Below are 72,089 nucleotides of genomic sequence, written 5' to 3'. Positions count from 1 at the left end.
TCGTTGGGCTGAAGGGCCTGTTTCAGTGCTGCATCTCTCTATGAATAACTGGATGCTATAAAGGTGGGGATAATTTGGGGGGTATTTTTGGATGGGCCAAGTGGCCTCCCTCATCTGTAATTATCTTTTGCGTACATTAAATTGTTACCATTTTATGACTTTCTCTGCAGTATCTGCAGTTCTTTCTTTTGGGCCTCCTTATCTCGAGGGACAATGGATACATTAAATTGTTACCATTTTATGAATTTCTCTGCAGTATCTGCAGTATTCTGCTTTTATTACATGAATTTATCTGACTGTTAGTCAATTGTGGTATTCGCCCACTTACACTAAAAGGGGTTCATGCATCTGTTCAAATGCAGCCAAATACATTCAAGAAAGAATTTATTTCACACCTTTCATTTCCTCAGGACATCTCAGCACACTCTACAACCAATCAATAACCTCTTCAAGTCCAGTCACATTTATTCTGTAGGCAAAATGCAACCATCAATTTTGCGCACAACAGAGGTCCAACAAATGGCAAATGAGATCGATAATCAGTTATAAATATGTACTCGCCAAAGTCTAGACCTCAATTAACACCTGAAAAACCCCAGTTATCTGACCATTTCGTTCTTTGCTATTTGCAGAAGCAAGCTGTGCACAAATTGGCCGGCATGTTTCTTACGTTTACAATAGTGACTACACTATAAAAAAGGTTCATTGGCTGTTGAGATTGTGAAAGGCAATAAATAAATGTCAGCTCTTATTTCCCTATATTGAGCTACATTGTTTGGTGTTGGGGATGAATACTGGCATAGGGAGATGAAGGAGGAACAGAGATTCAGGGATGCATGTTGGCAATGACACAGAGGAAGGAGGGAACAGATATTCTGAGATGATCTGGATGGACCAGATACTGAGGAAGAGGACATAGTTCAGGGATGAATATCGGCTACAGAATGGAGAAAGGCAGGGTTTGAGGCACAAGGGGGAAATTTGCCCAATAGATGGAGGAAGAGGAGTGAGAGATTCAGGATGAATGTTGAACAAGGCAGGAGGACCGAGGCATGCAGTGAAGGGGGTGGGGGGGGGGGGGGTGCAGGAGGTAGGGGTGGTGGCAGAGATTGATAAATAAATGTTCGTCATTGTATTATTCTGATGCTGACTAGTTTTATAATAGAATATCTGAGAGATTGACAGTTACAGGAACAGCAGTTTGTTTACATGCATCTGATTTCTACAGTATCCACTTTCACTCTATATGAGGTTCTATATAAGTTCTGTTGCATGAATTCCTGTTCTGACACTAACGGGCTATTTACATATTTCGCCCAGTAACGATCCTATATTGCATTATACTACATCCCCGCCAAGTCTCTGACTTCTCAGAATGTCAGCCACTGTAGCATTTTTACAAGTCTGCCAAAACAGACTTTAGAAGATGTCTGGGGTTTCGAGTCTTTTAGTTCTTCCTTCTCATTCTTTTGTACTTCAATAGAATGATTTGATAACTCAAGTTCTTCACTCAGGTTGTCCTCTGAGTTGATGGCTGATTGTAGCTCTGTCAGTTCATCAGCTTCTTGAGATGATTGTTACTCTTGGATCTGCAGCTTCTTTGGTATCACCACCAATGACCTTCAGTTTCTTCTTATCATCCCTTGGTCAGGCTGGATAATGTACAATTGTGGATATGATGATTGTTCTATCACTTCCTCATACCTTTCCGGATCTCTAATCCAAACTGATTCTCCGGGTTGTATGTCTGTCAAGTTTTTGGTTCTCTGAAATCTGTCATAATTCACTGACTGTTTAGACCTTCCTGTATCCTCTCTCTCCCTCACTTTTTCCAAGTCATTCACTTGTGATTTAAGCATCCTTGAAAATATGGGAAGTTGTGTTCTTAACTTTCGTTCCATCAACAATTTTCATGAAGCTAAACCATTCTAAGGTGCTGTTGCGCTACAGCTTAAAAGTGCTAATTGAAAATCTTCATTCTTCTTTAGTAAAGATTTCACAGTCCTTACACCTCTCTCTGCTTCACCATTTGCCGGAGGATATCTCAGTGAACGAGTGTCGTGAGTAAAGCCATATGCTTCTGTGAACTCTTTGAAGCATTTGTTCACAAACTGTTGTCCATTGTCAAATATCACCATGCCTGGATCCCATGTGTCGCAAAGATTTCATTCAAGGATGTGATTACAGCTTCTGAGCTCTGACCTTGTAGCTGCTTCACTTTAACCACCTTGAATAGTAATCAACAACGATTAAGAATATCTGATGACATTTGTGGCTCCTTTGCCTCATGACAATTGACAGCACACATGATATACCCTGATATTATCTCTTCGATTTCTTTCAATATGCCAGGCCACAAAATTGACTATCTAACTCTGCATTTTGTTACTCCTAAAAATATCCTCGGTGTAATCTTTCCACGATCTCTAATCTTAGTATCCTGGGGATAACTAACATCTCATCAAATATCAACAAATCATTGACAATATGCAAAAGACCTCATTGCTCATAATATTTCCTTAACACTGGGTTGTGTGGCATGTATGCTTGCCAGCCCTGCAAACAACACTCGCGAATTGCTACACTTACTTCATCTTTTTTAGTCTTCCCGATAACGCTCAACTTCTGATTTGTCGCAGGTAAATACTCTATCGTTGTTTGTGGAAATACTTCTACTTTCTCAAAAAATAGAACGTCACCTACTTCAGATCCTGCTGATGTAATGCGTGATAATGAATCCACTGTTATTTGCTGTTTCTCAGGAATATATTTGGTTACAGCATCAAATTTCATTAATCTCAATCTAAACCTCTGCACTCTCAGAGGTAACTTTGCTAGTATTTTTGTATTTAGCAGAGTAACTAATGGTTTATGATCCATTTCAATCTTAAATTGAAGACCTAGCACATAGTCAGAGAATTTCTTGCATGCCCAGGTTGCTGCCAGGGCTTCTTTCTCAATGATTGCATTTCTTTGCTCAGTTTCCGTCGAAGAACCAGATGCAAAATACACAGGCCTGCAGTTCCCATTGCTTTGTAACTGAAACAAGACTGCACCTAGCCCTGTTGCTGATGTGTCTACTGCTATAATAGTTGGTAATTTTAGGTGAGAATGTGCTAATACTTCTGAAAAACATAGTTTCTGCTTGATTTTTTGTAAAAGCTTCATGTTGCACCTCGCTCCAACACCAAGCCTTGTCATTCTTTAATAACTGGTGCAGTGGTTCCTTTATCATAGCCTGATTCTGCAGAAACCTGATTGACCATGCCCATAAACCTTTGCAATTCTGTGATGTTCTTAGGCTTAGGAAAATATTTGATGACTTTTGTCTTTTCAAGGTCTGCTCTGATGCCTGATCCATCAATAATATGACTTAGAAATTTCACCATTTGTTGTGAAAAGATACATTTCTCATTCAGTGTTAGACCAGCTTCCTGCAGTCTCTACAATACTACTCGCACACTCGCATCATGTTCCTATTGGCTTGCACCATGGATCAATGCAACAGCCATGTGGCAGATGATCCCTTTTAATCCCTCCAGGATTTTGGACATGGTTCTTTGGAAAATTTCCAGTGTTGACATACTTCCAGAAGGTAATCTGTTAAAATAGAATCTTCCAAACTGTGTTTTAAAAGTCGTATGTCGCCTTTCGTGACCTTGGGATGTCCCAAAGAGTTTTACAGCAAATGAAATAATTTTTTGAAGTGTAGTTATTGTTTTCAGACATGAAATGTTGGAAAAGACATGGAACAAGGTGAGCTTAGCAGATCAAAGTTGAAGGTTGGCCAATACAGGGTGGAAGAGAATGGAAAGATGTTCGGGAAGAAGGTTCCGAAGAAGGGTCACTGACCCGAAACGTTAACTCTGCTTCTCTTTCCACAGATGCTGCCAGACCTGCTGAGTGATTCCAGCATTTCTTGTTTTTGCCTCGACTCATCACCCTCTACCTCCTGCCACTAAGCCAATTTTGGATACAATTTGCCAAATTTCCCTGGATCCCATGGGCTCTTCCCTTCTTAACCAATCTCCCATGTGGGACCTTATCAAAAGCCTGACTGAAGTCCATGAATCGACATCAGTCTACATCAACTGCTTTACCCTCAGCTACACATCTAGTCACCTCCTTGAAAAATTCAATCAAGGTAGTTAGACGCCTAACAAAGCCATGCTGACGATCACTGATTAATCCCTGCCTCTCCAAGTGGAGATTAATCCTGTCCCTCAGAATTTTTTCCAATAGTTTCCCTACCATTGATATTGGACTCATTGGCCTGTAATTACCTGGTTTATCCCTGCTACCCTTCTTGAATAATGGCACCACATTCACTGTTCTCCAATCCTCCGGTACCGCTCCTGTGGCCAGAGAGGATTTGAAAATTTGTGTCAGAGCCCCTGCGATCTCCTCCCTTGCCTCACATAACAGTGTGGGATACATCTCATCTGGGCCTGGGGATTTATCCACTTTTCAGCCCACCAAACAGCTAATACTTCCTGCCTTTCAATGCTGATATGTTCAAGTATATCACAATCCCCCTCCCTGATCTTATCACCTACATCATCCTTCTCCATAGTGAACACAGATGAAAAGTAATCATTTAAAACCTCACCTCTGTCCTCTGGCTCCACACACAGATTGCCACTTTGGTCCCTAATGGGCCCTACTCTTTCCCTGGTTATCCTCTTGCCCTTAATATACTTATAAAACTCCTTGGTATTTTTCTCTTACCCGCCAGTGTTTTTTCATGCCCCTCATCGCTCTCCTAATTACTTTTTTATGTACCCCCTACACCTTCTATATTCGTCTAGTGCCTCTGCTGTTTTCAGCACTCTGAATGTGCCATAAACCTCCTTTTTTCCTGATCCAATCCTCGAAATCCCTTGACATCCAGGGGTTCCTGAACTTGTTGGTCCTACCCTTCACCTTAATGGGTACATGTTGGCCCTGAACGCTCACTATTTCCTCTTTGAATGATTCCCACAGGTCTGATGTAGACTTTCCTCCAAGTAGCTGCTTCCTGTCCACTTTGGTCAGATCCTGTTTTATCATACTGAAATCAGCCTTCACCTAATTCAGCACCTTTATTTCCAGTCCATCTTTGTCCTTTTCCATCACTACCTTCAATCTTATAAAGTTATGGTCACTATCCCTGAAATGCTCCCCACTGACACTTCTACCACTTGTTAGGCTTCATTCCCTTTTTGTTTTTAAGTTCTACACATATGGCCTCATTTGAGGAACCTTCTGAGATATCATCCCTCCTTACTGCAGTAATTGATTCCTTGATCAGCAGTGCAATGCCACCTCAGCTTTTACCCCCTCCCCTGTCAACCCTGAAGATTCTATACCCTGGAATATTGAACTGCCAGTCCTGCCCCTCCCTCAACCATGTCTCTATGATAGCAATAATATCATATTTGCATGTGTTAATCAATGCCCTCAATTCATCTGCCTTACTAGTCAGATTCCTTGCATTAAAATAGATGCAATCCAACCTTGCATTATTTGCTTGAGCCTTAACAGGTCTATATTTGCTCTGCCGTCCAAGCTGACTGAGTTTCTCTTCTATATTTGACTGTGCATCACCCCCTACTGTACCTCCATTCTGTAATCCATTCCACTGCCAAATTAGTTTAAATGCCCACCAACAGTACTAGCAAACCTCCCTGCAAGGATGTTGGTCCGTTTCCATTTCAGGTGCAATCCGTCGAACTTGTGCAGGTTCCAACTTCGCTAGAAACAGACCCAGTGATCCATGAAACTAAAGCGACTCCTCTTGCACCATCTCCCCAGCCACGCATTCATCTGCTCTATCCTAATATTCCTATACTCATTCGCACCTTCCTTCAATCATAAGGTCAGAAGTGGGGATGTTCGCTGATGATTGCACGATGTTCAGCACCATTCGCAACTCCTCAGATACTGAAGCAGTCTGTGTAGAAATGCAGTAAGACTTGGACAATATCCAGGCTTGGGCTGATAAGTGGCAAGTAACATTCGCACCACACAAGTGCCAAGCAATGACCATCTCCAACAAGAGAGAATCTAACCATCTCCCCTTGACATTCAATGGCATTAACATTGCTGAATCCCCCACTATCAACATCCTAGGGGCTACCATTGACCAGAAACTGAACTGGAGTAGCCAGATAAATACCATGGCTACAAGAGCAGGTCAGGGACTAGGGACCCTGCGGTAACTCACCTCCTGACTCCCCAAAGCCTGTCCGCCATCTACAAGGCACAAGTCAGGAGTGTGATGGAATACTCTCCACTTGCCTGGATGGGTGCAGCTCCAACAACACTCAAGAAGCTTAACACCATCCAGGACAAAGCAGCCTGCTTGATTGACTGGCAGCTCGATAAGGCAGGACTTCCTCCCTCAAGCCGGGACCCGTAAAATGTGGGATAGATCCCCAGGCTATGCAGAAGCGGGTTCACCACCGACTTTTAGGTCGGTGGCCTGCTCCCATCCTCCCAACGTAAAATCCAGCCCTATAGCTCCTCCAGTCTTCCCTGTACCCCGCTGTGCAGCTGAGCCACCCATGGTGCCATAGACTTGGCTCTGGCTGCACTCCCCAGATGGAGCATCACTTTGCTCAGTATACAGAACTGAATACCTGTTGGAGAGTGAGATGCACTCAGGGGTCTCCTGCACTACCTGCCCATTTCTTCTTGACTGTCTAGTGGTCACCCACTCCCTCTCTCCCTGCTGTGGGATGACCAAGGTTAAGTTGAGAGTTGGCAGGAAAATTGGGGTTGGAGTTGAAATCAGATGCTAAAAAAGCAGAGATATTTGATGTAATAGTCCAACATTTAAAATTGGAAGAACAAGAAGATAGTAAGTCAATGGGTGATGCAGTTGAAGTGGCTAAGATTCAGTTAGAAATGATAAAACTTAGGCTTCAACAGGAGAAAGAAAAAGAAACAGAATTAAGAAAATTCGAAGTTGAAAAAGAACTAAGAAAACTTGAACTGGAAAAATATGAAAGGGAGAAAGAGAGAGCACTTCAGAAAGTGAAAGAGAAAGAGGGAATTCAAATTAAAAGAAATGGAACTAAGACAAAGGAGTGGTCTTGATTCCAGGGTAAATTCTGGTCAGGAAGAATCTGAATCCAGCTCAGGATTCAGCGAAAAGCTGTCTAAATTTATTCAAGCTCTTCCAAAGTTTGAGGAAAGGAATGTAGAGGCATTTTTCATTTCTTTTGAAAAAATAGCCAAACAATGAAATGGCCAAAGGAAAGATAGACATTGCTTATGTAAAGCAGGTTGATGGGCAGAGCTCATGAAATTTATGCCATGCTTCCTGAAGAGGCTTCTGCAGATTATGAGATAGCAAAAAAGGCTATTCTCACTGTGTATGAGTTAATCCCTGAAGCTTACCGTCAGAAGTTTCAGAATTTACAGAGATTGGTTAGGCAAACATACGTAGAATTTGAGAGGGTGAAGCAAATTAACTTTGATCGTTAGATAGGAGCATTAAAGATGGAAACCACGTATGAGAACCTTAGAGAATTGAGTAAAAGCAAAATACTGCGGATGCTGGAAATCTGAAATAAAAACAAGAATTGCTGGAACCACTCAGCAGGTCTGGCAGCATCTGTGGAAAGAGAAGCAGAGTTAACGTTTCGGGTCAGTGACCCTTCATCGGAACTCTTCGGAACTTCGAGAATTGAGTCTCTTGGAATTTAAAAATTCAATCCCACTAGTCGTGAGAACTCATGATAACCTGAAAGTTTTAAATGCCAGGTAAAGCAGTGGAAGTTGCTGCTGATTTTGAGCTTATGAATCAACCAAAACCTTATGTCAGTCACCCCGGTAAACCCGAGAAGGATAGGAAGTGGGAGAGTCAAAGGAAGGCAAGTAGCCGGGGACAAGAAAGAATAGCTGGGAATGCCCCGGGATCACCTCCTCAGGCCAGAAATGGAGATGCTGAGGGTAGAAGTGAGGTCCGCAAGCCCAAGTGTTGTTATTGCCAAAAGGTAGGACATCTTCGTTCAGAATTCTGGAAGTTACGAGGTACACCCATGGGACTTGTTGGGGTACCCAAAGTTAATGCTGAAGAAGAGCCTCTTTCTTTGACTGAAAGTACAGCAGACCAAGCTGTAGCTTTAACGGCAGCTGTAAAATCAGACACAAAAACTAAAGTAAGTGCAGATGTCAAGAATAAGATACTTGAAAGTTAGAATGAATTCTTGTCAAAGGGAAAAGTAACTCCATATCCCGCAAGCGAGAAAGGAAAACCTACTGTTACACCTAGGGATATAGGAGCAACCCAAACTCTTTTGCTGGGGAATGGTATAACATTTCCAGCAGAGAGCCACTGAAAACTAATGTTTTAGTTCATGGAATTGGCAGAGCATATATACCCGTACCTTTATAAAGAGTGCATCTAGAGTGTGACCTAATATCTAGGATGGTAAGTGTAGGAGTTGTCCATAGTTTGCCAGTTGAGGTAATTGACCTACTACTAGGAAATGATTTGGCCGATCAAAAGTATCGATTTCTCCCGTCATCATAGAGAAACCAAAGGAAGTTAGAGAAACTGGACAATTACAGGATCAAGTTCCCAGAATATTTCCTGTATGTGTAGTAACCTGAGCAATGGCTGAACAAGTTCCATTGTCAGGCATAAAATTGGCACCACAAGCAGATAGCCAAGTTATTTGGGGATTTGGATAATCCAATTGAGATGTTTAACAAATCTTCTATAATTGCAGCACAACAAGCTGATCCAGAGCTACATAGAATAGCACAGACGGCTCTGACAGAAACTGAGGTGAAATGAGTTCTGGAAGGCTATTATATTGAAGGCTGGGTTTTGAAGAGGAAATGGAGACCGCCTCATAGACCTGCGGACGAAGTCTGGACAGTTGTTCGACAGATAGTGGTACCACCAAATATCGGCAGAAGTTATTAAGGAGAGCACATGACATTCCTCGAGCAGGACATTTGGGGATTCAGAAGACCAAATCACATATAGGTCAACATTATTACTGGCCAGGCCTTACAAAGGACGTGAAGCAATTTTGCAGAACATGCCATACCTGCCAAATGGTGGGAAAACTGCAACCTACCATAAAACCGGCACCACTTATTCCCATACCAATTATAAAGCAACCATTTAACAGGGTATTAGTAGACTTTGTAGGACCGTTGGCAAAAACAAAAGCAGGATATCAATACATATGTCATGGCTGTGGCTACTTGATTTCCAGAAGCCATTCCTTTCAAGACAACTACTGCCAGAGTAGTAGTAGAGAAGTTAACCCAATTCTTTACGAGATATGGATTACCACTTGTCGTTCAATCAGATCCAGGTTCTAATTCCATATCTAAGATATTTCAAGAAGTCATGGGCAATCTGGGTATCAGACAGTTGAAATCTTCAGCATATCAGTCACAGACACAGGGAGCTATAGAGAGGTGCCATCAAACTCTCAAAACAATGATGAGAACATACTGTCATGAATATCCGCATGATTGGGATAAAGGGCTAAACTTTCTTTTATTTGCTACAGAGATTTGCCGAAAGAGTCTGCAGGTTTTAGTCCTTTCGAATTGGTTTACGAAAATGAAGTAAGAGGTCCTCTAAAACTCATCAAGGACAGATTTTTAGAACAAAGGAAGATACTTTGATACTAGACTATGTATTTGTGTTCTGGGAAAGGCCGATGAAAGCTTGCAAAGTAGCTCAGGAGCACCACAAAGTATCCCAAGCCAATATGAAAACATGGACAGATAAAAATGCAAAGACCAACAATTTTCGACCAGAGGATGAAGTATTGTTACCTTTACAGGGTGAACCATTGAAAGCATGGTTCAGCGGTCCATATAAAGTGATCAATGGAGTGGGTAAGGTGAATTACTTGATTGACACCCCTGATCGCAGGAAAAAGAATCGGTTGTGTCATATCAATATATTAAAGCAACATCATCACAGACAGGAGGATAAGCCAGTACAGGTATGTAAGGTAAAAGCAAAATACCGTGGATGCTGGAAATCTGAAACAAAAACAAGAAATGCTGGAATCACTCAGCAGGTCTGGCAGCATCTGTGGAAAGAGAAGCAGAGTTAACGTTTCGGGTCAGTGACCCTTCTTCGGAACTGACAAATATTAGAAAAGTCACAGATTATAAGCAAGTGAGGTGGGGGTGGGGCAAGAGATAACAAAGGAGAAGGTGCAGATTGGACCAGGCCACATAGCTGACCAAAAGGTCACGGAGCAAAGGCAAACAATATGTTAATGGTGTGTTGAAAGACAAAGCATTAGTACAGATTAGGTGTGAATACACTGATTATTGAACAGCAGCAAGTGCAAACCTGAAAAAACCCTGAAAAAAACAGTGGGTAAGCAAACTGAACAAACTAAGATGAAATGAAATAAATGCAAAAAAAAAGGATTGTAAAAAATGTAAAAAAGAATGTAAAAAAAAGAAAAAAGGAAGAAAAACTAACTAAAAATGAAAGTAAAATGGGGGGCTGTCATGCTCTGAAATTATTGAACTCAATGTTCAGTCCGGCAGGCTGTAGTGTGCCGAATTGGTAGATGAGATGCTGTTCCTCGAGCTTGCGTTGATGTTCACTGGAACACTGCAGCAATCCCAGGACAGAGATGTGAGCATGAGAGCAGGGGGGAGTGTTGAAATGGCAAGCAACCGGAAGCTCAGGGTCCTGCTTGCGGACTGAGCGGAGATGTTCTGCAAAGCGGTCACCCAGTCTGCGCTTGGTCTCCCCAATGTAGAGGAGACCACACTGTGAGCAGCGAATACAGTATACTACATTGAAAGAAGTACAAGTAAATCGCTGCTTCACCTGAAAGGAGTGTTTGGGGCCTGGGATAGTGAGGAGAGAGGAGGTAAATGGGCAGGTATTACAGCTCCTGTGATTGCAGGGGAAGGTGCCCTGGGACGGGGACGAGGTGGTGGGGGTAATGGAGGAGTGGACCAGGGTGTCACGGAGGGAATGATGTAAGGTAATGGGGACTGTTGAGAAGGAAAAGAATAGTGAGGATGAGACAGAAGGAGGCCTAGACAATTCACAGATTGAACCTCTTACTACCCAGTTAGCGAATACAGAGTGGCTAGGAAAATTGGACAACATGCTTTTGTACTTAGATGCAGAACAACTTAAAGACCTAACCAGGCTACTCATAACATTTGTAAGCATCTGTAGGGATAAGCTGGGATGTACAGCCTTGGCCCCACATGATGTGGATGTACGGGAATCTATTCTTTGAAAACAACATCCTTCCCGCTTAAGTCCAGACAAAGAGGCCCAAGTAAAAGCAGAAATCCAATACATGCTGGAAAACAACTTAAATGAACCTACTCAAAGCAGCTGGAATTCACCAATAGTCTTAGTGCCTAAACCTGATCGGTCAACTCGACTTTGCATAGACTGCAGAAAAGGCAATGCGGTAATGAAGGCAGGCTCCTATCCAACTTCTCATTTCAAAGACTGTATTGACAGAGTGGGCAGTGCCATATGTCTTACATACATAAATTTGATGAAGGGATACTGTCAAGTTCCTTTGACAACTCGAGCTAAAGAAATAGCAGCTTTTGTCACACCAGACTGTCTTTATTAGTGCCGAATGATGCCATTCGGTCAAAAAATGCCCCAACAACTTCTCAGAGAATAGTGAAACCAGTAGTGGCCAGTGTTCCTAACTGTGCAGTTCACCTGGCTGAGGTGATGGTCTACAGGGATACTTGGAAGGAAAGCTTGAAACAACTGGAAGACTACGGTTGGAAGGTTGCATTGGTTGAAGAGGACAACCTTCGTAAGAAATTAAAACCGAAATGCTGGAACGTTCAAATAGAGTTTATTGTTACAGCCTTATCGCTTGAAAATTATACACGTTTCAGGAAAAAACAATGTTTTTGCCAATGCTTTGTCACAATTTTAACCATATTACCAAAAATATTGTGTAAATTTTTAGTGGAGTGAATCAGGACATGAATGCAAAAATCTGTTTAATTTTTTTGTAATTTCTGTTCCACATTGTAATGAAACACATTCAAGAATGGCGTTTCATTTTTCCAAAGGTGGAGGTGTCACAAGAGTTTTGTTTTTCTTTGAAAACTGGGAGGTCTGTGTGCCTTTAAGACTGAAAAAAGACTCTGTGATCAATAACCGCAGAGGCTTAGTATTTGAAGTACAGGCTGCAGAGCAATTTGTATCCAAGCCACAGTAAGATTTTACAACAGTCTTATGACTCCTATGGAAAGACTTTAGTTTCAATTCTGCAGAGGAAAACAGAACAGCTAGCAGTGGCAGGTGCTGTGAGGGTTGCTGATAGACCAGAGGAAAAAGACCTATTCTTTCTGAAAGTAAGCTCAGCATTTCAAGGGAAAAAGTGTTAAATTTGAGGTGAAGACAGAGGAAGAGACCCTGACAAAAGGGGAATTGCTAATCTCTGTGGGGAAACACTGCTTTGAAGAAAGGAAGCTTGTGTTTTGGGTGTGACTGGTTGCTGTTGTCTCCAGTCAAGAATCCCTGCCTGAAGTGTGAGTTCTGGAATTGCTGTGCTCTGTGGAGAATGCTTCTTTGCTGAGAACAAGTCCTGTTGACTTTTGTGCTTTTTGGAAGTTACTGAACTCTCAATAAAGTTTCTACTGTTAGACTGTTACTGTAAAAATTTAAGTAGTTAGAACCTGTTGCTGAAAGATCTGTGTGATACCTGCTGCAGACGAACAACCTTGAACACCTACCCACCATGCTCTGTTAATTAATTTCACCTGGAGAGCCATTGAGTGCCATCTGGCTATTCAACTCTGGGACCCCTCACCGATCTAGGAAAATACTGCCAAAAGTTACAAACTTGTTATTTATTTATTCCTAAGAAACTCTGTAAAAGTCAATATTTCTGTTTTTGACGGTTAACCATTAGGTAATTGAATGTATGTGTGTGCATGAGGGTTAGGAATATTAAGGGTTTATAAAATCTTTTCATACATATAGATTCATCTCATTATCGTTTAAAACTTGGTTTATTAATACATTCTTAATTTTGTTGTTGTTCCAAGCAACCTGGTTTGGCATGCTTTATTCTGGGGATAAATAAAATGATTAATTTGGCTATTTTTCCAGTAGGTGGGAAACTTTACTAATATGCTGTGACCTGTGGAGTAGCGGGTCTGAATTAACAGTGCATTACTCCTGCCTTGGTTGTAACACCCCATAAAGTTGAGGTCATCCAAGCCTCTGCTATCCAAGACATAACTCATACCAAGTCCTATTCACCTATCACCCCTATGCTCGCCGACTTACATTGGTTCCTCATCAAGCAACACCTTGGTTTGAAAATTCTCATCCTTGTTTACAAATCCCTCCATTGCCTCATGCCCTCCTTATCTCTGTCATCTCCTCCAGCCCCAAAACCCTCCAAGATATCTGCACTCCTCTAACTCTGGCCTCTTGTGCATCCCTGATTTTAATCACTTCACAATTTGCAGCTGCGCCTTTAGTTGTATGGGCCCTAAGCTCTGGGATACATTCCCTACACCTCTCTGCCTCTGCACCTAACTTTCCTCCTTTATGACACTCCTTAAAAACTACCTCTTTGACCAAGCTTTTGTTCATCTTCCCTAAGATCTCCTTATGTGACTCCTTTTCATATTTTGTTTTATAATGCTCCTGTGAAGCACCTTGGGAAATGTTATTACATTAAAGGTGCCATATAAAGATAAGTTGTTGAAGACAGGGATGGAGGGAGCCGTGATATTCAGGGATGATCATTTCTAACTCAGCGAGGAAGGGGAGAGATTTTCCTGGATTAAAGTTGGCCAAGACAGGATGGACAGGGATTCAGGGATAAATGCTGCTCAGGGCACGGAGTGTGAGAAAGAGGTTTGAGAATGAATATTGGCCAAGGCAGGGAGAGAGGTTCTGGGAGGAAGGGGGACAATAGTTAATGGATGAATGTTGCGCAAGACATGGAGGAAGGAGTGAGTGATTCAGGAATGAATGTTGTGCAAGACACAGAGGAAGACAGGAAAAAGATTTGAAGATAAATGTTACACAAGACACGGAGGATGTGGGCAGAAGAGTTTTCAAGGGAGCAGGCAAAAGAGATATTCGGGATAGATGTTTCCCAAGACAGGAGAAAAGGGTTTAGTGATGAATGTTGCTTTTGGCATGTAAAATAGGTGGGGAAGCTTTGAGGATAAATCTTGACCAAAGCAAGGAGGAGGTGGGGAAAGGTTGTAAAGAGGTTGAGTTCTGATGAAAGGTCACAGACGGGCAATGTTAACTGTTACACAGTACACAGATGCTTTCAGACCAGTTGAGTATTTTCGGCACTTACTGTTTTTAATTCAGATTTCCAGCATCTGCAGTATTTTGCCTTTGATTTATTGGAGAATGAATGATGGCCAAGAGAGGGAATAAGGGGGGAGGATGGGGGAAACAAATGTTGTTCCAGAGATGGAAGAACTGATGGAGGAGGGGAGGGGAGGGCAATCAGAGATTCAGGGATGAATGTTGGCCAAGACAGGAAGGAATGGGGGCAAAGAGGGTCACCGATGAATGTTGCTACAGAGATGGAGGGAATGGCAGTGGGCACGGAGGGCATGGAATCAGAAGTTGAGAGATGAATATTGGCAAAGTCAGAAAGGGAGAGAGAGGTTCAGAGAAGAAAGCTGGTCAAGACAGGGAGGAAGTGCTGCAAAGGTTCAGGGATGAATGTTGCACAAGACAGGAAGAGAGGGGGAGAAGAGAACTTCCCAACAAAGTTGCATTTGACAGGATGAAACTTGCGTCAACATTCCACTATTATCACACAAAGTGAGATAGAGATAGAGATCCAGGAGGTTTCATCATCAGTCACATGCAGCTCAATATAAATAAACCATCTCACTGTGTCTGACGGATTTTCATCTCCGGCGGAGAGGATGCGCTGGAGTTTGGTATTGGTGCGGGCTCTGGCGGTGCTGGCGCTGTGGATCGGCGGAGACTCCGGGGTCTTTTCCCAGAATCCGTGTCATTGTTCAACACGGGATCTGTGTCAACCCATACCCGCGGACCATCAGTACCAAGTTGAGGTGAGTGTCTCAGATCATTAAATTCCCTCGGGAAAAGAGTTAGTTTACTTGAAGTTGTCTTTTGAAGTGTGTTGAGCAGTAACACTTGGAATGGAGCATTGGGATGTGAACTCCTGCCTTTCCTCATGTGGTTCAGCTCCTCTCACCCGCACTGATGTGGAAGGTCAGAGATTGTCCTCTTTAGGATGTTCCTTTTACACCAGGGGCCGGGACTCCACCCCCCGGGGCTGGGATGGACTGGACTGGGGGGATCGGGCTGGGCTGGACTGGGGGGATCGGGCTGGGCTGGACTGGGGGGCTCGGGCTGGACTGGACTGGACTGGGGGGCTTGGGCTGGGCTGGACTGGACTGGGGGGCTCGGGCTGGGCTGGACTGGACTGGGGGGGATCGGGCTGGGCTGGACTGGACTGGGGGGATCGGGCTGGGGTGGACTGGACAGGGGGGTTCGGGCTGTGCTGGACTGGACTGGGGGGATCGGGCTGTGCTGGACTGGACTGGGGGGATCGGGCTGGGGTGGACTGGACTGGGGGGATCGGGCTGGGCTAGACTGGGGGGATCGGGCTGGACTGGACTGGGGGGACTCGGGCTGGACTGGGTTGATGTGGGGTAGAGAGTTCTCCAGTCAGGCTCCAGCCTGGGCTCCGGGGGAGATACAGACTGGAGAGGGGTCGTTAACACAGTCCAAGTATCAGGAACAGGCTGAGGCTGTGAGTCGGGGTCAGTGACAGGTGAAGCTGGTGCAGCAGCGCAAGGGGCAGCTCAGATTATTGTCGAAATGCAAAGAGAATCCTGTTATATATAATAAATATGTTCAAGTGTTAATCTTGGTATAGTTACAGCCTGTGTAAAATAGGACCAGCCGTAGTATTGGGCAGTGCAAAGATATTTTAACAAGTGCAGCATCAATAAAATGTGTTTTTAATGTTTCTCCAATGTGCAGAGTCTTAAATGATGTGTGATCTAACTCTTACAGCCTCATACCATGGTTCAGGTTTGCAGATTTCACACAATATTGATCCAGAAACACCAGTTAAAAATCCTGGAATCACATGGAATAAAATTGTGATTTGACCTCGGTCATTGTAAAACTGGGACCCTGGTCATGATTAAACTGAATACAATTTAGCAGATCTTTGAACAAATGTTTGTGTTAAATGTCTCTGTAACTGCTGTGTAGTTGATGAGGTTAGTATTTATTTCAGAGTAATGTTACTAAGTGGGCAGTGTGGCAGGAACAGGAGCTCCATCAATATAACCTGCAGACTAGATGTGTTCATTATCCCTTCCTTATCCTGTACCCTGGGGACAACTATATTGATCAGGAAAATCTATATTTTTAATGTCAGTTTTATATCCTTCATTACTGCAGCTGACAGTTTTATTTTTGTATCAGGTCATGGTGTTTTATCATGGAGGAACAGATTGGATACATTATGACTGGTCCAAGGTCACGACTGTTGTCGCCCTGAATTCTCCACAAGCTGATCTTGTGTGTCATGCTCACGCAAATAAAGTTCGAGTTGTCCTGAAAGGTAACTAATTTTATCACAGAAAAAATCAAATATTCTTCTGTCTTCTAATGCAAGCTGTATTATTGAGAACCACGTAATGGAACATGCAGTGTACAGGTTTGAGGTAAAAACAAGAAATGCTGGAACCACTCAGCAGGTCTGGCAGCATCTGTGAAAAGAGAAGCAGAGTTAACGTTTCGGGTCAGTGTTTGAGTCTTGAGTGTAATCACCGGAATGGACTGATTGGGCCGAATGGCCTGTTTGTGTGCTGTATATTTTATGTCATTCTATGATATTGCTGTTCTTGATGTGACAGTGCTGAAATACCTGGACAGCTCCGAAACAACTATTAATTATTCTGCTAATGATTCTGCACTCCAGATTTTTTGATATATGAAAAATCTTATATCAACACACGTCTTCTGTCTTCATAGAATCACAGAATGGTTAGAGCACAGAAGGAGGCCATTCAGCCGGTCCTATTTGTGCCAGCTCTCTGCAATAGCAACTCACCTCGTCCCCTTACCCCATCTTTTTCCATAGCCCTGCAAATTTTTCTCTTCAGATAATTATCCAATTCGCTTATGAAGAGTTCCATTGAAGCTGCCTCCACCACACTCTCAGGCAGTGCATTCCAGATCGTAAACGCTCGCTGCATGAAAAAGTATTTCCTGATGTGCCATTGCTTCTTTTGACATTCACCTTAAATCAGCGTCTTCAAGTTCTCAATCTTTCTGTCAATGGGAACAGTTTCTCTGTCTACCCTGTCCAGACTCCTCATGATCGTTTACACCTCCATCAAATCTCCTCTTAATCTTCTCTTCTCCAAGAAGAACAGCCCAGCTTCTCCAACATATCCACATAACTGATGTTCCTCATCCCTGGAACCATTCTCATGAAACTTTTCTGCACCCTTTCTAAAGTGTGGTGCCCAGAATTGGACACAATACTCATTTGTGGCTCAACGGTGTTTTATACAGGTTTATCCTAACTGCTTTGTTTTTATAAAGCCCAGGATCCAATATGCTTTATTAATGCTTTCTCAACCTGCGCTGCAACCTTCAGTGATTTGTGCACAGATATCGCCAGGTGCCTATGCTCCTGCACCTCCGTTAAAAATGTACCCTTTAATTTTTATTGCCTCTCCTCATTCTTCCGACCAAAATGATTCACTTTTATGCATTAAAATTCATCTGTGACTTGCCCGCCCGTTCCACTGATCTGTCTATGTCCTCTTGAAGTTTATCACTATCCTCCTCACAGTTCACAATACTTCCATGTTTTGTGTCATCTCCCAATTTTGAAATTGTGGCCTGTACACCCAAGTCTAGCTCATTAATATAGATCAAGAAAAGCAGGCGTTCCAACACCGTCCCCTCAGGAACCCCACTATAGACCTTCCTCCAGTCCAAAAACTGTTCACAACTACACTCTGTTTCCTGCCATTTTGCCAATTTCGTATCCATGCTGCCACTGTCCTGTTTATTCCATGGGCTCTAACTTTACTGACAAGCCTGCTATGTAGCACTTTATCAAATGTGTTATGGAGAGGTGGGAAATGGTGTGGCTGGCTTCTACTTTTCACCTCCCAACTGACCGCAGATGGTGTTTCTGTAAAGCTAGTGTTTCAGCCCGACTGTTGATCGCAACCTTCACCCACTCACATTCACACATATACATACACAAGGATAGATGGAGAGAAAGAAAAAGGTAAGATGTAATTCAAGTCCCAAGGGATGTAAGTATTTCATGGTTTGCAGAAATCTGTTGAATCATATTGGAAGGAAAGTCTTTTCAAAGGTGCAGGCCTGGATGTTTGCTGAGGTGCTGCAGACTTCTGCTTTACTGCTGCAAGTGGGAAATTCAAAGTCACTTTGGCAATTTCTCTCTGCCTCAGTTGTTCAAAGATGTTTTCAAATGGCGTTTTGGAGGTAGTGCTCCTTTGCTGAGCTGGTCAGCCTCACACAGCTTCTCTGGATGGAAAATTTTGGCCTTCTGTAGTCTTTGGTTGACCCCTACCTCTCTCTCCACAGAGGTGACCTTTTAAGGTAAAATCTCATCACGTGTAAATCACCTTTCAGGTCTCTAATCGGCACCTCCTTTTGCCACCCTTTTTCTATTGTGATGGAATCCATGGTTGCAAAGGTTGTTTTTTTTTTAGACCCTAACTGAGAGGGAAACTAGAATTAAAGCAAAAACTAGAACTGAAACAGAAATGGACCCGAACAAAACAGTAACAGAAGCTGAAAAAATAACTAGGTTTCCATGGTACCTGACACCGGTTAGAACCAGATAAAGGGAGACAGAGTCCTCCCCAAACAAGGCAGATCAGGCAGAAGTGGAGTGCCAGCAAGCAGAAGAAAGTGAAAACTCAATCCAGGAGCTGTTTCTGTTACTTAAAGTAGCTGACTAAGCAGATCCAGCCATGAAATGCACAAGTTGTCACTAAAGGACTCAGATAAGGGGAAGACTGATAAGTCCGCGCCATCAAGACTGTCGTGAGCAGAGCTGAGGAGATTCTGGAGAAGTGCACCTTGTGGTAAAGACCACACCCAGGGAGTTCGTATTGAGGGGGATTACTGTTTGAAGAACAGTGGCTAAATCCTTGAAGAAAGATCTGAAAATGTAGCTGAGGAACCTCTGAGTTGTGAAGAACTGTGTGAATGTAATTTAGTGCCAAATATGCTGGGTGGTATACCCAGTGAAACAGTGAGACCCATTCATGTTGTATCTGATAGTTAAGGTGTAATTTGTAACATATATATTGACCATGATTGGTATGTTGCTTCACGTTTAATTTATGTTGGTTTTGGTTTGAGTGTTAAAGTAAAATTTATAAAAGTGAAAACTTGTCTGTTTGGTTTGGTTTCCTAAATTATGGTCAGTCGGTGGATTAGATTCTTTTGAATTGTTGCTGGTCTCCATTGACGATCGTAACACTAATTCTATGCCTTGTTACTACCGACCGCTCCAGTCAAAGCCCCCAATCAAAATATACGATTCTGATTGTGGTGGGAGAAACGCATTGTTAATTCAATTCCATCCCTCTACACATCACCTAACATATAATTTTAAACTTTCCAAATTAAAGAAAGACCCAACCAAATTGTACCTTCTATTAACCCTTGAAGGAGACTAACCAAAACAGGTGTCTTTAAATCAACAAATTAATTGTTTAATTAGAAAAACTAAATTCTTAACCACTACTAAGACACAAACAACATTTAAAATAGAAAAAATTAGGGTCCTTGCTAATTTACAGTCCAATGTTGCTTGAAGTCCTCACAGCCGTCCGATGGCGAAAGAAGGTTCTTCAACAGTCTTACAGTCTGTAGTCTAATTCCAGCAATAAGTGATACTTTCCTTCTCCAGCGATGAATTTCAACCATTAACGACTTCCAACAACTTACTGGGGTAGGTGGTGGCGTAGTGGTATTATCACTGGACTTTCTTTTGGGCCTCCTTATCTCGAGAGACAATGGATATGCGCGTGGAGGTGGTCAGTGGTTTGTGAAGCAGCGCCTGGAGTGGCTATAAAGGCCAATTCTGGAGTGACAGGCTCTTCCACAGGTGCTGCAGAGAAATTTGTTTGTTGCACAGTTGGCACACTGGACTAGTAACCCAGAAACCCAGGGTATTTCTCTGGGGACATGGGTTCAAATCCCACCACAGCAGAAGGTGGAATTTGAATTTAGTTAATAAATCTGGAATTAAAAGCTAGTCTAATGATGTCAATTGTTGTCAAAACCCATCTGGTTCACTGATGTCCTTCAGGGAAGGAAATCTGCTGTTCTTACCTGGTCTGGCCTACATGTGACTCCAGACCCACAGCAATGTGGTTATCTCTTGCATGCCCTCTGAAATGGCCCAGCAAGCCACTCAGTTGTACCTAACCACTACAAAGTCAATAAAAAGGAATGAAACCGGACGGAGCACCCAGCATCGACCTAGGCATCGGAAACGACAACGGCAAACCCAGCCCTGTCGACACTGCAAAGTCTTCCTTACTAACATCTGGGGGCTTGTGCCAAAGTTGGGAGAGCTGTCCCACAGACTAGTCAAGCAACAGCCTGACATAGTCATACTCACGAAATTATACCTTACAGACAATGTCCCAGACACTGCCATCACCATCCCCGGGTATGTCCTGTCCCACCGGCAGGACAGACGCACCAGAGGTGGTGGCACAGTGGTATACAGTAGGGAGGGAGTTGCCCTGGGAGTCCTCAACATCGACTCCAGACCCCATGAAGTCTCATGGCATCAGGTCAAACATGGGCAAGGTAACCTCCTACTGATTACCACCTACTGCCCGCCCTCAGCTGATGACTCAGTATTCCTCCATGTTGAACACCACTTGGAGGAAGCACTGAGGGTGGCGAGGGCACAAAATGTACTCTGGGTGGGGGACTTCAATGTCCATCACCAAGAGTGGCTCGGTAGCGCCACTACTGACCGAGGTGGCCGAGACCTAAAGGACATAGCTGCTAGACTGGGTTTGCGAAAGGTAGTGGGGGAAGCAACACGAGGGAAAAAATACTTGACCTGGTCCTCACCAATCTGCCTGCCGCAGATGCTTCTGTCCATGACAGTATTGGTAGGAGAGACCACCGCACAGTCCTTTTGGAGACGAAGTCCTGCCTTCACTTTGAGGATACCGTCCATCGTGTTGTGTGGCACTATCACCATGCTAAATGGGATAGATTTCGAACAGATCTAGCAATGCAAAACTAGGCATCCATGAGGCGCTGTGTGCCATCAGCAGCAGCAGAATTGTACACAACCACAATCTGTAACCTCATGGCCCGGCATATCCCCCACTCTACCATTACCATCAAGCCAGGAGACCAACCCTGGTTCAACCCTGTAGTGGGGAAGATGCTTGAGTCTATTATCAAGGAAAAAATAGCAGGGCATCTCGGTAGAAATTGTCCCGTTGGGCAGACGCAGCATGGGTTCTTGAAGGGCAGGTCATGCTTGACAAATCTTTTGGAATTCTATGATGACATTATGAGCAAGGTGGACAATGGGGACCCAGAGGATGTGGTGTACCTAGGTTTCCAAAAGGCCTTCGACAAGGTGCCGCACAAGAGGCTGCTGCAGAAGATAAGGACGCATGGCGTTAGGGGTAAAGTATTAGCATGGATAGAGGATTGGTTGACTAACAGGAAGCAGAGAGTGGGGATAAATGAGTGCTATTCTGGTTGGCAATCAGTCACTAGTGGTGTGCCTCAGGGATCGGTGTTGGGACCGCAATTATTTACAATTTATATAGATGATTTGGAGTTGGGGACCAGGTGTAGGGTGTCAAAGTTTGCAGATGACACTAAGATGAGTGGCAGAGCAAAGTGTGCAGATGACTGTGAAACTTTGCAGAGGAACATAGATACATTGAGTGAGTGGGCAAAGGTCTGGCAGATGGAATACAATGTTAATAAATGTGAAGTCATTCATTTCGGTAGGAGTAACAGTAAAAAGGATTATTACTTGAATGGTAAAAAGTTACAGCATGCTGCTATGCAGAGGGACCTAGGTGTCCTTGTGCATGAATCGCAGAAGGTTGGTCTGCAGGTACAGCAAGTAATTAGGAAGGCAAATGGAATTTTGTCCTTCATTGCTAAAGGGATTGAGTTTAAAAGCAGAGAGGTTATGTTGCAGCTGTATAAGGTACTGGTGAGGCCGCACCTGGAGTACTGTGTGCAGTTTTGGTCTTCTTACTTGAGAAAGGATATACTGGCACTGGAGAGGGTGCAGAGGAGGTTCACTAGGTTGATTCCGGAGTTGAGGGGGTTGGCTTATGAGGAGAGATTGAGTAGATAGGGATTATATTCATTGGAGTTCAGAAGAATGAGGGGGGATCTTATAGAAACATATAAAATCATGAAGGGAATAGATAAGATACAAGTAGAGAGGATGTTTCCACTGGCAGGTGAAGCTGGGACAAGAGGGCAAATCCTCAAGATTAGAGGGAGCAGATTTAGGACTGAATTAAGAAGGAACTTCTTCACCCAGAGGGTTGTTAATCTATGGAATTCCTTGCCCAGTGAAGTAGTTGACGCTTCTTCAGTAAACGTCTTTAAAGCTAAGGTAGATATCTTTTTGAACAATAAAGGAATTAAGGGATACGGTGGGAGTGCGGGTAAGTGGATCTGAGTCCATGAAAAGATCAGCCATGATCTTATTGAATGGCGGAGCAGGCTCGAGGGGCCGGACGGCCTACTCCTGCTCCGAGTTCTTATGATTATGATCAAAGAAGAGTGCAGGAGGGCATGCCAGGAGCAGCACCAGGCATACCTCAAAATGAGGTGTCAACCTGGTGAAGCTACAACACAGGACTATCTGCGTGCCAAACTATGTAAGCAGCATGCGATAGACAGAGCTAAGCGATCCCATAACCAACGGATCAGATCTCAGCTCTGCAGTCCTGCCACATCCAGCCGTGAATGGTGGTGGACAATTAAACAACTAACTGGAGGAAGTGGCTCCACAAATATCCCCAACCTCAATGATGGGGGAGCCCAGCATATCAGTGTGAAAGATAAGGCTGAAGCATTTGCAACAATCTGGGCCTCCTCCTGGAGTCCCCAACATCACAGATGCCAGACTTCAGCCATTTCGATTCACTCCACGTGATATCAAGAAACGACTGAAGGCACTGGATACTGCAAAAGCTATGGGCCCTGACAACATTCCGGCAAAAGTACTGAAGACCTGTGCTCCAGAAATCGCCGTGCCCCGAGCCAAGCTGTTCCAGTACAGCTACAACACTGGCATCTACCCTGCAATGTGGAAAATTGCCCAGGTATGTCCTGTACACAAAAAGCAGGACAAGTCCAACCAATCCATTTCCCGCCCCATCAGTCTGCTCTCAATCATCAATAAAGTGATGGAAGGTGTTATCAACAGTACCATCAAGCGGCACTTGCTTAGCAATAACCTGCTCAGTGACGCTCAGTTTGGGTTCCGCCAGGGCCACTCAGCTCCTGACCTCATTACAGCCTTGGATCAAACATGGACAAAAGAGCTGAACTCAAGAGGTGAGGTGAGAGTGACTGCCCTTGACATTAAGGCAGTATTTGACCGAGTCTGGCATCAAGGAGCCCTAGCAAAACTGAGGTCAATGGGAATCAGGGGGAAAACGGTCTGCTGGCTGAAGTCATACCTCGCGCAAAGGAAGATGGTTGTGGTTGTTGGAGATCAATCATCTGAGCTCCAGGACATCACTGCAGGAGTTCCTCAGGGTTGTGTCCGAGGCCCAACCATCTTCAGCTGCTTCATCAATGACCTACTTTCAATCATAAGGTCAGAAGTGGGGATGTTCACTGATGGTTGCACAATGTTCAGCACCATTCGTGACTCCTCACATACTGAAGCAGTCCGTGTCGAAATGCAGCAGGACCTGGACAATATCCAGGCTTGGGCTGATAAGTGGCAAGTAACATTCGCACCACACAAGTGCCAGGCAATGACCATCTCCAACAAGAGAGAATCTAACCATCTTCCCTTGACATTGAATGGCATTACCATCGCTGAATCCCCCACTATCAACATCCTAGGGGCTACCATTGACCAGAAACTGAACTGGAGTAGCCATCTAAATACAGTGGCAACAAGAGCAGGTCAGAGGCTAGGAATCCTGAGGGAAGTACCTCACCTCCTGACTCCCCAACGCCTGTCCACCATCTACAAGGCACAAGTCAGGAGTGTGAGGGAATACTCTCCACTTGCCTGGATGGGTGCAACTCCAACAACACTCAAGAAGCTCGACAAGCCCGCTTGACTGGCACCCCATCTACAAACATTCACTCGCTCTACCACCGACGCACAGTGGCAGCATTGTGTACCATCTACAAGATGCACTGCAGCAACTCACCAAGGCTCCTTTGACAGCATCTTCCAAACCCGCGACCTCTGTCAACTAGAAGGACAAAGGCAGTAAATGCATGGGAACACCACCACCTGCAAGTTCCCCTCCAAGTCACACACCATCCTGACTTGGAACTATATCACCGTTCCTTCACTGTCGCTGGGTCAAAATCCTGGAACTCCCTTCCTAACAGCAATGTGGATGTACCTACCCCACATGGACTGCAGTGGTTCAAGAAGACAGCTCACCACCACCTTCTGAGGATGGTATGTTGCCTCCTTGGGGCCTGGGTCAAGATGTCTGTGAACGGACAGGGGGCATTCTGAAGGGGGAGGGTGAACAGCCAGAGGTTGTGGTATACATCGGTACCAACGACATAGGCAGGAAGAGTGATGAGGTCCTGCAGGGGGAGTTTAGGGTGTTAGGGAGTAAGTTAAAAAGCAGGACCTCTCGGGTTGTAATCTCTGGATTACTCCCTGTGCCACGTGCCAGTGAGGCTAGAAATAGGAAGGTAGTGCAGCTAAACACGTGGCTCAGCAGCTGGTGGAGAAGGGAGGGTTTCAGATATCTGGACCATTGGGCTCTCTTCAGGGACAGATGGGACCTGTACAAGAAGGACGGGTTGCATCTAAACTGGAGGGGCACTAATATCCTGTCTGCAAGGTTTGCTAGCGTCACTCGGGAGGGTTTAAACGAGTGTGGCAGGGGGGGTGGGAACCAGAGCAGTAGGACAGCTAGTGAAATTAATGAGGAAGACGTAGTAAATAAGGCTAGTAGGACTAAGAGGAAGAGCAGGCAGGGAGATGTTGCTGAGCACAGCGGGACTGGTGGTCTGAAGTGCATTTGTTTCAATGCGAGAACTATAACAGGTAAGGCAGATGAACTTAGAGCTTGGATTAGTATTTGGCAATATGATGTTTTTGCTATTACAGAGACTTGGCTGAGGGAAGGGCAGGAGTGGCAGCTAAATGTTCCAGGCTTTAGAACCTTCAGGCGGGATAGAGGGGGATGTAAAAGGGGTGGGGGAGTTGCATTACTGGTTAAGGAGAATATCACAGCTGTACTGCGGGAGGACACCTCAGAGGGGTCATGCAGTGAGGCAATATGGGTGGAGCTCAGGAATAGGAAGGGTGCAGTCACGATGTTGGGGGTTTAATACAGGCCTCCCAACAGCCAGCGGGAGGTCGAGGAACAGATATGTAGACAGATTTTGGAAAGATGTGGTGGTGGGTGATTTTAACTTCCCCGATATTGACTGGGACTCACTTAGTGCTGGGGGCTTGGATGGGGCAGAATTTGTGAGGAGCATCCAGGAGGACTTCTTCAAATAGTATGTAGATAGTCCAACTAGGGATGGGGCCATTCTGGACCTGGAATTGGGGAATGAGCCCGGCCAGGTGGTCGAAGTTTCAGTGGGGGAGCATTACGGGAGCAGTGACCATAATTCCATAAATTTTAAGGTACTAGTGGATAAGGATAAGAGTAGTCCTCGGGTGAAGGTGCTAAATTGGGGGAAGGCTAATTATAACACTATTAGGCAGGAACTGAAGAATTTAGATTGGGGGCGGCTGTTTGAGGGTAGATCAACATCTGACATGTGGGAGTCTTTCAAATGTCAGCTGATTCAAATCCAGCACCAGCATGTTCCTGTGAGGAAGAAAGACAAGTTTGGCAAGTTTCGGGAAGCTTGGATAACATGGGATATTGTGAGCCTGGTCAAAAAGAAAAAGGAAGCATTTGTAATGGCTGGAAGGCTAGGAACAGACGAAGCTCTTGAGGACTAAAAAGACAGTAGGAAGGAACTTAGCAAGGATTTAGGAGGGCTAAAAGGGGTCATGAAAAGTCATTGGCAAACAGGATTAAGTAAAATCCCAAGGCTTTCCATGCATATATAAAGAGCAAGAAGGTAACCAGGGAAAGGGTTGGCCCACTCAAGGACAGAGATGGTAATCTATGTGTGGAGCCAGAGGAAATGGGCGAGGTGCTAAATGAGTACTTTGCATCAGTATTCACCAAAGAGAAGGACTTGGTGGATGATGAGCCTAGGGAAGGGAGTGCAGATAGTCTCAGTCATCTCATTGTCAAAAAGGAGGAGGTGTTGGGTGTCTTGCAAAACATTAAGGTAGATAAGTCCCCAGGGCCTGATGGGATCTAACCTAGAATACTGAGGGAGGCAAGGGAAGAAATTGCTGTGGCCTTGACAGAAATCTTTGCATCCTCATTGGCTATAGGTGAGGTCCCAGAGGACTGGAGAATAGCCAATGTTGTTCCTTTGTTTAAGAAGGTTGGCATGGATAATCCAGGAAATTATAGGCCGGTGAGCCTTACATCAGTGGTAGGGAAATTAGAGAGGATTATTCGGGACAGGATTTACTCCCATTTGGAAACAAACAAATTGATTAGCGAGAGACAGCATGGTTTTGTGAAGGGGAGGTCGTGTCTTACTAATTTGATTGACTTTTTTGATGAAGTGACGAAGATGATTGATGAAGGAAGGGCAGTGGATGTTATCTATATGGACTTTAATAAAGCCTTTGACAAGGTCCCTCATGGCAGACTGGTACAAAAGGTGAAGTCACACCGAATCAGGGGTGAGCTGGCAAGATGGATACAGAACTGGCTTGGTCATAGAAGACAGAGGGTATGAGTGGATGGGTGTTTTTCTGAATGGAGGGATGTGACTAGTGGTGTTCCGCAGGGATCAGTGCTGGGACCTTTGCTGTTTGTAGTATATATAAATGATTTGGAGGAAAATGTAGCTAGTCTGATTAGTAAGTTTACGTACGACACAAAGTTTGGTGGAGTTGCGGATAATGATGAGGATTGTCAGAGGATACAGCAGGATGTAGATCGGTTGGAGACTTGGGCGGAGAAATGGCAGATGGAGTTTAATCCGGAGAAATGTGAGGTAATGCATTTTGGAAGGTCTAATGCAGGTGGGAAGTATACAGTAAATGGCAGAACCCTTAGGAGTATTGACAGGCAGAGAGATCTGGGCGTACAGGTCCACAGGTCACTGAAAGTGGCAACGCAGGTGGATAAGGTAGTCAAGAAGGCATTCGGCATGCTTGCCTTCATCGGTCGGGGCATGGAGTATAGAAATTGGCAAGTCATGTTGCAGCTGTACAGAACCTTAGTTAGGCCACACTTAGAATATTGCGTGCAATTCTGGTCACCACACTACCAGAAGGACGTGGAGGCTTTGGATAGGTTACAGAGGAGGTTCACCAGGATGTTGCCTGGTCTGGAGGGCATTAGCTATGAGGAGAGGTTGGAAAAACTCGGATTGTTTTCACTGGAACGATGGAGGTGGAGGGGCGACATGATAGAGGTTTACAAAGTTATGAGCGGCATGGACAGAGTGGATAGTCAGAAGCTTTTTCCCAGGGTGGAAGAGTCAGTTACTAGGGGATATAGGTTTAAGGTGCGAGGGGCAAAGTTTAGAGGGGATGTGCGAGGCAAGTTTTTTACACAGAGGGTGGCGAGTGCTTGGAACTTGCTGCCAGGGGAGGTGGTAGAAGCAGATACGATAGCGACGTTTAAGAGACATCTTGACAAATACATGAATAGGAAAGGAATAGAGAGATATGGGCCCTGGAAGTGCAGAAGGTGTTTGTTTAGGCAGGCATCAAGATCGGCGCAGGCTTGGAGGGCCGAATGGCCTGTTCCTGTGCTGCACTGTTCTTTGTTCTTTGTTCTTTGTTCTCAAGGCAATTAGGGATGGGCAATAAATGCTGGCCTGGCCAGCAACGCCCACATCCCATGAATGAATAAAAAGAAATAGCACAGTCATGGGCTTTGGCTAATGCTTTGAAAACTTTTCGACCCACTGCCAAATTGGTGAAGGCTCTAATCTCCTGGCAAATTGCATGTTGTACTTACAGAACTCCAACATTTCTCAGGGTCCTCTCAGTGTCATCACTCACTGCAATGTGTGGGGCTTTTTAATCGCTGCTCTTCTGCTCAATCTTCGGCCACTCCGGCAGCTTGCTGTTCCTTCTTCTCTCTTTTGATGTATACTTTAAGAAAAATTGTCACTGTGCGATATTTGGTGGTCTTCAGAAAAAATAAATATATCCCTGCACAGCCACCGCATAACATTACTTGTCCCTTGGTATGTGACCTATTGTTAAGACTCACTTAATATACAAAATAAAGATGGGTTTTATTCTAACTGAACTGAAACATTTACATACAAAGAGTTACTGCACATGCACATCTAAACATCTAAACCCTTCCGATGAAGGGTCACTGACCCAAAACGTTAACTCTGCTTCTCTTTCCACAGATGCTGCCAGACCTGCTGAGTGATTCCAGCATTTCTTGTTTTTATTACACATCTAAACATGTCTTACTATATCAGGCATGATCTGCCTTATACAAATCCATGCTGACTTTCCTTAATTAACTCAAACCAACTTCATTCCCCAGCAATGCTGCCTTCCTAACTGGACATGAAAGATACTGATCAAGAATGTTCAACTGAACACATTTGATAAATTCCTTCCCTTCTCTGCTTTTAACACAATCGCTGCCCATTCAATATTGGGGTCATTAAAGTCTCCTGTTACCATGACGCTATAGTTCTTTACCACTCTGTTACATCTTTGCAAATCTGCTCCTTTATCTCCTTACCACTATTTTTGCCCTGTTAAGTACATCAAGTAGTGTAATGGCTGCTTTATTGTTTCCTAACTCCAACCAAATAGATTCTGTGTTTGACCTCTCAAGGACATTGACTCTTTCTAGCACCGTAATATTTTCTTAATTCTGTTACCCTTCGTCTTTTTCTTCCCTATCGTTCTTGAATACCTTCTTCTTCTTCTTCTTCTTTGGGCTCCTTTTCACAAGAGACAATGGGTAAGCGCCTGGAGGTGGTCAGTGGTTTGTGAAGCAGCACCTGGAGTTGCTATAAAGGCCAATTCTAGAGTGACAGACTCTTCCACAGGCACTGCAGATAAAATTGGTTGTTGGGGCTGTTACACAGTTGGCTGTCCCCTTGTGCTTCGGTCTTTTTTCCTGCCAACTGCTAAGTCTCTTCGACGCGCCACACTTTAGCCCTGCCTTTATGGCTGCCCACCAGCTCTGTCGATCGCTGGCAACTGACTCCCACGACTTGTGATCAATGTCACAGGACTTCATGTCGCGTTTGCAGGCAGGTTATTTGTGCCTGCAGCTCACCAACTTTATTAACCACACTTTGTACATTTATATGCACTCCCATCTTGACATAATTCTAACTGTCCCTCCCAGTCCACTGTGAACCTTGTTTCTACCTTGTAATTGTACATCTTGGTGCCAACTCCCTGCCAAATTTGTATAAAGCTTGTCTACCTTGAAGAGGTCCCTTCTGCCACAGAGCTCCCAATCTCTCAGGAATCTAAAGCCCTCCCTCCTGCACCATGTTTCTAGCCACACATTAACTGCCCTATCCTCCTATGTTTACTTTTTTTCATGTGTGGCAAAAGGAGTAATCCAGACAATACTACCTTTGAGGTTTAGCTTTTTGACATCCTCCCTAACTCCAGATGACAGGATATCTTGATTTTAATAACCTACAAATAAATAGGTGGAACATTTATTACATGTCACAACAGTAGTATGCCACTTAAGCCAGAATTAAAAAGTGGAATGTAGTTTACTGAAAGTCCTACCCTATTGTGTACTGAGCCTCGGTCCAGCGCACCCGCTCCACTCTTCTGACTCTGCCCTGATGAGATTTCTCCTCTTCCACCATCAATGGCAGATTCTTCAGCTGTTACTGAATTGAAAACGAGAATCTAGAATCTTCTACCTTTGTTGCTTTTCTATTTCTCTTATCTTCTCAATCTGCCTTGAAGCTGATCTGTTTGACTGTGCTTTTGGTCACTTCCATCATGTCAGCTTGACTCAGTGGGAACACGCTCTCTCTCTATCTCTCCATCTCCCTCCCCTCTGGGTTAGAAGGTTTTGGATTTACTCCAGCAATTGACACATAAGGGCAGTACTGAGGGAGTGCTGCACTGGTGAAAGTGCTGTGTTTCAGATGAGATATTAAACAAATGTTCCACCAGCCTATTCAGGTGGGTGTAGAAGACCACGTGGGCACAATGTGAAGAAGAGCAAGGAGTTCTTGTGGTGTCCTGGGTAACATTCATCCCTCACCCAACACCACCAAAATACCAAACTGGTCCATTATCTAATTTCCTATTTGTGGAACCTTGCTGGGCACAAATTAGCTACAAAATCCACTTAGAAAACAACAGTGATTACACTTCAAAAATAATTAATTAATTGGTTATGAAGCATGTAAGGGCATCCTTAGGCTCTGAAAGGCACTATATAAATGCAAGTTCTAGTAAAATCTTCTTCTCTGACTTTCGACTTGATGTTGGCAGTTCTGTTTGTAAAGTGTCTTGGGACTGTCTGTTCTGTGAACCAAGCTGTATAAACTTTACTTGTTGTTTCTTTACACTTCACCAGAATCTATAGAAAAAAACCACCTGATAGACAGTGCAAAACAACATGATTGGATAAACAGTCAACTGCGTTTCATAAAGCTCCATTTTATGGATGGAATTAATTTGGATTTAATGGAAACTATTTCAAGTGGTCATGAACTAACTCAGCTGCTCAGGCAAACCACAACAACCTTCCACCTTGAAAGACATGGATCTCAGGTAAATGGGTTTAAAATGGGACTATGTAGTCTCTACTTAATTATGAAGGAACATGGATTTTTTTTGTATAAATAACTTGAAATGGTGATTTCCAGCTACTGTTCATCAGAGCATCATCTTGTTACAAGGCTACTTGTACCATCGCTGAGATTAGACCTTTTATGTTGAATCAACACTTGCAGTCCAGAATTATACAAGTGAATTGAGGCCCAGTTTCCAGTGATGGCATGGTTCAAACTAAGTAGGACAATGATACAGCACAGAGGAGGCCATTTCACCCATCGTGTCTGCTCTTTGAAAGAGCTATCCACTTAGAATCATAGAATGCTTACAGCACAGAAGGAGGCCATACAACCGGTCGTGTCTGTGCCAGCTCTGTGGAACAGCAATTCACTTAGTCCCACTCCTCTGCCTTTTCCCTGCAGCTCTGCAAATTTTTTTCTCTTCAGATAAATATCCAATTCTCTTTTGAAGGCCCTGATTGAATCTGCCTCCACCACAAACTCAAGCAGTCTTCTCTGTATTCATGGCAGACATAGACTTCAAAATGTTTAAGAGCCAATACTGGACCTAATATTTCTTTTTCCATGGTAAAATACCTTTTTTGGTGTTGATAGAGCTTTTTGGAAAAGAATCCCACTGGTCTTTCTATGCAGATTTGTCATCTTGTAACAGGACTGTACTGATCCTCAGGTCACTAGCATCAATCGCTAAGTTGAAGGGCTTAGTAAAATTTGGAGCAGCCAACACTCGTTCATCAGTCAAAATGGCCTTCGGCTTTTCAAAAGGTACTTGGCACTCCCTGACCACAATACCTTGGTTTTCTTTTTCTGCAGCAAATCTGTTAGTAGAACAGTTACAGTGCTGAAATTTGTTACAAACTTTCTGTAGGACCACACATCCCGAAAAATCTCATGATTTCTCACTTAGTCTTAGGGGTAGGGAACTCCATCAGGGCTTGTACTTTCACAGTTCTTGGCAACACTTGTCCTTGCCCTACTACATGCCCATGGTAGATTCACTCTCACTTTTGCAAACTCGCTTTTGGCAAGGTTTATTATTAACTCAGCTGTTTAAGTCGTCTTCAGTGCATGCGCTAACCAGTCCTGGCAAGCCGGAACGCAGCGCATGCGCAGAGAGCAGGAGACCGTCTGCGCATGTGCGCACCATGGCGCAGCCTGATGACATCAGTGGGGCCCAGCGTTGTCAGGAATCAGTTTGATTTTTTAAGCAGTTTCGAGCTGTAAGTGTTACTGTATACCAGCACATCATCAAGATAAATAACACAGTTAGGAACACTGGCTGCCACTTGATTCATTAATCTCTGAAAGGTTGCTGGGGCATTTTTTAGCCCGAATGACATCACTCGGCACTGGTAAAGACTGTCTGGTATGCCAAAAGCTGATATTTCTTTAGTTTGGCATGTAAAAGGAACTTGCCAGTATCCCTTTAACAAATCTACCTTTGTAAGAAACGTAGCACTGCCCGCTCTGTCAATGCAGTCTTCCAAGTGAGGAATTGGGTAGCAGTCTGCCCTTGTTACTGCATTAACTTTTCTGCAGTCTATGCAAAGTCTGGTTGAACTGTCAGGTTTAGGCATTAATACTCTTGGTGAGTCCCAGCTACTTTGACTGGATTCAGTTAGGTTTTTATTTCCAGCATGCATTGGATTTCTGCTTTTACTTGGGCCTGTTTGTCTAGAAGTAAGCGGAAGGAAGCTGTTTTATAGGAACAGATTCCCCTACGTCATGTGTGGCTAAGGTTGTACATCTTGGCTTATCCCTACAGACTCTTTTAAATGCCGTGAGTAGCCTGATTAGGTCTTCTCATTGTCCTACATCTAAATATGAAAGTATAGTGTCCAATCTTCTTTGCAATTCAGTATTAGCTAATCAGGTAGTAGGAGGTTCAGTTTGAGAATTATCAATGCCTCCTTCTGCCTCATCCTCTCATTCTTATCTGTTACTATTGGCTGAGATACTGGTGCTTGCTTTCATCCTCCTGGTGATGATATTGTTTTAACATATTGATATGACAGTCGACTTTTTTTGGCAATCTGGGGTGTCAATCAAATAATTTACCTTACCAATTCTTTTGCCCACTTTATACCAACCACTGAACAGTGCTTTTAATGGTTCACCCTGTAAAGGTAATAATACTAACACGACATCCGCTGGTTGAAATCTTCGGGTTTTTGCATGCTTGTCTGCCTATTTTATCATAGTGGTTTGGGATGCTTTAAGATGTTCCTGAGCCACATTGCAAGCTCTCGTGAGTCGTTCCCCAAACATGGATTAATATCCAGTACAGAGGATTCATCCTACTGTTCTAAACTCTTTCTTTAGTTTTAGAGGACCTCTTATGTCTGTGGACTAATTCAAAAGGACTAAAACCTGTAGACTCATTAGTGGCAAATAAAAGAAAGTCTAGCCCTTTATCCCAATGATGGGGATATTCATGACAGTATGCCCCAATCATTGTTTTCAGAGTCTGATGATACCTTTCTAAAGCTCCTGTGTCTGCGGGTGGTCTGCGTGTATATGTCCTGCTGCAGAACTTTCATGTGCTAACCTTAATAATTCCCAGCGATACTTAGGCAGTACGACAATCTGTCGAATAACCGTCCACACTTCACCTGCAGGTCTGTAAGACGGTCTCCATTTCCTCATCAGAACCCCATCTTTAATATAATAGCCTTCTAGAATTCCTTTTTCCTCAGTTTCTGTCAGAGCTCATCGTGCCACTTTATTTAACTCTGGATTAGCTTGTTGAACTGTGATCAGAGACGATTTATTAAACATTTCATTTGGATTATCTGAATCCCCAAAGAAAGTTTCAGTTATTCGGCTATCTGTTCGTGCTGCCAATCTTGCTTCCGACAATGGAACTTGTTTAGCCATTGCTCGGGTTACTATACACGACAGAAAAATTCCTGGAACCTTTTCCTGTAATTGTTTCTTTGTGACTACGGGAGAAACTAATACTTTTGCTCGAGCCAAATCATTCCCTCGGAGTAGGTCAATTCCATCTACCGGCAAACTATGGACAACTCCTACAGTTACCGTCCCATACATTAGGTCATACTCTAGGTGTACTCAATACAAAGGTACGGGTATATACTCCCCGCCAATACCATTCACTAAAACTTCAGCATTTAGTTTGCTCTCCGGTGGAAATGTTATACCCCTTTCCCCAGCAAAAGGAGTTTGGGTTGCTCCTGTATCCCTAAGTATAACTATAGCTTTGCCTGCCTCACTTGAAGGAAAAGGAGTTACTTTTCCTTTCGACAAGAATTCCCTATATCTTTCGGGTATCTTATTCTCAACCCCTACACACACATTGGTTTTTGTATTTGCTTTACAGCTGCTGTCAAAGCTATAGCCCAATCTGCTGTATTTCAGTCAGAGCCCCTTTCTCTGCATTGATTTTGTGTACTCCCACAAGTCCCATGTGTTTACCTCGCAACCTCCAGCATTCTGAAGGACGATGTCCCCCCTTGTGACAATGATAACACTTCAGCTTGCAGATCTCAGTTCCACCCTCAGCATCTTCCTTCTTCCTTTCTGGCTGTAGGAGGGGATCCTGGGACATTCCCACCTGTCCCTTCCTGTCCCCAGCTATGTGCCTTCCTTTCACTCTCCCACCTTCTATCCTTCTCGTGTTTGTGGGGGTGGAAGGCAAAGGGTCTGGGCTTATACAAAAGCACAAAATCATCAGCAATTTCTGCTGCCTGTCTGGACCTTGAAATCCTTTGGTTCTCTACATGAGTTCTCACTACTGGAGGGAGTGGATTTTTCAATTCTTCCAGGAGAGTTAGTTCTCTAAGGTCCTCGTACCTGGCTTCCATCTTTAGTGCCCATATCCAATGAACAAAATTAATTTGTTTTACCCTCTCAAACTCTATATAAGTCTGCTCAGCCAATCTTTGGAGGTTCCAAAACTTCTGTCGGTAAGCTTTAGGGAAAAACTCATACACACCGATAATAGCCTTTTTTGCCATATCATAATTTGCAGCAGCCTCCTCAGAAAGCATGGCATAACCTTCATGAGCTCTGCCCCTCAACCTGCTTTGCATTAGCAGTGTTCAGCTTTTCTTTGGCCATTTAATTTGTTTGGCTATCTTTTCAAAATAAATGAAAAATGCCTCTAGTCATAGATTTGTACAGCATAGACACAGGCCCTTCGGCCCACCACTTCCATGCCAGCCAGAATGCCTATCTCTCCTAATCCCACCTGCCTGCGTTAATTCCATATCCCTCTATGCCTTGCTCATTCAAGTACATGTCCAGACGCCTCTTAAATGTCGCTACTGTTCCTGCCTCCACCACCTCCTCAGGCAGCTCATTCCAGATACCCACTATTCTTTGTGTGAAAAATGTACCCCTTTGATCCCCTTTAAACCTCCTCCCTCTCACCTTAAATCTATGCCCTCTAGTTTTAGTCACCCCTACCATGGGAAACAGACTCTGGCTATCTGGCCGATCTATGCCTCTCATAATTTTATATACCTCTATCATGTCCCCTCTCAGCCTCCTTCGCTCCAGGGAAAACAGATCCAGCCTATTCAAACTCTCTTTATAACTCAAGCCCTCCAAACCAGGCAACATCCTTGTCAATCTTTTCTGCACCCTCTCTAGCTTAATCACATCTTTTGTGTAGTGCGGCGACCAGAACTGCACACAGTACTCCAAATGCGGCCTAACCAACGTTATGTACAACTGTAACATGACGTCCCAACTCTTGTACTCAATGCCTCGGCCGATGAAGGCAAGCATGCCATTTGCCTTCTTCACCTCCCTGTCTACCTGTGTTGCCACTTTCAGAGAACTATGTACTTGCACCTCTCTGTCCCTTTCCTCAAACTTAGGGAGGGCTTGCACAAACTTAAAAAGCCCTCCACTGGATCCTGGAGTGCAGAGGGAGTTTTCCCCACTTGAACTTTCACCGGAGTCAAGATCACCCCTTTGTTTAAGTTTCATCTTTTTAAATTCAAATTCCCTTTCTTCTTTTTCACTTTCTCTTTGAAATTCAAGTTCAAGTCTTTACGATTCTATTTCTTTTGCTTTTCTCTGTTGAAGCTTAAGATTTTCTTTTTCCTTGTCAAGTTCAACTGCCTCATCTGTAACCAAATTTTAACTAATTCAACTGCACTACCCTCTGATTTGCCTTCTCCTTCCAGTTCCAAACGTTGAACTATTATTTCAATTATGTCTGCTTTTTTAGCACCCGATTTCAATTCTAACCCCAACTTTGCTGCCAAATGCTTTAGTTTAACCTTAGTTAAATTTCGCAAGTCATTGAGGGATGCCGCCTCCTTTTCCAGAAAAGCTTCAGCAACTGCTAGACATTCCAGTGGTGTAGACTATACCCTATTAAAAAAGTAAGCTGGTTCTTTTACTTTCCCTTTTCAATTACTAATGTCCTTAGGGAAGGAAATCTGCCGTCCTTACCTGGTCTGGCCTACATGTGACTCCAGACTGACAGCAATCTGGTTGACTCTTAAATGCCCTCTGAAATGGCCTCGCAAGCCACTCTGTTCAAGGGTAGTTAGGGATGGGCAATAAATGCTGGTCTTGCCAGCGATACCCAAATCCCACAAATGAATAAAATAAATTATTACTCCACTTACAAGTGAATGTTGTCAGTGTTGGGCTTAATCCCTCCAAGTGCCCCCAATTAGAATGTTACGACTGAGGGAGGAGTGCACTGTTAATTCAGCCCCACTTCTCCACAGTACGCAACATATCAATAAATTTTACCACTTACCAAAACAGCCAATCAGATCCTCTATTTGTCCCCAGAACAAAGCACATCAACCAAGACTGGATATTGTCCAGGTTTTGCTTCATTTCTACATGGATTGCTTCAGTATTTGAGGAGTCGCAAATGGTGCTGAACTTGGTGCAATCACCAGCGAACTTCCCCACTTCTGACCTTATAATTGAAGGAAGGTCATTGATGAAGCAGCTGAAGATGTATGGCCAAGGATATGACCCTGAAGAACTCCTGCAGTGATGTCCTGGAGCTCAGATGATTGACCTCCAACAACCACAACCATCTTCCTTTGCGCTAGGTATGACTCTAAATAGCGGAGAGTTTTCCCCCTAATTCCCATTGATTCCAGTTTTGCTAGAGTTCCTTGATGCCATACTCAGTCAAATGCCACCTTGATGTCAAGGGCAGTCACTCTCACCTCACCTTTTGAGGTCAACTCTTTTATCCATGTTTGAACCAAGGCTGTGAGGTCAGGAGCTGAATGGTCCTGGCGGCACCCAAACTGAGGGTCACTGAGCAGGTTATTGCTAAACAAGTGCCACTGATAGTACTGTCGACGACACCTTCTATCTCTTGACTGATGATCGAGAGTTGACTGATGGGGCAGTATTAGGCCTGGTTGGATTTGTCCTGCTTTTTGTGTCCAGGACATACCTGTGCAATTTTCCACATTGCCAGGAAGATGCTAGTGTTGTAGCTGTACTGGAACAGCTTGGCTAGGGGCGCGGCAACTTCTGGAGCACAGGTCTTCAGTGCTATTGCTGGAATGTTGTCAGGGTCCATAGACTTTGCAGTATTCAGTGCCTTCAGTCATTTCTTGATGTCACGTGGAGTGAATGGAATTGGCTGAAGACTGGCATCTGTGATGCTGGAGAATTCAGGAGGAGGCTGAGATGGATCATCCACTCGGAACTTTTAGCTGAAGATGGGTGCAAATGCTTCAGTCTTATCTTTTGCATTGATGTGCTGGGCTCCCCCATCATTGAGGATGGGGATATTTGTGGAGCCACTTCCTCCATTTGGTTGTTTAATTGTCCACCACCATTCACGACTAGATGTGGCAGGACTGCAGAGCTTAGATTTGATCTGTTGGCTGTGGGATTGCTTAGTTCTGTCTATCGCGTGCTGCTTACGCTGTTTGACATATAAGTAGTCCTGGGTTGCAGCATCACCAGGTTGACACCTCATAGTTAGATATGTCTGGTGCTGCTCCTGAAATGCCCTCCTGCACTTTTCATTGAACCAGGGTTGGTCTCCTGGCTTGATGGCAATGGTAGAATGGGGGATATGCTGGGCCACGTGGTTATAGATTGTGGTTGAGTACAATTCTGCTGCTGCTGATGCCCCACAGCGTCTCATGGATGTCTCATAGATCTGTTCGAAATCTATCCCATTTAGCATGGTGGTAGTGCCACACAACACGTTGAATGCTATCCTCAATGTGAAGACAGAACCTTGTCTCCACAAGGACTGCATGCTGGTCCCTCCTACCAATACTGTCATGGACAGATGCATCTGCGACAAGCAGATTGGTGAGGACTAGTTCAAGTTTGTTTTTCCCTCCTGTTGATTGCCTCACGACCTGCCGCAGACCCAGGCTAGCAGCTATGTCCTTTAGGACTCGGCCAGTAATGGTGTTACTCAACCACTCTTGGTGATGGACATTGAAGTGCCCCACCCAGAGTAGATTCTGCACACTTGCCACTCTCAGTGCTTCCTCCAAGTGTTGTTCAACATGGAGGAGTACTGATTCATCAGCTGAGCGGGAACAGTAGGTAGAAATCAGCAGGTTTCCTTGCCCATGTTTGACCTGATGCCATGAGACTTCATGGGGTCCAGAGTCCATGTCAAGGACTCCCAGGGCAACTCCCTCACAAATGTATACCACTGTCCCACAACCTCTGCTGGGTCTGTCCTGCCAGTGGGAGAGGACACCAGGGGATGGCAATGGCTGTGTCTGGGACATTGTTTGTAAGGTATGATTCCGTGAGTAAGACTAAGTCAGGCCGTTACTTGACCAGTCTGTGGGTCAGCTCTCCCAACTTTGGCACAAGCCCCCAGTTGTTAGTAAGGAGGACTTAGCAGGGTCAATCGGACTTGGTTTGCCGTTGTTGTTTCCGGTGCCTAGGTCATGCCGGTGGTCCATCCGGTTTCATTCCTTATTGACCTTGTAGCGGTTTCATACAACTGAGTGGCTTGCTAGGCCATTTCAGAGGGCATTTCAGAGTCAATCACATTGCTGTGAGTCTGGAATCACATGTCGACCAGACCAGGTAAGGACTGCAGATTTCCTTCCCTAAAGGACATTAGTGAACCAGATGGGTTTTTTTTACAACAATCGACAATGGTTTCATGGCCATCATTAGACCAGCTTTTAATTCCATATTTATTAATTTAATTCAAATTCCACCTTCTGCCACGGTGGGATTTGAACCCATGTCCCAAGGGCAATGCCCAGAGTCTCTGGGTTACTCGTCCAGTGACAATACCACTACGCAACCGCGTCCCCATAAAGCGCTGTTCCATTCTCTGTTGAAAAAGCTTTAACTCGGATAGGAAATCTGTGGCCTTCCAGTTCATGACGGGAAATTTAATAGTTTTGCATCCAATGCTCTTTGTTTCTCACAGATCCTTCTGTTTTACTGCGGGTTGGGTTTCCTTCGATGGAAATACTAAACAGTACTGCAGAACTGCTGTGCCTGCTGCTTGTGCCTTCATCATGCCCAGCCCAGGCTCTGTATCACTGTAGGTCTGTGCCACTGTAGCCTGTACCTCACGCTTTTTCTTTGGTCCCACCCATGAAGCTGATTTCACCATGAAACACACCATAACGCACCAATGGCTTTGCAAATGTTCAGCCCAATTCCAAACCGGCTTCTGTAGCCCCATGCTGAACCGACTTAATATTGTGACTGACCACCGATCCGGTTATCTTCCGAGTCAGTTACTCACTGTTTTTTCAAGCACTGATCTTCGAGGGTACTTCTCACTGTATTGCCTCTGCTTTGAAGCAGACCGCTCGTGTTGTCCCAATTTCTTTTACTGGTTTCTCACGATCTGTGGACTGGCTCATCTCCGTGATCTCTGCACTGAAGTGAATCACCACGATTCTGACCTTCACTGTGTTGCTTCGACATTACTTCTGCAACATGGTCTTCAAAAACACACAGCTGCCACCATCTAAATGGTGCAGTCTGGAAATCCAGCAACAGCACAACTATGCCAAGCCTTCACTTCTGCTATCTAGAGGACCACCATCACCACAACAAGTCAGAACGGACAGGTACTGTCATGAGGCCAAGTACTCCTCCCCCAACATGTCCTCAACCTTGAGCACAAAACCTTCAGACACAGAGGATGAGGAGGGGCGAAGGACACGCAATGTCCTGAAGAGGCAGAGGAGGAATGAGTTGAAGTATTGTCTGGTGGTTCCTCGTGATAAGGTGCCAGTGCTTTCCAAGAATGACAAGTCCTCAAAGGTGGTCGTCCTCAGAAAAGCAACCGAGTATATTAGCAGGCTGAAGGCAGAGCAACAGAAACTGAACGTAGAAAGAGAGAAACTTCAGAAAAAACAGCAACAGCTTAGATGCAAATTTTCCGATACAACTCCGAAACGATAAGTGGACTCTTAAACTTATGCATGTGTAAATTCCATAATCTCTATCCATGTGTAAATAGTTTTGATGTTATCTAGTTTTATGTATTTTTACTTTTAACATACGAGACTTATCTTGGGAAAGTAAGGGGATGTTGTATTATTGCCTTTAAGAGTGATGTCCTGTTGCGATCTTAGTATGCTAATGAGCGAAGTACCAGTTGTCATGTGACTACAAGCCTGAATCACTCTGCAACTGTAACACCTGGAAACAGGTTCTGTAAATTGTGAGCTCTGCACTGTATATCCTTGTTAGCCGTTAATGACCCTGTTTGAGATCTTCAACCAAATGGACTTCACACCTCTCATTTATGTTGCACTTGGCAACATTAAAAGGAAGTCATTATCTGATTGAATTTTTCGAGGAGGTGACTAGGTGGGTGACTAAGATGAGGGTATTGCAGATGATGAAGTCTCCATGGACTTGAAGATCATGGGAGATTGGTCAAGAAGATAAGAGCCCAAGGGATCCAGGGCAATTTGGCAAATTGGATACGAAATTGGCTTAGTGGCAGGAGGCAGAGGGGGATGGTCAAGGGTTGTTTTTGTGAGTGGAAGCCTGTGACCAGTGGTGTACTGCAGGGATCAGTGCTGGGGCCCTTGCTGTTTGTACTGTACGTTAATGATTTAGACATGAATATAGGAGGCATGATCAGTAAGTTCAAAGATGACATGAAAATTGTTGGTGTTGTAGATAGTGAGGAACATAAGAACATAAGAAATAGGAGCAGGAGTAGGCCATACAGCCCCTCAAGCCTGCCCCGCCATTCAATAAGATCATGGCTGATCTGTCCTAGGCCTCAACTCCTCTTTCGGGCCTGCTCTGCCTAACCCTCGACTCCCCGAGATTTCAAAAATCTATACATTTAGTGGCCTATGCTCCACAACTCTCTGAGGCAGAGAATTCCAGAGATTCACCATCCCCTGACAGAGGAAATTCCTTCGCATCTCAGTTTTAAATGTGTGCCCCCTTATTCTGTAACTATGTCCCCTAATTCGAGATTCCCCCACTAGAGGAAACATCTTCTCAACAACTGCCCTGTCAAGCCCTCTTAAAATCTTATATGTTTCGATAAGATCACCTCTCATTCTTCTAAACTCCAATGAATAAATGCCTAACCTGTTTAGCCATTCTTGACAAGACAATCCCTTCATCCCAGGAATCAACCTAATGAACCTTTTCTGAACTGACTCTAATGCTAGTATATCCTTCCTTAAATACGGGGACCAAAATTGTACGCAGTACTCTAGGTGTGGCCTCACTAGCACCCTGCACAGTTGTAACAAGACTTCCCTATTTATAAACTTTAACCCCCTCGCAATAAAGTTGAAAATTCCATTTACCTTCCCAATTAATTGCTCGCCTTTTGTGTTTCATGTACAAGAACACCCAGATCCCTCTGTACTGCAGTATTTTGTAGTCTTTCTCCATCTAAATAATAATCTGCCTTTTTATTCTTCCTACCAAAGTGGATGACCTCACACTTTCCCACATTGAACACCATCTGCCAAGTTTTTGCCCACTCACTTAACCTATCTATATCCCTTTGCAGATTCTTTGTGTCCTCATCACAACATGCCTTCCCACCTATTTTTGTATCGTCAGCAAATTTGGATACACTACACTCTGTCCCTTCCTCCAAGTCATTAATATAGATAGTAAATAGTTGAGGCCTCAGGACCGATCCTTGTGGCACCCCACTAGTTACGGCTTTCCAACCTGAAAAAGACTGATTGATCCCGAACCCGTGCCTACTGTGTGTTAGCCAGTCCTCAATCCATGCCAACACATTACCCTCAATACCCTGAGCTCCTATTTTGTGCAATAAACTTTCATGTGGCACCTTATCAAACATCTTCTGAAAATCCAAATGCACTACATCTACTGTTTCCCCTTTATCCACTCTACTTGTTATTTACTCAAAGAACTCTAACAAATTTGTCAAACATGATTTCCCTTTCATAAAACCATGTTGACTCTGTTTGATTGCATTATGTTTTTCTAAATGTCCTGCTATTTCTTCTTTAATAATGGACTCGAGCATTTTCCCAATGACTGATGTTAAGCTAACTGGTCTTTTCTTCTTTCTTGAAAAGGGGCGTTGCATTCATGGTTTTCCAATCCGCTGGTACCGTACCGGAATCCAGTGACTTTTGGTATATTATGGCCAATGCCTGCACTATCTCCGCAGCCACTTCTTTTAAAACCCTTGGGTGCAGGCCATCAGGTCCTGGAGACTTGTCTGCCTTTAGTCACATCAGTTTTTCCAGCAGCTTTTCTCTCATGATAGAGATTGTTACAAGTTCCTCCCTCCCATTTACACCTTGCACGTCTATGAGTGTTGGGATGTTTATAGTGTCCTCCACCGTGAAGACCAATACAAAATATTGGATTAAATTGTCTGCCATTTCCCTGTTCCCCGTTATTAATTCCCCAGTCTCACCCTCTAAGGGTCGCACACTTACTTTAGCTACTTTAATATAATGAAAGCACCCAACTATTCTAATCCCATTTTCCAGCACTTGGCCCGTAGCCTTGTATGCTATGGCATTTCAAGTGCTCATCTAAATACTTCTTCAATGTTGTGAGGGTTCCTACCTCTTCAGACAGTGTATTCCAGATTCCAACCACCCTCTGAGTGAAAACAATTTCCTCAAATCCCCTCTAAACCTCCTACCCCTTCCTTTAAATCTATGCCCCCTGGTTATTGACCCCCTCCGCTAAGGGAAGAAGTTTCTTCCTATCTAACCTATGAATGCCCCTCATAATTTTGTATACCTCAATCATGTCCCCCCTCAGCCTTCTCTGTTCTAAGAAAAACAACCCTAGCCTTTTCAGTCTCTCTTCATAGCTGAAATGGTCCAGCCCAGGCAACATCCTGGTGAATCTCCTCTGCACCCTCTCCAGGGCAATCACATCCTTCCTATAGTGTGGTGCCCAGAAATGTACACTGTACTCCAGCTGCGGTCTAACTAGCATTTTATACAGCTCCCTCATAACCTCCCTGCTCTTATATTCTATGCCTCGGATAATAAAGGCAAGTATCCCATATGCCTTCTTAACCACCTTATCCACCTGTGCTGCTGCCTTCAGTGACAAGTACACCAAAGTCCCTCTGACCCTCTGTACATCCTGGGCTCCTACCACCCATTGTATATTCCCTTGCTTTGTTTGGTCTCCCAAAATGCATCACCTCACATTTCTCAGGATTAAATTCCATTTGCCACTGCTCTGCCCATCTTACCAGCCCATCTATAATCGTCCTGTAATAAAAGGCTTTCCTCCTCACTATTTACGAAACCACCAATTTTCGTGTCATCTGCGAACTTACTGATCATACCTCCTATATTCACGTCTAAATCATGAACGTACACGACAAACAGGAAGGGTCCCAGCACCAATCCCTTGACCCATCACTGTCTGCCTCCTGCCACCAAGCCAATTTTGGATCCAATTTGCCAAATTGCCCTGGATCCCATGGGCTCTTACCTTCGTAACCATGCGTGACCTTATCAAAAGCCTGACTGAAGTCCATGTAGACTACATCAACAGCTTTACCCTCATCTGCACATCCAGTCACCGCCTCAAAAAATTCAAATCAAGTTATTTAGACACGATCTCCCCCTGACAAAGCCATGCCGACTATCCCTGATTAATCCCTGCCTCTCCAAGTGGAGATTAATTCTGTCCCTCAGAACTTTTTCCAATAGTTTCCCTACCACTGAAGTTCGACTCACTGGCCTATAATTATCTGGTTTATCCCTGCTACCCTTCTTGACTACTGGTACCACATTCACACTCCTCAAGTCCTCTGGTACCTCTCCTGTGCCGAGAGAGGATTTGAAAATTTGTGTCTGAGCCCCTGTTATCTCCTCCCTTGCCTCACATAATATCCTGGCACACAGCTCATCTGAGTCAGGGGATTTATTCACTTTTAAGCCCGCCAAAACAGCTAATACTTCCTCCCTTTCAATGCAAATATATTGAAGTAGGTCACAATCGCCCTCCCTGATCTCTACACCTACATCGTCCTTCTCCATAGTGAACACAGTTGAAAAGTAATCATTTAAAACCTCACCTATGTCCTCTGGCTCCACACACACATTGCCACTTTGGTCTCTAATGGGCCCTACTCTTTCCCTTGTTATCCTTTTGCCCTTAATGTACTTATAAAATGCCTTAGGATTTTCCTTTATCTTGCCCACCAGTGTTTTTTCATGCCCCCTCTTCGCTCTCCTAATTACTTTTTTAATTACCCCCCTACACTTTCTATACTCCTCTAGTGCCTCTGCTGTTTTCAGCACTCAGAATCTGCCATAAGTCCCCTTCTTTTTCCTGATCCAATCCTCCATATCCCTTGACATCTGGGTTCCCTGGAGTTTTTGGGCCGACCCTTCACCTTAACGGGTACATGTTGACTCTGAAATCTCACTATTTCCTCTTTGAATGACTCCCACTGGTCTGTTGTAGACTGTCCTACAAGTAGCTGCTCCCACTCCACTTTGGCCAGATCCTGTTTTATCATATTGAAATCAGCCTTTCCCCAATTCAGTACCTTTATTTCTGGTCCCTCTTTGTCCTTTTCCATAACTGCCTGAAATCTAACAGAGTTATGGTCACTATCCCTGAAATGCTCCCCCACTGACACTTCTACCACTTGTCTAGCTTCATTCCCTCGGATTAGGTGCAGTACTGCCCCTTCTCTCGTAGGACTTTCTACGTACCGGCTCAAAAAGCTCTCTTGTATGCATTTTAAGAATCATGCCCCCTTTGAACCTTTCGCACGAAAACTTTCCCAGTTGATATTGGGGAAGTTGAAATCCCCTACTATTATTACCCTATTATTTTTACACCTCTCTGAGATTTGCCTACATATCTGCTCCTCTATCTCTCCCCGACTGTTTGGCGGCCTGTAGTACACACCCAGCCAAGTCATTGCCCCCTTTTGTTCTTAAGTTCTACCCATTTGGCCTCATTCCAAGATATTATCCCTCCTTATTGCAGTAATTGATTCCTCGATCAACAGTGCAATGCCACCTCCTCTTTTACCCCCTCCACTGTCTCGCCTGTAGATTCTATACCCTGAAATATTGAGCTGCCAGTCCTGCCCCTCCCTCAACCATGTCTTTGTGACAGCAATAATAACATAATCCCATGTGCTAATCATCGCCCTCAATTCATCTGCCTTCCTGCTGGTCTGATTAGTAAGTTTGCAGATGACACAAAGGTTGGTGGAGTTGCGGATAGTGATGAGGATTGTCAGAGGATACAGCAGGAGATAGATCGGTTGGAGACTTTGGCAGAGAAATGGCAGATGGAGTTTAATCCAGACAAATGTGAGGTAATGCATTTTGGAAGATCTAATGCAGGTGGGAAGTATACAGTAAATGGCAGAACCCTCAGGAGTATTGACAGGCAGAGAGATCTGGGCGTTCAGGTCCACTGGTCACTGAAAGTAGCAACGCAGGTGGATAATGTAGTCAAGAAGGCAAACGGCATGCTTGCCTTCATTGGTCGGGGCATAGAGTATAAAATTGGCAAGACATGCTGCAGCTGTACAGAACTTTAGTTAGGCCACACTTAGAATATTGCGTGCAATTCTGGTCGCCACACTACCAGAAGGACGTGGACACTTTGGAGAGAGTACAGAAGAGGTTTCCCAGGATGTTGCCTGGTCTGGAGGGCATTAGCTATGAGGAGAGGTTAGATAAACCCGGATTGTTTTCACTGGAACGACGGAGGTGGAGGGGAGACATGATAGAGGTTTACAAAGTTATGAGCGGCATGGACAGAGTGGATAGTCAGACATTTTTTCCCAGGATGGAAGAGTCAGTTATTAGGGGACATAGGTTTAAGGTGAGAGGGGCAAAGTTTAGAGGGGATGTGCGAGGCAAGTTCTTTACACAGAGGGTGGTGAGTGCCTGGAACCTGCTGCCGGGGGAGATGGTGGAAGCAGGTACCATGGAGACGTTTAAGAGGCATCTTGACAAATACATGAATAGGAGGGAATCGAAGGATACAGTCCCTGGAAGTGCAGAAGGTTTTAGTTTAGGCAGGCATCAAGATCAGCGCAGGCTTGGAGAGCCGAATGGCCTGTTCCTGTGCTGTCCTGTTCTTTGTTCTTTGTTCTTTGTACTAGTAAGACTCCTTGCATTAAAATAAATGCAATCCAGCCTTGCATTTTTCACTTGTGCCTTAACAGGTCTATATTTGCTCTGCCTTCCAGACTGACTCAGTTTCTCTTTTACATTTGACTGTGCATCACCCCCTACTGTAACTCCACTCTGTATCCCATCCCCCTGCCAAATTAGTTTAAAACCCCCCAACAGCACTAGCAAACCTCCCAGCAAGGAAGCTGGTCCCTGTCACGGTCCTGTAGTTTTTTCAGGAGTATGCGGTTTACCTTTAAAGCTAGCAAGCGATCAGTAATGCTTTAACAACCTGCAAGCCTCAGGAGTTATAGGAAGGTGCATTTCCGCTGCCTTAGAAGCAGCCATTTGGAGACTGCGATTCAAAGGGTGCATTCTCGATCCTGTGGAAACAGCCACTGGGAGTGAGACTCATGCAATATCTTAGTTACAATTCAGTTTGAGCTAACAGAACACAGAGACAGAGGACACAGCTGTGGTGTCAGAGCCTGGAAAAAGAGCTCTCAACCATTTAAACTGAAGGAATAGGACTTTCGTCTGTTTTATTATTATCTCTCAAATTTCCAAGAAAAAGTCAAGGCAAAACAGAGATCTCTGGTAATTTTAATTGAAGAAAGGAAAGTTAGACAATGACAATCTTTTATCCCTCAAAAACTCTAAAGTCAGCTTGATTCCATTGAAAGTATTTGCAAGTCAGTAATTGTTGCAATTCGCTGGAGAAAGAAAGTAACATTCCGTGAGGACTTGGAGCAACATCCAGAGAGGACTTTGAGCAACATCCTGTGAGGACTTCAAGCAACATTGGACTGTAAATTTGCAAGGACTCTATTTTTTTCTATTTTCGATGTTGTTCATATCTTCATAGTGTTTAAGAATTTAGTTCTTCAAATTAAAGAGTTAATTTACTGATTTAAAGACACCTGGGTGAGTTAGTCTCATTCGGGGGTTAATAGATGGTATAATTTGGCTGAGTCTTACTTTATTTAGAGATACAGCACTGAAACAGGCCCTTCAGCCCACCAAGTCTGTGCCAACCAAGAACCACCCATTTATACTAACCCTACAGTAATCCCATATTCCCTACCACCTACCTATATTAGGGGCAATTTACAATGGCCAATTTACCTACCACCTGCAAGTCTTTGGCAGTGGGAGGAAACCGGAACACCCGACGAAAACCCACATGGTCACAGGGAGAACTTGCAAATTCCGAACAGGCAGTACCCAGAATTGAACCGGGGTCCCTGAAGCTATGAGGCTGCGGTGCTAACCACCGCACCACTGTGCCACCGATCTTTAAGTTGGAAAGTTTTCAATGATATGTTAGCCGATCTGTGGAGCGACAGGATTGAATTATCAGTGCATCTCTCCCACCACAATCAGAATCGTATATTTTGATTGGGGGTTTTGACAGGAGCGGACGGTCGTAACAGGCCTGTTCCGGTTCAGGTGCAACCCGTCCAACATGTACAGGTCCCACATATGCCAGAAACAGACCCAGTGATCCAGGAAACTAAAGCCCTCCCTCCTGCACCATCTCCTCAGCCATGCGTTCATCAGCTCTATCCTCCTATTCCTATATTCACTAGCACGTGGCATGCATTTAGAGGGAACGTGAGGATAAACTTTTTCACCCAGAGGGTGGTGGGTGTCTCGAATTCCCTGCCAGAAACGCTGGTGGAGGCAGAAGCCCTCAATTCTTTTAAAAGGTACCTGGACCTGCACCTGAAGTGCTGTAACCACCAAGGCTATGGACCATGTGCTGGAAGGTGGGATTAGATTGGGCGGCTAGTTTTTTCAGCTGGCATGGACAGGACGGGCTGAATGGCCTCTTTCTATGCTGTAATCTTTCTATGATTCTATGGTTAATTTCCAAAACTGTGTTCAGAATACTATTGCAGAGTCTTCGATTCTAAATTTGAATTCCAGTAAATGGGTGTGAAAAGCTCTATTTTATCAAGATGGTATGTGGATGAATGATACCTGGACTCCATCATCTGACAATGGCCTAACCATCAGAAACTATTTATGAGGACAATAGAAAGCGTTGCTCTCGGCACATGACTGAATCTAAGTTTCCGATAAGGGGTTTTGATAAGGCATATTCTGAGCAACGAATGCGAACAAAGAATAAAGCCCCTGCCTGAGACCACCAGCTTGTAGGCAGAGACTCAAGTTGGGCTTGATCTCTTCACACAAGGAATTGCACCCGGGCTTCACCACTGAACCTTGCCTGGAGTATTACTTTGCCTGGAGGGATTTCAGACATGCATCATTTCAAGTGTTCACCCGGAGTAAAGTGTAACAGCGAACTCTTGAAATCATAAGACCAAAACGCATGCTATGTTTATAATCACAATCTTTTTCTGAGTGACTGTGTATCTGTATAAGTGTGACAGTGGGTGTAGTTGCACATATTTTGGTGTTGAAAAAAATGAATATTTATCTTTCTTGTAAAATTTACAAGAAAACCTGTCATTTGTCTGTTCCTGACAATTAAAGCACTCAGGTGTTAAAACATTTTTATTTTAAAATGTGCTGTCTACAGTCAGTCGAGAGGTGGAACGGGGAGACATCCCTATCATCTCTCATCTGTCCGTAACATTATTTACTCCATGAAAACCCTTCATAAAAGGGAGAAAAAACCTGTATTTTTGCAGAAACCTATCAGATCCTTCACTCTAAAATTCAGGAGCCATTACACAGGCAAAAAATGAAGCCAATCACTGCATTTGTATTGGGTGATGGTTGAAGCAGACTTTTATTGTTAAAAGGTTTTCACATGACAGAATTCGCTAACTTGGAGTACAGTGATTCAAATCTGGAGATTAGGCTCACTAATGCTTTCTGGTTACGGCAGTGATTATGTGAGTCATACAAATTCTGCTTTATGCAGAATTATCTGATCTCAGCTGGGATCTTGGAGAGTACAATTTACCCCTAGGGCCACTGGGCCAGGGAAGATCTAATTCTTTTGGGCCTCCTTATCTCGAGAGACAATGGATACGCGCCTGGAGGTGGTCAGTGGTTTGTGAAGCAGCGCCTGGAGTGGCTATAAAGGCCAATTCTGGAGTGACAGGCTCTTCCACAGGTGCTGCAGAGAAATTTGTTTGTTGGGGCTGTTGCACAGTTGGCTCTCCCCTTGCGCCTCTGTCTTTTTTCCTGCCAACTACTAAGTCTCTTCGACTCGCCACAATTTAGCCCTGTCTTTATGGCTGCCCGCCAGCTCTGGCGAATGCTGGCAACTGACTCCCACGACTTGTGATCAATGTCACACGATTTCATGTCGCGTTTGCAGACGTCTTTATAACGGAGACATGGACGGCCGGTGGGTCTGATACCAGTGGCGAGCTCGCTGTACAATGTGTCTTTGGGGATCCTGCCATCTTCCATGCGGCTCACATGGCCAAGCCATCTCAAGCGCCGCTGACTCAGTAGTGTGTATAAGCTGGGGATGTTGGCCGCTTCAAGGACTTCTGTGTTGGAGATATAGTCCTGCCACCTGATGCCAAGTATTCTCCGAAGGCAGCGAAGATGGAATGAATTGAGACGTCGCTCTTGGCTGGCATACGTTGTCCAGGCCTCGCTGCCGTAGAGCAAGGTACTGAGGACACAGGCCTGATACACTCGGACTTTTGTGTTCCGTGTCAGTGCGCCATTTTCCCACACTCTCTTGGCCAGTCTGAACATAGCAGTGGAAGCCTTACCCATGCGCTTGTTGATTTCTGCATCTAGAGACAGGTTACTGGTGATAGTTGAGCCTAGGTAGGTGAACTCTTGAACCACTTCCAGAGCGTGGTCGCCAATATTGATGGATGGAGCATTTCTGACATCCTGCCCCATGATGTTCGTTTTCTTGAGGCTGATGGTTAGGCCAAATTCATTGCAGGCAGACGCAAACCTGTCGATGAGACTCTGCAGGCATTCTTCAGTGTGAGATGTTAAAGCAGCATCGTCAGCAAAGAGGAGTTCTCTGATGAGGACTTTCCGTACTTTGGACTTCGCTCTTAGACGGGCAAGGTTGAACAACCTGCCCCCTGATCTTGTGTGGAGGAAAATTCCTTCTTCAGAGGATTTGAACGCATGTGAAAGTAGCAGGGAGAAGAAAATCCCAAAAAGTGTGGGTGCGAGAACACAGCCCTGTTTCACACCACTCAGGATAGGAAAGGGCTCTGATGAGGAGCCACCATGTTGAATTGTGCCTTTCATATTGTCATGGAATGAGGTGATGATACTTAGTAGCTTTGGTGGACATCCGATCTTTTCTAGTAGTCTGAAGAGACCACGTCTGCTGACGAGGTCAAAGGCTTTGGTGAGATCAATGAAAGCAATGTAGAGGGGCATCTGTTGTTCACGGCATTTCTCCTGTATCTGACGAAGGGAGAACAGCATGTCAATAGTCGATCTCTCTGCACGAAAGCCACACTGTGCCTCAGGGTAGACGCGCTCGGCCAGCTTCTGGAGCCTGTTCAGAGCGACTCGAGCAAAGACTTTCCCCACTACGCTGAGCAGGGAGATTCCACGGTAGTTGTTGCAGTCACCGCGGTCACCTTTGTTTTTATAGAGGGTGATGATGTTGGCATCGCGCATGTCCAATTTACATCTTGGAGAGTACAATTTACCCCTAGGGCCACTGGGCCAGGGAAGATCTAATTGAACATCTGATTACTATCTGCAAACCTGCTGCTGAAACAGTGAATGTCCAGATATTGGGCAAGGACACCAATTGGGTTTGCCAATGCACACAATCAAACAGCCTGCCAGCATTCAATGCCTGGCCCAGCATTAAAGCATGTGACCACTTTGGCTAGATATTGGAGTGTGGCTAACATTTTTGTGACTGCAATTTGCTCACAACTTTTAGCCTTTAAAAGAGGAACACAGAAAATTTGAAGGAAGGTAGGTGTGTGTTGGGAAATTGAACCTGACTTAATATTTTGACAATTAGGAATCCTAACAATTAAGAATCATGATTTCCCCCAACTTTATCATGTATGATGTAATACCATCATGAACACTGTAGAACGTCTCTTAAATTTCACAGCTCCCATAAACCATGCATGAGAAGGGAGTGCTTATAAAAACCATATAACTACCAGTGACATCCAACATAAGGTGTGAAATAAACTTAACTTCTCATTACTATTTGTTCCTCAGGTCACATTTAATGTACCTTGGACTCCAAACTGCCCAGGTGGAAACTGCCTTGATTATGTAGAAATGGCAAATTCCACTGACTTCTTAGTTGTGAAGTCCTTTGATGTGAAGAAGCAACTGTGGGGTGAGTGCTTTGCAAACGCAAATGCTCCCTATCACCAGGTTTATTCAGGTATGTACATTAAAACCTTCTTGTTCAAGGTTTGCCTCACCTATATCAATGTTCATCTAAGGCTTTCATATTTTTATCCCTTTAGGTCTCTCTGCTTATATCAATATGGGTGTTGATTCCAGAAAGCTGGTGATGACCGTTCCATGGTTTGGTTACGACTATCCTTGCCAGCACCTTTATGAGGTGAGAAGAAATGTTTAGTTTGCATTGCACAAGAAATAGGAGTGAAGTCTGAAACACATCTCTCTGTTAAATTAACTGCCCCATTAGGGCATCTAATTGTATTTTGAAACAGCCCAATATTTTGCCTTGCTTAGCTTGCTTGTAGGCTAGTTCAATAACTGCTTTTTTTACACAAAGCTTTTTAATACCTGTTCTACAATTTCGCTAATTTCCATTTGTATCCATTGGCTTGCTGTCTGGACTTACCGTATCCATGATATTTAGTATTTTATTTCACTGAGGCATTTCCTTAACTGCATTCTTCTGGACTGTAAATCTGAAGCTTCTCAAAATTTTTCTCAAAGCTCATCCCTTCACACATGAAATCAAAAAAGCATATGAGATACAGTAGACCATTTGATCCCTCAAGCCTGTTAAACCATTCAATTTGATTGTTTCTGATCTGTATCCCATATACCTGCCTTGACTTTGTCTCTATTAATACCTTTGCCTCACAAAAATCTATCAAACATTGTTTCAAAATTTTCAATTGATCCGTGAGTCCTAATTGTCCCTCACAGCTGATATACTTGGAGATCAGTCATGCTGTCACTCCATTTTTGAAGTTAGCAGAGTAATTATATTCACAAGTAATAGTTTCTCATCATTTTTGTATTTTACAGCCCAGTAGATGTGAATTGCGAAAGGTTCCTTTTAGTGGTGCTGCTTGCAGTCCTCATATTGGAAAAAAGATTTCATATAAAGAGATCATGCAGCAGCTGCCCAGATCAATTACCGGCAGATATTGGGATGATGATTACAAATCCCCATATTATGTCTACATGGTAAGACAATCAAAGCACAGTGAAAACCTGTGCATTTCAACATTCTTTCTAAAATGTGAACATTGCAGGGCCAAAGGACCTGTTTCTATGCTGTATGACTCGATGACTATGATTCAGTATTCTCTGTGTATTGGGTTCAGCAAAGCTCAAAATGTAAAATTTGTACAACAGGAAATGTGTGTTGTTGGAGAATTGACAAGAACAGGGAAGTTGAGGAGCAAAGCATCAAAACCAGTTCACCTTGTTAAAACATTGTGAAAAACCAGTTGCAGACACTGTCGGAGGTGTTGTTTTTCAGATGGGAAGTTAAACTGAGGTCCTATTCGTCCTCTGAGGTGGACATAAATGTTCCAATAGCACTATTTTGAGGAAGAGTGGAGGTGTCCTCCCTGGTGTCCTGGGCAATATTTATCCCTCAGCCAACATCACTAAAATATTATCTGATCATTATCACATGCTGTTTGTGGGATCTTGCTCTGTGCAAATTGTCTGCTGCATTTCCTACATTACAACAGTCACTCCATTTCAAAAGCACTTCACTACCTATACAGTGCTTTGGGATGTTCTTAGATTGTGAACAGTGCTATTTAAATGCAAATCCTTTCTTTAGAAGCTTTTTTATATATATATATATAGTATATGTACTCTTGCTAATCAGGGCAGTCAGTCATCATGACAATTTTAAGGAATATATTTGCCCTGTTAACATGTGCCTTGTGTTCATATGTTGCACAGCATCCAGATGAGTTCATTGGTTTTGATGTTGAAAAGATTGACTGGGAATTTCCTTGGAGCTCCTCCTCCAAGAAACTAAAGAATGTCCTTCACACTGAACTTGATCATATCTGTTTAAATCATCACAAGAGTTTCACACAATAAGTTTCTTTCAAGTGCAGGAAGATAGTTATGTAATGTTGTGGGGTGTTAGCAAATGAATGTTTAATTCAGTCAGATTGTTACGAACAGGTGAGAAAGGTATCTAGGTTTCCCTGTCAGCCTTCACCTGGTCTTACTGTAGCAGGGTTTAATTTTAAACACACTGTTTTTAGTTCTCCCTTGGTGAATCCTTGTTCACCACTTTCCAATTATAAGGCAAAGAAATCAGCACAAACAAGCTTTCTTAGGTTTAAAGAAGAAAAGTTGAAATTTATTAAACTTAAACTCTAATTCAGTTAACACCTACAGGTACACGACGCACCCACGCTAGCATGCATACGCGATACACACATGCAGATAGAGACAGAAAAGAGCAGAAGAAAAATAAAGAGGAAACGTTTGAGGCAATATCTGAAGAGTTCTTGTTATGGGTTTTCAAGGTCACTGTAGAGTCTTTGATTGTAGGAAGATCTTGCTTTTCGTTGGGACCCAGTATTCCTGTTAAAACTTGTTCACTGTCGGAGACTTTTCTCTCTTGGGGTTCATGTGTCCTCAGTGGATTCAGAGGCTTGTGAGAAAGAGATGGCAGCAGGCAGACAGGAGAAGCTGTGGCGAGCCAGCCATTGTACAAATTCAAAACACTCAGGTTGCCCAGCAGGTTAGTGATGTGACTAGCTGGTTTGACCATGTCCGTTTGTGTACTCGGCCATCTTAGCAGGAAAACGGGAATGCGAGCACCCCCACCTTCAACATCTGATGATCAAAAGTCCATTGTGGGTTGACTGTATCAGGGAATGGCTGCTTTGTCCTTCCAAACACTGTCTGTTAATATGCAAATATTTTTTCCAGCCACAGCCGATCTGTTTAACAAGTTCTTTCTTCACGCCAGTAACAGTTTAAAATCAACGTTCATGACAAAAATAATATGCCTAATTCTTGGCAGATGGGGGCCGAGTGTGACAGATGAAAACCTTACACTGAATAGCATCATGAAACTATTAAATTATTTGTACACTATCCTACAGTCCAAACTCGAGGTCAATACTTCCATTGACTTTGTCAATTTTCATATTTTGAAGAATTAAAGCAATGGATATCTCTTCGCATTTGAGGTCCTGTGATCTCAATGAGGGATCAGTGATGAGACTTTCTGAACATTAGTTTCTATCTTCTTTTCTAATCATGTGTGATATGTTAATGTACTAGGGCAATTTGCAGATTAATAAAGTACAAGTAAGGTTGCAGTGCTTTGCATATCAGTGCAAAAGACAAGGCTGAAGCATTTGCTACCATCTTCAGCCAGAAGTGCCGATTGAATAATACACCTCGGCCACCTCCTGAAGTCCCCAGTGTAATGAGCAGCTGCCACCATACAGTCATAGAGATATACTGCACAGAAACAGGCCCTTCGGCCCATCGTGTCCATGCTGGCCATCAAGCACCTATATATTCTAATTGCATTTTTCAACACTTGGCCCGTAGCCTTGTATGCAATGGCACTTCAAGTGCTCATCTAAATATTTCTTCAATTTTGTGAGGGTTCCTGCCTCGACCACCACTTCAGGTCGTGTGTTCCAGATTCCAACCATCCTCTGGTGAAAAGGATTTACCTCAAAGCCCCTCGAAACCTCCTGCCCCTTACCTGAAATCTATGCCCCCTGGTTATTGGCACCTCTGCTTTGGGAAACAGTTTCTTCCTATCTACACTATCTATGTCCCTCATAATTTTGTATACCTCAATCAGGTCTCCCCTCAGCCTTCTCTGCTCTAAGGAAAACAGCCCTGGCCTATCCAGTCGCTCTTCATAACTGAAATGCTCTAGCCCAGGCAACATCCTGGTCAATCTCCTCTGCACCCTCTCCAGGGCAATCACATCCTTCCTATTGTGTGGTGCCCAGAACTGTACACAGTACTCCAGCTGCGGCCTAACTAGCGTTTTATACAGCTCCATCATAACCTCCCTGCTCTTAGATTCTATGCCTTGGCTAATAAAGTTAAGTATCCCATATGTCTTTCTACCTGTGCTTCTGCCTTCAGTGATCGATGGACAAGTACACCAAGGTCCCTCTGACCCTCTGTACTTCCTAGGGTCCTACCATCCATTGTTTATTCCCTTGCCTTGTTAGTCCTCCCAAAATGCATCACCTCACACTTCTCAGGACTAAATTCCATTTGCCACTGCTCTGCCCACCTTACCAGCCGATCTCTCTCATCCTGTAATCTAAGGCTTTCCTCCTCACTATTTATGACACCACCAATTTTCATGTCATCTGCAAACTTAGTGATCATACCTCCTATAGCCCCTACTTGGGTGGCACATTGGCGCAGTGGTTAGCACTGCAGCCTCACAGCTCCAACAACTCAGGTTCAATTCTGGGTACTGTCTGTGTGGAGTTTGTAAGTTCTCCCTGTGACCGTGTAGGTTTTGCTGGGTGCTCCGGTTTCCTCCCACAGTCAAAGACTTGCAGGTTGATTGGTAAATTAGCCATTAGAAATTGCCCCCAGTATAGGTAGGTGGGGATGTGGTAGGAATATGGGATTAGTATAAATGGGTGGTTGAGGGTAAGCACAGATTCAGTGGTCCGAAGGGCCTGTTTCAGTGCTGTATCTCTAAATTAAAATAAATAAATCATTAATGTACACCAGCATGTAAAATCAATGCACATGGGATTGGGGCTAGTGTATTGTGGTGGATAGAAAATTGGTTGGCAGACAGGGAACAAAGAGCATGGATAAATGGGTCTTTTTCCGAATGGCAGGCAGTGACCAGCAGGGTACCACAGGGATCGGTGCTAGGACCCCAGCTGTTCACAATATATATTAATGATTTAGATGAGGGAGCTAAATGTAATATCTCCAAATTCGTAGATGTCACAAAGCTGGGTGGGAGGGTGATTTGTGAGGTGGATGCAGAGAGGCTTCAGGGTGATTTGGACAAGTTGAGTGAGTGGGCTAATGCATGGCAGATGCAGTATAATGTGGATAAATGTGAGGTTTTCCACTTTGGTAGCAAAAACAGGAAGGCAGATTATTATCTGAACGGCTATAAACTGAGAGAGGGGAATATGCAGTGAGACTTGGGTGTTCTCGTACACCAGTCACTGAAGGCAAGCATGCAGGTCCAACAGGCGGTAAAAAAGGCAACTGGTATGTTGGCTTTCATAGCGAGAGGATTCGAGTACAGGAGCAGGGATGTCTTTCTGCAATTTTCAGGGCCTTGGTGAGGCCACACCTGGAATATTGTGTGCAGTTTTGGTCTCCTTATCTGAGGAAGGATGTTCTTGCTATAGAGGAAGTGCAGCTAAAGATTACCAGACTGATTCCTGGGATGGTGGGACTGAAGTATGAGGAGAGATTGAGTCGGTTTGGATTATATTCACTGGAGTTCAGAAGAGTGAGGAGGGATCTCATAGAAACCTATAAAATTCTAACAGGGTAGATGCAGGAAGGATGTTCCCGATGGTGGGGGAGTCCAGAACCAGGGGTCATAGTCTAAGGATACGGGGTAAACCTTTCAGGACCGAGATGAGGAGAAATTTCTTCACCCAGAGAGTGGTGAACCTGTGGAATTTGATACCACAGAAAGCAGTTGAGCCCAAAACATTATATGTTTTCAAGAAGGAGTTACATATAGCTGTTGGGTCTAAAGGGATCAAAGGGTATGGGGCGAAAGTCGGAACTGGTTCCTGAGTTGGATGATCAGCCACGATCATAATGAATGGCAGAGCAGTCTTAAAGGGCCGAATGGCCTACTCCTGCTCCTATTTTCTATGTTTCTATAAACTGCAAGGGTCCCAGCACCGATCCCTGCAATACACGACTGGTCACAGGCTTCCAATCGCTGAAACAACCCTCGATCATCACCCTCTGCCTCCTGCCACTAAGCCAATTTTGGATCCAATTTGCCAAATTGCCCTGGATCCCATGGGCTCTTAGCTTCTTGACCAATCTCCCATCCGGGACCTTTTCAAAAGCCTTAAAGTCCATGTAGACTATACCCTCATCTACCCACCTAGTCACCTCCTCGAAAAATTCAATCATATAATGAGCTCCTTTTAATGTTGTCAAGTGCAACATAAATGAGAGGTGTTAAGACCATTTGGTTGAAGATCTCAAACAGGTTTATTAACAGCTAACAAGGATATACAGTGCAGAGCTCACAATTTACAGAACCTGTTTCTAGGTGTTGCAGTTGCAGAGTGATTCAGGCTTGTAGTCACATGACAGCTGGTACTTCGCTCATTAGCATACTAAGATCTCAACAGGACATCACTCTTAAAGGCAATAATACAACATTCCCTTACTTTCCAAAGATAAGTCTTGTATGTTCAAAGTAAAAATACATAAAACTAGATAACATCAAAACTATTTACACATGGATAGAGATTATAGAATTTACACATGCATAAGTTTAAGAGTCCACTTATCGTTTCGGAGTTGTATCGGAAAATTTGCATCCAAGCTGTTGCTGTTTTTTCTGAAGTTTCTCTCTTTCTACGTTCAGTTTCTGTTGCTCTGCCTTCAGCCTGCTAATATACTCGGTTGCTTTTCTGAGGATGACCACCTTTGAGGACTTGTCATTCTTGGAAAGCTCTGGCACCTTATCACGAGGAACCACCAGACAATGCTTCAACTCATTCCTCCTCTGCCTCCATTGCGTGTCCTTCGCCTCTCCTCATCCTCTGTGTCTGATGGTTTTGGGCTCAAGGTTGAGGACTTGTTGGGGGAGGAGTACTTGGCCTCATGACAGTACCTGTCTGTTCTGACTTGTTGTGGTGCTGGTGGTCCTCTGGATAGCAGAAGTGTGGCTTCGCATAGTTGTGCTGTTTCTAGATTTCCAGACTGCATCGTTTGATGCTGGCCAGAGTCTGCAAGCGGGTTCCGATCCTTTGAGATTTCCATTGGCAATGCTCCCCACTGCCAGCCTTTGCTTCTCAGTGCTTACAACATCAATCACTTCTGCTGTAATGGGTACCTTGGTGACCTCATGAATGGTTACTATCTTGAGGTCCCTACACGCTGGTAGGACTGCCACTGCTGGTAAACTCATGTCTACCAGGTAGAATGTTGGCAGTTTCCATGCCATCTTCCCATAGCTGTATTGCATTGTTAGTGTGCCAACACACAGGACTGGTGACCTATTGTATGCACATAACTTGGTAGTTGTCTTTTGTATCACTGATTTGCAATGATTTCGGTACATATCCTTCAGAATCTGGACTGGTAAGATATTTGCACTAGCACCAGTGTCAATCTTAACCGTGAGTGTGTGTTTGCCAGCTTTCTTTGGGCACATGATGTTAATGGTAGCGAAAGCTCCCAGTTGTTTGACTTCATCAACACAATGTGAAACACCTATTCGTTTTTTGACTGAGGATTGCATCTCTGAGTCTTGTCTCAGGTCTGCTTCGCCGTGGACTCCATGTATTGGCTTGCATTTACCCAGGTCTCTGGTGCTTTCCTTGCTGCTGTTGCCCTGCTTCTGCATCTGTCATCTGTTTTTTTGTGCCCTACTGTGACCTCTGGCTGTGTCTTTGGAGCCAGATTTCTTGCATAGGTGGGCCCACTGTCCTTATGCACAGGTCTTGAAATGTCGGACAACTTCATGGCGAGTGGGACCAATCACACTTACCACACAGCTTACTTGCTCTTTTTGAACTGGTTATGGTGCCAGTATTGTTGACTGATCCTAGTGCTTGCAGGTGCTATTGTCCAGCTACAATGGCTTTGTATTTTCTGTGATCTTCCAGCAGTGCATCAATGCTGTGACATTTCTTTTTCCACCCCCCGAGAGGGCCGTCTGAAATGCTTCAATGGGTGTTGATACAATCACCAGCTCCATGATTTGGCCCGACAGCTCAGCTTCTGAGAAATTGCATATGTTTCCCTTATTACGATATCTACTGATGAGCTGGTCTGTTGATTCCTGTGGCTGTTGCCTGTAAGACATCAATTCCAGGTGGTGAATTCTAAAATTCACTCTTAATCAGAGCTGATCATCTCACACTTTCCATATCTTTGTGGGATCTTTCTGGTCCTCATCAGATAAGCCTGAGATGTTGATTCTGTGTATCACTCATTTCCAACTGCTATTAGTATTTTATAGCTTGTTTCTCTGGTTCTGCAATTACTTGGTGTGTAAAGCATAACTGCATTCTTTGTTTGAAAAGTTGGAACTCAGACAGGATATCCATGGCCTTCCAGTTCATGCTCGGAAATTTGGTTTCCATTGTTCTGCTGTTCTTTTGCTTTAAAACTTGCTTTAAGACTTCTTCTGAATCTGCACTACTTTCCTTTTTTAAAAAAAATCTCTTCTTTCGACTGACTGCTTTGATTGACAGGAGCAGGTGCTTAACACTGCTTGTCTGTCTATCTTGCTTTCAGCACTCTCGTCTGTCTGTTTACACAGGTATTCAATAGGCAGTTCAGTTTTAAGAGTTTGCTGATGTTCTTCACGGTTGAGTGGTTTTATGGGTTTTTTTAAACTTTGGCTGACTGAGTGAAAACTCTTCATGCTTGAGTGATTTCATGTTTTTTAAAAAAAACTGTGGCTGCGAGCTGCATGAATGGACGATTCCCACGTTTTTTGCTGTCAGACGCCTCATGGCGCCGACCATGATCAGCCTGGAAGAGGGGTTGGGTCTCCCAGGTATTTTTTTCAACATGGAACATTTTTGAAAAAATCAAATTTCTAAGCACGTCAGAGTTTTTTTTTAAACTGGGATTCCTGCACCAATGGCAAAATGACTTACCTGATCCAGGAGACTGATTTGCAGCCTGTCGTTGAGAACTCTGCCTTCTACAGCTTGAGGTAAGTTTTCTTTTTTTTCACTCTTTGAGCCTGTATTTCTTTTTAACTTTCTTTCTTTTAGCTGTGTGGAGGGAGTTTTTAAAGCTGTTTTACCTGTGGTCTTCAATTTTAAATTGGCTTCTCACCACAGCTGCCACCACATAATGAGGAGCTGCCACCATATAATGAGTTCTTTTTATGTTGTCTGATGCAACATAAATGACATGCGTGGAGTCCAGTTGGTTGAAGATCACAAATGGGTTTATTAACAGCTGATAAGTATATACAATGCAGAGCTAACTATTTACAGAACCTGCCGCTAGGTGTTACAGTTGCAGAGTGACTCAGGCTTTGCAGTCACATGACTGCATCCTGGCACTTAGATCCTAAAGGGACATCACTCTTAAAGACAATCATAAAACACCCAGCATCACAGGTGCCAGTCTTCAGCCAATTCAATTCACACCACTTGATATCAGGAAACAGCTGAAGGCACTGGATACAGCAAATGCTATTGGACGTGACAGATCCCCTCTGTAGTACTGAACACTTATGCTCCAGAACTAGCTGCGCTCCTCACCAAGCTGTTCCAATAGTGTTGCAAAACTCCTCCACCCAACAATGCAGAAAATTGCTCAGTTAGGTCCTGTCCAGAAAATGCAGGGCAAATTCAATCCAGCTAATGACGACCCATTCTCTCGAACATTAGCAAAGTGATGGAAGGTGCCGTTGACTCAGCAATAACCTGCTCATTGATGCTCAGTGTCAGTTTGGCCAGGATCACTCAGATCCAGACCTCATTACAGCATTGATCCAAACATGGACCAAAGAGCTGAATTCCGGTGGTGAGGTGAGAGTGACTTCCCTTGACATCAAGGCATCATTTGACCAAGTGTGTCATCAAGAAGCCCTAGAAAAATTCAATGGGAAACAGGGGCAAGCCCCTTCACTGGTTGGAGTCATACCAAGCACAAAAGAAGATAGTTGTGGTTGATGGAGGCCAATCATCTAAGCCCCAGGACACTGCTGAGGAGTTCCTCAGGGTAGTGTCCTAGGCCCCAACCATCTTCAGCTGCTTCATTAATGACCTTCCCTCCATCATAAGGTCAGAAGTGGGGATGTTAGCTGATGATTGCACAGTGCTAAGTACCATTCACAACTCCTCAGATACTGAAGCAGTCTGTGCCCACAAGACATGTTCAATATTCAGGTTTGGGTTAATACGTGGCAAGTAACATTTGACCATCTCCAAAAAGAGAAAATCTAAGATTCAATGGCATCACCATCACCGCACCTGCAACCATTAACATCCTGCAGATTACCTTTGAGCAGAATCATAACTGGACCAAATACATAAATTGTGTGGCTACAAAGGCAGGCCAGAAACTGGACATTCTGTGCAAGTATATCACCTCCTGACTCCCTCAAGTCTGTCCACCATCGACAAGACACAAGTCAAGAATATGATGGAATACTCGCCGCTTGCTTGGATGAGTGCAGCTCCAACAACATTCATGAAGATCAAAGCTCAACACCGTCCAGGACAAAGCAGCCCACATGATCAGCACCCCACTTATTACCTTCAACATTCATTCGCTCCACCATCAGCACACACTGGCAGCAGTGTATGTCATCTATAAGATGCACTGCAGCAACTTGCCAAGGCTCCTGTGGCAGCACTCTCCGACTTCTATCACCTAGAAGGACAAGGGCTGTAGAAGCATGGGAAAACCACCACTTGCAATTTCCTGTTCAAACTACACACCATCCTGACTTGGAAATATATCGCCATTCCTTCACTATAGCTGGGTCTAAATCCAGGAACACCCTACCTTGTAGCACTGTAACTGTATCTGCACCACATGGACTGCTGAAGATGGCTCACCACCACCATCTCAAGGGCAATTAAGGATCGGCAAAAATGCTGGACTTGCCAATGACACTCGCATCGAATGAGCAAATATAAAAAAAATCTGTTGTAATTGAGGTTTAGAACAAACTACCTGATGAAGGGTCACTGACCTGAAATGTTAACTCTGCTTCTCTCTCCAAAGATGCTGCCAGACCTGCTGAGTATTTCCAGCATTTCTTGTTTTTATATACCTTTATAGGTTTCATCTCCTCAATCCAACTAAACTTATTCTATTAAACCAAGGACAAGTTTCATGTATTTTAAATAGTGGTGTGAAATAGTGGAGATGTTCAGTATTGTGTCGAAAAGCTATGCACTGACCCAAACCTAACTCCTATCTGTATAACTCTCTTTGGCTTTTTTGGCAGGTTAATAATACATACCACGAGGTTTGGTATGATGATCCAGAGAGCATTTCACTAAAATCATCGATCTTGAAGAAACTAAAACTCCGTGGCATAGGTGCGTGGACTGGAAATTTCCTAAACTACACTGCTGATCCTACAGTAGCAATGCAAAGTGAAGAAATGTGGAATGCTCTGTGCCCGATCCGAGGAAAATGGAGAACTTAAACCATTTACTCTTCTCATGTGATTATTTAATTTTGTAAGTAAAAACAACAATAAGTGAGCTCACCTCCAACATTAGAAATTCAACAAACGCAGATCTAAAGAACATGTTTAAGATCTTATCTAATCAATCAATTCCTATTCAATGGAAAGTAAATGTACTAACATGATTTGCACTCCAAGATCTGGTCACTTCAGGCATCTTAAGTTGTTTACAAAATGCACCAAATCTGCATTAGTTACCATAATGTTTAATGACAGTGTCGGCTAAAATTTGTTGCCACTGAATACTTACAATTCAGCTTTCCAGTTGGGTAAGAATCATATCTGACATCCACAAGTGCTGTCTGCATTATACACATCTTCATTCTCAAACATGATTTATTATGATCTTGTTTTGCCATAGGTTATCATTTTGAACTTAGATAATCTTTTAATGTTCAGTTTCCTCCATTAAGGGGTGTGAATGGACTGCAAATAGTGTCCTCTTTTTGCTGCTTGGTTTTTAATTGTAATAATGCAAAACACTGTAACTATTTGGCATTTCAATCTTCATGTGAGTTTTACAGTTGCCTACTCCTGAATGGCAATTTGAATCTTTCCACAAATATGTATTTCACAAAATAAAATGCTGTTTGCAAAGTAAGTGTTTAGTTCTGTTGCTGGAGGAAAGTGTAAATTGTAGAAATATAAAACAATTGTGGATCCAGTTAGAAAAGCATTCCAATCAATCTAATCTTTGCACATATATGTAGTTGTCCTTTGTTAATCACCTTCCCTCCTCATTTCCAATGTGCAAAATTCAACCATTGGGGTTAAGTGGATTGGGGATCGATATTTGTCCCATTTTCTCTGTATTTGTAATTCTACCCTGCAAGAATTATCACAGTCTATATTCCTGGTACAATTTTTTTCTTTACCAATGTGCGATTGTAGGTCTAACTAGCTCCCAGATAAGAGTACAACTCTGGTATGGAATTTGAAGAAACACAGTCAAATCCAGATCAAGGTAAAGAAGGCAGCAGAAAAACTAAATATAAACAAGAAATGCTGGAAATACTCAGCAGGTCTGGCAGCATCTGTGGAGAGAGAAGCAGAGTTAACGTTTCGGGTCAGTGACCCTTCTTCGGAACTCAAAAAATGACCTTTTTCAGTGAGGATAAAAGCTACCTTTCTTTGTCTCTGCTAAACTATAAATAATTTAAACTACAAAACTGCCTTTGCAGCAGAAGCCAACCAGGGTCTTGAAAGTTTGAGAATTATTAAACCATACAGATGTGTACTGCACATCCCACTTTTGGTGGCAGTGTCTTCATTGGCCGAGGTCCTAAACTCTGGAATTCATTTCTGAATCCTTGTTGCCCCCCTCTCGTCCATTAAGACACTTCTTGAAACCTACCTCTTTGACCAAGCTATTGGTTCACCTGCCCCAATATTTTCTTCAGTGTGAAGGTGTTGGAGACGGTGCAGAAAAGATTTACAAGAATGCTACCATGGATTGATTGGAGAAGCTGGGACTGTTTCCTTAGAGAAGAGAGGTTAAGAGGAGATTTGATTGAGATGTTCAAAATCATGAGCGGTCTTGACGGGGCAGATAGGGAGAAACTGTTCCCATTGGCAGAAGGGTCGATAACCAGGCCACATGGATTTAAGGTATATTGCAAATTCATCAAATGAATTGCACACTCCAAGAGCTGGTGTAGACCCGATGGGCCAAATGGCCTCCTTCTGTGGTGTAACAATTCTATATTTCTGTTACTCCGCAAAAGAACCAAAGGTGACATGATAAAAAAAACTTTTATGCAGCAGGTGGTTAGGATCCAGAATGCACTGCCTGACAGTGTGATGGAGGCAGTTTCAATCATGGCTTAAAAAGAGCATTGGATAATTATTTGAAGAGAAAAAATTTGCAATGCTATGGGGAAAAGACAGGGGAATGGGAATAGCTGAGTTGCTGTTGCAGAGAGCTGGCACAGACACAATGGGCTGAATGGTCTCCATCTGTGCTGTAACCATTCATTGATTCTATAGTGCCAAGCTTTGTTTGATAACACTCCTGTGAAGCACCTTGGGATGTTTTACTGTGTTAAAGGCACTATATAAATACAAGTGTTGTTGATCAGTGTGTTTCCAGCCCAAGGGTGAAAGCTGTGCAGGATTGAGTTCTCAGGAATGAAGAGAGGCAAGTGGAGCAAGTTTTAATTGAGGATCGCCATGACGTTGAGCTCTTCTTCCGTCGCCTCCGCCTCCGGGCTCACTTTTTCGACCAGGAGTCCTCCCCCCGACCAGCAGACCCATTCACCCGCCTCCAGCATTCTCCCTCTACCTGGACCCCTCCCCCTGGCCTCTTACCCGCTCTTGATCTCTTCATTGAAAACTGTCGGCGAGTCATTGGTCGTCTCAATTTCTCCGCCCCCCTCACTCACTCTAACCTGTCCCCCTCTGAACTTGAGGCACTCCGTTCTCTCAGGTCTAACCCTGACATGGTCATCAAACCTGCAGACAAGGGTGGTGCTGTTGTTGTGTGGCGTACCGACCTCTACCTTGCAGAAGCTCAACGCCAACTCACAGACACCTCTTCCTACCTCCCTCTGGACCATGACCCCACCACCGAACATCAAGCCACCGTCCAAAGGACTGTCACTGACCTCATCTCCTCTGGAGATCTTCCCTCTACAGCTTCCAACCTCATAGTCCCGCAACCCCGGACAGCCCGCTTCTACCTCCTTCCCAAAATCCACAAACGGGACTGTCCCGGCAGACCCATTGTGTCAGCCTGCTCCTGCCCCACTGAACTTATTTCTTCCTATCTAGACTCTATCTTTTCTCCGCTGGTCCAGTCTCTTCCCACCTACATCCGTGACTCTTCTGACGCCCTACGTCATTTTGACAATTTCCAGTTTCCTGGTCCCAACCGCCTCCTCTTCACTATGGACGTCCAATCGCTCTACACCTCCATCCCCCACCAGGATGGTTTGAGGGCTCTCCGCTTCTTCCTGGAACAGAGGCCCAACAAGTCCCCATCCACCAACACCCTCCTCCGCCTGGCTGAACTTGTTCTCACATTGAACAACTTCTCCTTCAACTCCATGCATTTCCTTCAAGTAAAAGGTGTCGCTATGGGTACCCGCATGGGTCCTAGTTATGCCTGTCTTTTTGTGGGATATGTCGAGCATTCTTTGTTCCAGTCCTACTCAGGCCCCCTCCCCCAACTCTTTTTCCGGTACATTGATGACTGTATCGGTGCCGTTTCCTGCTCCCGCCCCGAACTAGAAAACGTTATCAACTTTGCTTCCAATTTCCACCCTTCTCTCACCTGTACATGGTCCATCTCTGACACTTCCCTTCCCTTCCTCGACTTCTCTGTCTCCATCTCTGGGGATAGGTTGTCTACCAATATCCATTATAAGCCCACTGACTCCCACAGCTACCTCGACTACACTTCTTCACACCCTAACTCCTGTAAGGACTCCATTCCATTCTCCCAGTTTCTCCGTCTCTGACGCATCTGCTCTGATGATGCTACCTTCCATTACGGTGCTTCTGATATGACCTCCTTTTACCTCAACCGAGGATTTCCCCCCACTGTGGTTGACAGGGCCCTCAACCGTGTCCGACCCATTCCCCGCACCTCTACCCTCACCCCTTCCCCTCCCTCCCAGAACCGTGACAGGGTTCCCCTTGTCCTCACTTTTCATCCCACCAGCCTCCATATCCAAAGGATCATCCTCCGCCATTTTCGCCACCTCCAGCGTGATGCCACTACCAGTCGCATCTTCCCCTCCCTTCCCCTGTCAGCATTCCGAAGGGATCGTTCCCTCCGCGACACCCTGGTCCACTCCTCCATTACCCCCATCACTTCATCCCCGTCCCAGGGCACCTTCCCTTGCAATCGCAGGAGGTGTAATACCTGCCCATTTACCTCCTCTCTCCTCACTATCCCAGGCCCCAAACACTCCTTTCAGGTGAAGCAGCGATTTACTTGTACTTCTTTCAATGTAGTATACTGTATTCGCTGCTCACAGTGTGGTCTCCTCTACATTGGGGAGACCAAGCGCAGACTGGGTGACCGCTTTGCGGAACATCTCCGCTCAGTCCGCAAGCAGGACCCTGAGCTTCCGGTTGCTTGCCATTTCAACACTCCCCCCTGCTCTCATGCTCACATCTCTGTCCTGGGATTGCTGCAGTGTTCCAGTGAACATCAACGCAAGCTCGAGGAACAGCATCTCATCTACCGATTAGGCACACTACAGCCTGCCAGACTGAACATTGAGTTCAATAATTTCAGAGCATGACAGCCCCCCACTTTACTTTCATTTTTAGTCATTTTTAGTTATTTTTTCTTCCTTTTTTTTTTACATTCCTTTTTACATTTTTTACAATCTTTTTTTGCATTTATTTCATTTCATCTTAGTTTGTTCAGTTTGCTTACCCACTGTTTTTTTCAGGTTGTTTTTCTTCAGGTTTGCACTTGCTGCTGTTCAATATTCAGTATATTCACACCTAATCTGTACTAATGCTTTGTCTTTCAACACACCATTAACATATTGTTTGCCTTTGCTTCGTGACCTTTTGGTCAGCTATGTGGCCTGGTCCAATCTGCACCTTCTCCTTTGTTATCTCTTGCCCAACCCCCACCTCACTTGTTTATAATCTGTGACTTTTCTAATATTTGTCAGTTCCGAAGAAGGGTCACTGACCAGAAACGTTAACTCTGCTTCTCTTTCCACAGATGCTGCCAGACCTGCTGAGTGATTCCAGCATTTCTTGTTTTTGTTTCAGATTTCCAGCATCCGCAGTATTTTGCTTTTAATTGAGGATCATTTGGGCAACAGTGATCATAATGATTTAGATTTAGAGATACAGCACTGAAACAGGCCCTTCGGCCCACCGAGTCTGTGCTGACCATTAACCACCCATTTATGCTAATCCTACACTAATCCCATATTCCTACCACATCCTCACCTGTCCCTATATTCCCCTACCACCTTCCTATACTAGTGGCAATTTATAATGGCCAATTTACCTATCAACCTGCACGTCTTTTGGCTGTGGGAGGAAACCGGAGCACCCAGAGGAAACCCACGCAGACACAGGGAAAACTTGCAAACTCCACACAGGCAGTACCCGGAATTGAACCCGGGTCGCTGGAGCTGTGAGGCTGAGGTGCTAACCACTGCGCCACTGATGGGTTAAGAATAGTTCTAGAAAAAAGACGAGGGCCAACCAGACATAAAAATTGTTAACTAGAGGAGAACTCATTTCAATGATTCAAAAAGGGATCTGGCCCAGGTGGATTACGATTGAAAATTGGTGAGTGAAGCAGTAATTGAACAATGTGATGCTTTCAAAGAGAAGATGGTTCGAACATGGAGTAGACATTCCCACAAGGGGAAATAAAGTGCATCCAAAGCTTTGGGGATGACTGAAGACATAGACATAAAATGAAACAGAAAAATGAAGCTTGTAACAATATGGTAGACAATACTGTAGAGAATCAAGCTGAATACAGAAAATACAGAGGAGATCTAGGTAGAAATAAGAGGGACATGAGATTAATGGCTAACATAAAAAGGGAACTAAAAGTTTATTTCATAAACATAGTTAAAGGGTAATGAATAGAAGGGTGAGACTGATTAGAGACAGAGGGCATGGCTAAGGTACTATTTCTAATTTGTCTCCACTAGAGAAGTGGATGCTGCCAATATAGCAGCAAAGTAGGAGGTAGTAGCAATATTGACAGAATATTTTTTCACAGAATTGTTACATCACAGCAGGAGGCCCTTCGGCCCATCATGTCTCTGTTGGCTCACCAAAGGAGCAATTTACCTAGTGCAACTTGGCCCCCTTCTCCCCGTAGTCCTGCACATTCTTCCTTTCAGATAATATTCAAATTCCCTTGGGAAGCCTCGAATGAACCTGCCTCCACCTCACTCTCAGGCAGTGCATTCCAGATCCCAACCACTCTCTGCATGAAAAAGCTTTTCCTCGTGTCGCCATTGATTCTTTTGCCAATTATGCTAAATATGTGCCCTCTTTCCTCAATCATTTCACCAATGGGAACAGTTTTTCCCCATCTACTCTGTCCAGAACCCTCATGATTTTGAATGCCTCTATCAAATCTCCTTTCAATCTTCTCTTCTCCAAGGGAAACAGTCCCAACTTCTCCAAACCATCCACATAACTGAAGTTCCTCATCCCTGGAACCATTCTCATGAATCTTTTCTACACTTTCTCTAATGCCTTCACATCTTTCCTAAAGTGTGACACCCAGAACTTGGAAAAATATTCCAGTTGAGGCCGAACCAGTGTTTTATACAATGTTAACATAACTTCCTTGCTTTTGTACTCTATGCCCCTATTAATGAAGCCTAGAATGTTGTATATTCCATTAACTGCTTTCTCAACCTGCCCTGCCACATTCAATAACGTATGCACATATACACCCAGGTCCCTCTGCTCCTGTACCCCTTTAGAATTGTACCCGTTATTTAATATTATCTCTCCACATTCTTCTTACCAAAATGAATTACTTCACACTTCTCTGCATTAAATTTCATCGGCCACAATAATCACAGGTGACATTAATCTACATATAGAATGGGCAAATCAGATTGGAAAAGATAGCCTGGAAAATGAGTTCATAGAGCGTATTTGGGACAATATCTTAGAGCAGTATGTGCTATTGCCAACCAGGGAGCAGGCTATTTTAGACCTGGTAATCTGCAATGAGACAGGAATAATCAATAGCCTCACGGTCAAGGAGCCTCTAAATGACAGTGATCGTAACATGATAGAATTTCATGTTCACGTTGAAGGAGAGAAGTGTCGATCGAAGACTAGTATTTTAAACCTAAATAAAGGTCAATATAAGGGTCTGAAGGCTAAACTAGGTTAAAAGTTCGGACAGTAGAGATGCAGTGGCAGACTTTTAAGGAGATTATTAATAACTCTCAGCAAAGCTTTATCTCAGTGAGAAAGAAATACTCTTTGGGAAGGATACATCATCTGCAGCTAAATATAGAAGTTAAGGATAGTATCAAATTGAAAGAAACCCAGTACAAATCTGCAATGATTAGTGTGGCCGCAAACGAGATTCCAGGATGGTACGTTGCCTCCTTGGTGCTAGGGTCAAGGATGTCTCGGAGCGGCTGCAGGACATTCTGAAAGGGGAGGGTGAGCAGCCAGAGGTCGTGGTACACATTGGTACTGATGACATAGGTAGGAAAAGAGATGAGGTCCTGCAAAGTGAATATAGGGAGCTAGGCAGAGGTTAAAAAACAGGACCTCCAGGGTTGTAATCTCAGGATTACTCCCTGTGCCACATGCTAGTGGGGGTAGGAAAAGGAGGATTAGGCAAATGAATGTGTGGCTGAAGAGCTGGTGTAGGCGGGAGGGCTTCAGCTACTTGGATCATTGGGATCTCTTCTGGTGCAGAGGTGACCTGTACAAGAAGGACCGGTTGCATCTAAACTGGAGGGGGACCAATATCCTTGTGGGGAGGTTTGCTAGTACTACTCAGGAGGGTTTAAACTAGTCTTGCAGGGGGATGGGACCCAAAGTAGTAGTCTCTCAGATGAGATAGTTGAGGCAAATGTAGAGGTTAAAGCAAGCCAGTCCAGTCGGCAGGCCGGGCAGGGGCAGGACAAGGAGCGTGGAAGGTCTGGTAGGCTAAACTGCATTTACTTAAATGCAAGAAGCCTTCCAGGTAAGTCAGATGAACACAGAGCATGGATTGTATGGGATTGTGATTTTATTGCTATTATGGAAACGTGGTTGAGGGATGGGCAGGACTGGCAGCTCAATGTTCTGGGTTACCGATCCTTCCGGCGTGACAGAGGTGGAGGTAAGAGAGGAGGGGGAGTTGCACTATTGATTAGGGAGGACATCAAAAGCAGTACTTAGAGAGGATATCCCGGGGGGAATGTCCAGCGAGGCCACATGGGTAGAACTTAGAAATAAGAAAGGGTTGATCACTTTGATGGGATTATACTACAGGCCCCCCAATAGTCAGAGGGAAGTAGAGGAGCATATATGTAGGGAAATCACAGATAGGTGTAGGAATTATAGGGTTGTAATAGTAGGTGAATTTAACTTCCCTAATATTGACTGGGACTGCCTTAGTGCTAAGGGATCAGATGGGGAAGAATTTGTTAAGTGTGTCTAGGATAGTTTTCTGAATTAGAATGTGGATAGCCCTACTAGAGAAGGGGCTACACTCAAACTCCTCTTCGGAAATGAGGATGGGCAGTTGGTTGATGTGTCAGTGGGGGAACATAACTCTATTAGCTTCAAGATAGTTATGGAAAAGGATAGGACTGGTCCTCAGGTTGAAGTCCTAAATTGGGGGAAGGCTAATTTCGATGGCATCAGACAGGAACTCTCAAAAGTTGAATGGGAGAGACTGTTTACAGGTAAAGGGACGTCTGGCAAGAGGGAGGCTTTTAAAAGTGAGATAGGAAGAGTTCAGGGCCAGAATGTTCCTGTTAGATGGAAGGACAAGGCTGGCAAGTCTAGGGAACCTTGGTTGACGAGGGATATTAAGGAGGCATATGTCAGGTATAGGCAGCTGGGATCGAGCGAGTCCCTCGAGGAGTTTAGGGGTGTTGGACTACACTTCAGAAGGAAATTAGGAGGGCAAAAAGGGGCCCTGAGATTTCCCTGGCAGATAAGATAAAGGAGAATCCTACAAGATTCTATAAGTATATTAAGAGTAAAAGGGTAGCTAGGGAGAGAGTAGGTCCCCTTAAGGATCAGTGTGGCAATCTGTGTGTGGAGCCACAGAAAATGGGCGCAGACTTAAATGAATATTTCTGTATTTACCTTGGAGAAGGTCATGGAAGCTAGTGAGTTCAAGGGAGGGAACACCGATATGCTGGAGCATATCAACATTACAAAGGAGGAGGTGTTGGAGGTTTTGAAGCACATTAAGGTGGATAAA

The 72,089-nt window shown here is 44.1% G+C and overlaps 1 protein-coding gene across 1 annotated transcript; it reads left to right on the top strand.

Moving 5' to 3' along the window:
* Positions 1-14,898: 14,898 nt before the first annotated feature.
* On the top strand, positions 14,899-63,151 carry LOC137373174 (di-N-acetylchitobiase-like). The gene is made up of 7 exons (XM_068038031.1): positions 14,899-15,048; positions 16,442-16,580; positions 30,889-31,085; positions 51,823-51,994; positions 52,080-52,177; positions 52,840-53,001; positions 62,948-63,151. The coding sequence occupies exons 1-7, from the start codon at positions 14,899-14,901 to the stop codon at positions 63,149-63,151; spliced, it is 1,122 nt and encodes a 373-aa protein (XP_067894132.1).
* The last annotated feature ends 8,938 nt before the right edge of the window (positions 63,152-72,089 follow it).

Source organism: Heterodontus francisci, chromosome 8 (genome assembly GCF_036365525.1).
Source record: "Heterodontus francisci isolate sHetFra1 chromosome 8, sHetFra1.hap1, whole genome shotgun sequence".
NCBI lineage: Eukaryota > Metazoa > Chordata > Chondrichthyes > Heterodontiformes > Heterodontidae > Heterodontus > Heterodontus francisci.
This window is presented reverse-complemented; position numbering and strand designations above follow the sequence as displayed.

Coding starts and splice junctions, on each gene's coding strand:
- LOC137373174 (XM_068038031.1), top strand. CDS start 14,899: ATGCGCTGGAGTTTGGTATTGGTGCGGGCTCTGGCGGTGCTGGCGCTG. Junction 16,581..30,888: donor AGTTCGAGTTGTCCTGAAAG/GTAACTAATTTT, acceptor ACACTTCACCAG/AATCTATAGAAAAAAACCAC. Junction 52,178..52,839: donor CTTGCCAGCACCTTTATGAG/GTGAGAAGAAAT, acceptor TGTATTTTACAG/CCCAGTAGATGTGAATTGCG.